The sequence below is a fragment of the Silene latifolia genome, chromosome 5, assembly GCF_048544455.1.
Source record: "Silene latifolia isolate original U9 population chromosome 5, ASM4854445v1, whole genome shotgun sequence".
Classification (NCBI taxonomy): Eukaryota; Viridiplantae; Streptophyta; class Magnoliopsida; order Caryophyllales; family Caryophyllaceae; genus Silene; species Silene latifolia.
Window position 1 is genome coordinate 1,343,804 of NC_133530.1, and position 61,665 is coordinate 1,405,468.

Sequence of the window (61,665 nt, forward strand, 5' to 3'; positions counted from 1 at the left end):
TTTGTTACCAATCTTTGTCATTTGATGTGGATGATAATTTTGTAAAAAAGAAAAAAAGAGAAAGACAAAGAGCCAGGATTTAATCCTGCTCTGATACCGTGATAAAAGATGAGATGATCAAATGATCAATGGTGAACATAAGTCAGAGGAAAAGTTTTAGTAATATCTTCAGTCATCCAATGAACGTACAAGCAAGCTATATATATCAAAGAAAAGGATAGCTAAAAGGACGCCTAAGTTAATGTCCAGGAAGAAGGAAAGGCACCAACAGTAAAGTAACATAAATATAGGAAATCAATATTCCATATTTCCTATATTTTCTATTATTAATTGAGTCCTTCGATTGGCCTTTTGGGTCTGTTTTACATTATGTTTATGTAAAGTCGTTTTACACAAGATAAACTGACGCAAAACATTCACAAATACTATCTTACAACCAATTGTATACTAGCATCGTACAACCGCCTCAAAGTTGTTGAGCTCTTACGCAAAGCTGTTGAGCAATTTTACAAGTTATTTTATAAAATTGAAAATGATTAACGGATCTTTAGCCCTAAAATACCAGGTCGGGTTTACGATACTACATATAGTTTTTTACCAAATAAATTTAATGAAATCTCACGATATATAACATTAACCTATTAATCTTGGTATTATATGATATATTTTTAAATCTATTTATATAACAATTATATCGATCATAAGAGTATAATATGGTATAACTAATTTTAATTATGGCGATGGTACCACTCAGCGTGAACATGTACCTAATACAAGAATACAAGATTTTACGCATAGAGAAGATTTTTTTTAGACGGCTTCATGCGAGATCTATGTGAGACATGACATTAACTAATAACTACATTATAAACCAGCCAAAAAAATATTAAATTTGTAAGTACCTCATCATGTGAGAGGTCTTACATAAACACTATTATTATCACATATAAAAATCCTAGCTTTGATAATAACAAAATCAGAAACAATAAATCCGTGCAATTTAAACAGGTTTAAGACTAGTTTAATTCCTTCAAAAGAAACCTTGTTTAGAGACAAAGTATGATAAAAACTACTCCCGTAGTTGAGACAATTAGATACTCCTTCTGTCCCGGTCATTTGTTGTTCTTTTCCATTTTGGGGTGTCTCAGTCATTTGTTGCCCTTTCTATTTTAAAAATGAACTTCATTAGTAATTTGATCATTCACGCTCAATTTGTTCTACTCGTCATTTAATAATTGGCTTTCTCCTCTTTTCTTGGTCAACAAATGACCCGGACGGAGGGAGTACGTTATTAGTATTAGGTTGTAGGACATTGTTGGGTCCTAGAGAGGAACAATAGATCACTAGTTTTATACCCGTGCAGAATTGCACGGGATTGGATATAGTGTTAATTACCTAACGAAATATTTAAATGGTGAAAATAAAATTACACATAATTGTAAAATTTAAAATATTAATTAATAAATATCATTAAATAAAAGTTAAGTTACAAATATTGGTAGATGATATCTCCTTTGTTAGACGAAATTGGGTTGTAGAGCTTATTACTCGCTAATTTAGACTTGGCAAAATCAACCCAGGCCTGACCCGAGACCCGAAATCAACCCGAACTGCCGCACCCCGAAACCTGAATTGACCCGACCCTAAAATGACCCGGCCTTTCATGGACCTGTAGCAGATCCGACCCGAAACCACTCAACATTACTGACCCGAAAGACTTGAAATGCCTTTTTTCTCTCTTAATCATTGACCCGAAAATGTTACGACCCGAAATAACTCGACACGCTTGACCCGAAACAGACCTGACCAAAAACACTGAAAGAAACTCGTAACCCGAAATGACCTAACCCGAACTAATATAAATATTTGTTTAAATTGGCCCAAATGAACACTTCCTAAATACTTGTTTAAATTGGCCCAAAAAAGCTTACACCCTTTGACCCAAATTTTATCAAGTACTCTAATTTCGTCCAACGTATGAATATATCAAAATTACTTTATAATCTTCCTAATAATGAAAAATCCTAAATATTCGTCAAAATTTGTCATCTTCAAATATACCTTCTTTTGTACCCCATCTCAGATTTAAGCCATCATCATTAATCATTATCAAATTTATGATCATCACATAATTTAAATCTATGCTAAACCAAAATTATCACCATCCATTTCACCGTTTTGCTCTTTTGATCTCCACTCATCCATTTGTGCTCCTCCATTATACTATAATTAATTAATTTGTGATTGTAAGGGCAATTCATCTTGGTTCCGACTAAATTCCTAAATTAATTAAATTGTTTTATATCCATCACTTTCAGAATTAAATTTTTTTCATAGAGTGAGTTAGATTTTCTCTGCTACTCATTTTGATTTATTGTTTTTCTTATTTACTTGTGTTTTTCAATTTTGGTTTTTGTGGGTTTTTGATTTGGATTAATGTAGCCATGTTGGTCGCAAAACCAATGTGATCCTTTATTTTTTTTCTCGATGATTCATTTATGAATCGTTTATACTCATATAATTTTTTTATAGTTTATTTATAAAAAAACTGGTTTTTTATTTTTATTTTTCATAATATTTTTTCTCTTATCAAAATTGATTTTTTTATAAACTACAAAAATTAAAAGTACTACTCGTACGGTTTTTTTTTTTCATTTGTAAATTGGTATTGTATTGGCATAAATAAATTGTGTCAATAAAATGTATTAATGGGTCTCATGAGAGACCCTCTCCCACTAATTTAGTGGGAGACATAATAGGGAAAAAGGAAATTTAGCGGGTCACTCGTCCCATCATGTGAGAGGTTTCTTAATAACGCTATTTTGAGACCGTGGGACTGCAGGCTGCTGGTGTCGGGCTTGGTTGGTGTGAGTGGTGGCTTGTGGTGGCGTGGAAGGAGGAGTTTGGGGGGGTGTTTGTGACGGGTTTTACGGGTGTAGTTGGGTGTTCCTAAGCGGGTTTTGCTTTGGTTTGTCGGGTGACTCGGGTTAGTTTATAAACGGGTCTTTAATATCGTAATAATTAAATAAATGAGTCGGTTTGAATAATTAATATAATAAGAAGAATAAATAAATAAATAAAAGGAGTAAATAAATAAATAAGTAAAGTTAGTAATTATAATTGTTGTAATTGTTATTATTATATAGGTGACGAAAATTGTGAAGAGTTTATAATCGGATTTGTGAGCTTTAATTATTGGATTGCATAATTGGAGTGCTTGCTTGCCGGTAGCAGGGGCGGATCCAGCACAAAGGCTAGTTGGGCTGGAGCCCAACCTATTCTTGAGGAAAACAGTTAATAGATATTAAGATGTAAATATAAAGCATGAATCTACAATTGGCATAGTGGTAAAATATTGGCTTCTTTTCCAACAGACACAAGTTCAAACCCCAACAAAGTATATTTTCAATTTTTAATATTTTTACCTATAAGATCACTTATGAGTTATGATATGTTTGTCTTTGAATTTATACGGGGTATACCATTTTAGGCAAAATTTATACTTATCACTCTTTGATTTATGTGGTTTCAAGTATAGTAGTCTTGTTTACTAATGCAAGACTTTGACAACATAAAAACAACACTTTGTACAATTCTTCTATCCAAGTAATCAATTATTGTAAGAGTAGGAAGTTTACTTATGAAGTTGTTTGTGCTACATATTTTAGTTGCCGGAAAAGAACCATCGGAGAGAAAATGTAAGAAATTGAGGAAGGAAAATGAAACTAGGGGAAGAGAGCACGTGACAATTCTGAAGGATAAAATGGGGAATGTGTCATTTACTTCATCTTTGTATATAAAATAAATGTGAATAATTACCGGGATGCACGGAGTAATATAATATCGATAAAATTTCAAAATTTAAAATTTTTGACTCGAATATCATAAAAGTGGCACGTAAAAAACAATGTTTAAAGCACTCATAAGTTATAATTATCAATTTCAAGGTTGCTATTACGTTTTCGGGAAAAAAAAAATTTAGCCCACCGTACATCTGATTCCTGGATCCGCCCCTGCCAGGTAGGGATAAATCCTACTCAACTTTTACTCGATAATGTTGTTGGATGAATTATCAGTTGTGAAGTATATGTCATTGGTTTATATTGTGGTTGTTGGTTAATCTCATGTCGTAATTGTTGGATACCTCAGTACTGGGATGGTGGATACCTCAACTTCGGTTGGGATGATGGATACCTCAACTTCGGTTGGGATGATGGATACCTCAACTTCGGTTGGGATGGTGGATACTCCAACTTCGGTTGGAATGATGTAAAGTGAGCACGTTGTTAAGGGAGGTATGCTAAGAAAAAGGATGGGTGATAGTGGGGTTTTGTCGCACTCCCCCAATCAAACTATTTACTCAACTAATGTATTAGGGTAGTCGAGGTCGAACCACAAGGAGCATGGGTGAATACTAATTGTCTAAATTCTTATGCTTAGCTAAGTCAAACAAAACAAGGTGGTTATTAACTAAGGGCTAGACTAAAGAGCAAGATATAAAATAACTAATTAAATTCTAAAATAAAGAAGCAAGCGAATTAGTAAGGTTTTACTTGATTGATAAAAAGCCTAGGGCGTGATTAAGCGGCAAACAATCATGATTAACATATTAATTCCGTCAACTAGTCGTCATGGGGCAATTAGTCAGGGGAAAACGCCTCTAACTCGCCTAATAACTCCCTCCCGGGCTCATAATAGGACACTAGGATTCCCGACTCACCTCCCTCCCGGGTTCGTGACTCGGACCTCTCCTAAGCAAGGTTCTAGGACCCGAAAACGCGCGCCATTTCCAAGATCCCCGACTCAAAGCTAGGAGGCACTAAGTACGCGATAAATTCCCGGGTTTCTAACCCTTTTCCCAAAGGTGAAAGTCAACCCGGTTTCCCAAAGGCACCCTTTCGAGGTTCCCCCTCCCGGGTTCAACCTAGATTGGCAAGGAATGTAAAAGGGTGGTCAACTAAGTACCTAACCAATTCCCATTGGTGGACAAGGGTACCCAACTAACCAAACTCCCAATTAAAACATAATCAAATAAATTCCCTTGGAAAACCCCACTAATCTCCCCTTAACAACCAATTTAGATGGACTCAATTAGGTTAATCACTCATGTTAATGCCTAATCAGTAATCACACCCTAGTAAGAGTATTACTCACTAATCATGGTTATTAAGACAAAATAATTAATAAAGATTGCAACTTTGAAATTAAACCTTATATGAAATTGGTTTCTACAATTAATCATGCAATTAACAAAATAAAGACGATGTAATACTAATTAAACTAAATTTTATCATTAACTAAGCATAAAGGAAGAAACTTTATGAAGAAGTTAACTAAAATATTCAAATGTAAACAATTCAACAAAAGAAAGAAAGAGATGAGATGATTATACCATAAAAAAGCAAGTGATTCAAATTGTATAGATCTAACACCCGGCTTATAAAAGATCGAAACTTGGAGTAATTTGACAACTAAATTAAACACTCAAATTGAAGAAGGAAATAAGATGTATTTTTTATATTTCTAAGACTACTCCTCTCTTAATTTTGGTGCGGCTCTTATTGTGGTGTCCCCCTCTCTCCTCATTCTAATAATAATAATAATAATAATAATAATAATAATCATAATAATAGTAATAGTCTCTCAAAGGACACACGACATCAGCATAAAGCAACACACAGCTTCCAAATTTCCTTTGTCTTCTTCTGTAAAAGGCGAAAATATCATCCTTCGAGATTGTACCCGACCGGGCAACATTACACCCGACCGGGCATCACCTTCACCCGACCGGGCATAGTTTAGTCCCTCGGCTGCATAGTTTCACCCGAAAGCTGCAAAAGTGCTAAATGTTAATTCGATGGCTAAACTGAATTGGTGATGGCGGCTTCGATTCCGAGCTTGATTGTGGTGATGTTGTACACGGTGGTTGTCGAGGCTGGGTTCAGAGGAGAAGCAGGGGAGGCTCGAATTAGCGGCGACGGAGTTGGCTTTCATGGTGGTTGATTCGCACTCGGGTTTTGATTCCGAATCAAGGTGAGCAATGGAGGAACTGGTGTCGGTTTCAACTGGCGAATGTGGGTGGTGGATGAATTGGTGGTTGTCGTAAGTGATGGTGAGGTGTGAATTGGTGAAGGATGAAGTCACATCGGAGTGAAGGTTGCTAGCTGTTTGACTTGGTGAATTGAAGAACACCAAATTTATTCAGCTTAATGAAATCAAAATTGGAACTTGTAGACTTGCAGTAAAAAGTTACAAGGAGGATATGGGTTTTGCTTTGACTAGATGCTTTCATAAGTCAACCTTCTTTAAATTATTCTTCTCTATTTTCTCCAATTATTTTAACTCCGTCTTTTTTACTTGTTCTCGAGTAACTCGGTACCTAACCTATATGATAAAAATTACGACAACAGTATCAAAACACTAATAATAATCTAAAATAACATTATTTCAAACTAATTGACTAATATATTATTTGACATTAAAATGAGTGAATAGAGACAACTCGGGTTATTATTTCATTCAAATAAGAGATAAAATGTGGAGTAAAAATAGATAAATATTGTGTTATCAATGGGCACGTTGTCAGGGGGTTGTGCAATGGAAAAAAAAGAAATTGGATTGTTATCGTATGTTTTGTTGTTAGTATTTATTCCTACTCAACCTCGCGGTGGTTGACAATGTATTCGTGAACACCTGCGGTGAACCGTTTTATGGGGAGCAGATTTGACAGGTACCAAAGATTAGCTGACTTGGGAGGATTGGGATGAGAGCCAAACTTGGAACCGTAGATGAAGTCTAGATCACATATATAGTTATATCACTTATTTATTTTCCGCTGCGAGTTGTATTTATTTTTATATTAAGTTTTAGTGGATTAAAATTGTAAAACTTATGTAATCATTAAAGTTTTTATTTAAAGTACTTTGCTGAGTTGGACTTTGTTATCTACTACCTCGGGAAACCGATATGGTAACGCTCTCATTTACTTGGGAATGTCTAGCTAAAGGCTCCCGAATAAATGGGGGTGTTACACCGCCTCCTACCTTGCTCTGCTCCTCCCACCTCTGTCAGCCTCCGTGGGTCCGTGCCACACTCGTCGCTCACTGATGCGACGCACATCTCTGCCGGACACCGTTCTTCCGTTGTTGATCTGTACCTCTCCACCCGACGTCGACACCAGCCACTGCGTCCCCTGTTGCAACGCAATCAACCATCGCGCTCCTTATTCGCTCACTGTTGCGGCGTCTTTCTCAGGTACCCTTGAAACCCTAACCCCCAAATCCATGTTATTTATTGTGTGAAGCTATTGGGGTGCTGGATGCTGCGATTAAGGATTTGGGCTCAATAACGATGTGAAGTCGGGTTTATGAGTTTGAATAAGTCTGAGTTAGAGGGTGGTTTGAAGAGGATTTGGGCAAAATTTTATGGATTTAATTAGATCGATTTTGATTCGGAATCTGAAAATAATAAGGGTAGTTTGGTCATTGCAAATAATTAAAAGTCGATAAAACATAAGTGAGACGATAAATAAGAAAAACCGTCAATATAATGCCATGTAAGCAGCCATGTTGGCATAAGGCGTGCCATGGTAGCACTTAACGGCCAAAACAAACGGAGTAGCCAAGTTTAGTCACGGATGGGAGTCATTAATTAAGTTTAAGGGAACAATTAGTAATCTCTGATACGCGATGGTATAGTTGGGAAAAATGAAAACTACAGGGATACAAATGGAAAAACCCTTTTTTTTTTTGCAATTTACTGTTTTCCAAACACCCCCTTAGTGAACGACAGCCAACAGATGAATAGATCCAATAAAATAACACGCTCTGTACAGGGGCGTCTTAAAGTAAATAGAGGCCCGGTGCAGTATAAAAAAAATGAGGCCCCAAATATGAATGAATAAGTGTCTTACACGTCGAGGTTTGTACTGAATTTTATTAGTAAAGTTTATAAATTCGGTGGCCAAAACCGGAGGCCCGGCTCCGCCACCCATGTTTGCCGGGGGTATTAGACGCCACTGGTTCTACAAGATTCAATAAAATCTCAAGCTTGTGATTTAGTGAACGGCAGTCTTTGAGTTTTAAAGGAGTCATGGCTAGCGATTCCTCGGTGACAAACAATGTTATGGCACCATGATAATCTTCGTATTTCAATACCATAATGTGACCTCTCTTGCAACAAAAACGTTGTCTTTCGCCTTGTCGTCTACTCTCGACTCCTGAAAAATCGTAAAGTATGCAATGGAGCAAACGAAACAGAGCTGTGTACGAATTACATCCTCCCCCATTAAATAATTAAGTTCTTTACGTTTTATTAAAATATCCCTCACACGACAATTAAAAAAAAAAAAAAGGAATCTAACATGAAGTACCTGAGCAATTCTAAGGCTTAAGGAGCCAGGGTCTCAAACACAACACATGAGTACATAAAAATTTCATAAATAATAGTTCTATGAAGATAAATGGGTACAATTAAGTTTGCAAATAAAATTACGCAGGGTAATTATTATTCAAGTTTTGAAAGAGTTAAGGGTAATATTCTTCGGTGAAACATACGTTGGCACATGATGATAACAAAAGGGATCATCACACGGAACCTTGACTTCGAAACACACAAAGCTTTCGTTGGCCAGATTATAACGAATCATCCAGGCCGTCGTGTGAAAGGCCACACGTAAAGAAAAGCATAACTCTCCGTCAATCAAGCTAAGTGGCCTCGTATACCGGCCAGAAATAGAATAGGTCCATTTACCATTACTAACCTTCGTAACCATTGCTCCAATATCAATCATTGCGATTTCAGTCCACTCACTAGATTTTACGTCTGTCAACTTTTCTAGCTTCCATATACCACGATCATAGTCCCATTCTGTCATTAAGCCTAGAGCGGTTTCCGTACTTATAAACTCATATCTATAACAAAACCTATTAAATTTTTCGGTCGGCCTAAAGGAAATCTGATAAAGGGTTTCTGTATCGACATCCATTGCCAAAAAAGGTATATAACCTGGCCAATACAGAAATCTTCCGATAAATTGACTCTGACGCGAATTTTTAATGATGCTTGCTGCTTTGTTCATGGTTATACCTAGAAGATGTTGAAGATCATTACGTCTCCAAGCTTTATCAAAACCGATAGTAAACACACCCATTTCACATATTCGAGAATATGTGTAGCAAGCAAAATGCACCATTTTATACTGACCAGAGGAATTAACTGCAAAACTACACGTTGTATAAGAAGGTTCCTCCATAACCACAGGAACGATAGGAGGCAGACTAACTATTAGTTTCCGAAGAGGATTCGCAAGATAAATCTTTTGTGGATCCCCAATACTATCACAAAGCAAGACTAAGCCGTTACAAGAACCCTTAATCCTCGCCTGGACGGGAAATAAGATTTTTGTTACGTCTTTGTCTAAACAATATACCTTACGTCCATCAAGTCGAGATTGTATGATGAAAGAGGCGGAAGTAGTAGTAATAGTAGATATTTGGCAATGCGCTCTAATAAAAGACGGTTCACTAATTATATCGTACCACTGCTTGCACACGTATCTGACAACCTCCTGTAGGAGTTTAGCAGGAAGAAACAATAGGATGTTAAATATGAGCTCTATAGGAAGGTCCATAACACGAGTATGTCTTTTTCTTCGTTTTCGCTTCTCCTGAAAAATTATAACCAGTAACACTAAATTTTTTATGTTTGATTAAAATACTCATCATTAAAGAATAAAAACGAGACAAATCCTGCAATTATATATAAACTTGAAGTTTTGATGATGGGACAGAGAGAATTAAATACAAAAATAATGAAGTACCTGAGAAAGAGAAGAACGAGAATTGTGACGACAACCAAGTTTCCAGCGAGTTGGATAGCGATGCGTTGGTGGAACTCGAGTCTCCATCGTTGATTTTCTTGGAATTAGTCTTATGTTAAAACGATTTAACCCTCACCAAATTTGATACGGCGTGCAACTCGTCAATCGTCATAATAAAGCACTATATATTTTTATTTTTTTTTAGGGAAAAAGCACTATAATACTATATATTGTTGCTAGTATTGTACGTAGTTGCTCATTCATGTACGAGTTTTACTCATTCATGAACTTTTTTTCATTATATTTCCATTATATACCCCTTGCCTAGAAATGGACAAAAAAAACTCTCTCTAATTCTCTTCCTCACAAATTAATCAAATCCACAAAATTATTCGAAAATCCGTCAAACTACACAATTATGGATGCCAATTCTCGTATTGATCAGGTAATAATTCTAATTTTTAATTTTATTAATTATATTATATAAAATTAAGGAATTAATTTACACTAATTAAATTAGGGTTTTTTTAAACACAAATGATAAACAAATACAATTGTGACTAGACAAAAGACAACGTCCAATTTATGAATACTTGCAATTACAATTTCGATTACATTGCATAACTTATATTCTAATGTTCTATACAACAATCACAAGAAACTCAATTGAAGATTCGACGGAGCAAGAAACAATGGAATGAATTCCAACGAAAGATGCATCAAATGTTGAAAAAAATGATGTGAATTAGTTCACCGCCCTTTCCATCACCAATTGTACTTACAATTCATATGATTCTTAGTTTGGATGAGGGTTGTTAGAGAGAGAATATTGGGAGAAAATAATTGAATTGGGGAAAAAAAAGAGTAATGAAAAAATTGTAATGAAAGGGTATAATGGTCATTTCCGTCTATGAAAGAGTAAAATTCGTCCATGAATGAGCACCACCCTTTTTTTACGAGTATCTTAAAAAAATCATAACTTTCCCTATATTATGGAAATGATAATTATGGCGGATTCATAGAACGACCCGGATCCTGCAACATCTCAAATCGATTTGTTTTCCGTGTATCTATCCAATTTATAGGCCAAAATAAAATGAAAATTATACTTTTATGTAATAGTAGTCTTAATATTTTTCACGAGCATAAAATTATAGTTTTATTAAGTTCATTTTAGTTAAGTTCTATAATAAAATAATTCAGCTCAGTTAAATTTTATTTATTTTCACTAGTTGGTATCACGCGAGCAGAATACCCTAGCTGTTTATCTTAACTTCGTCAATTTCAATAACGATAAGTATTTGAAGTTATAATTACACCATAAGTAGTTTGAACACGATAGAGCGTTGAATCGTGTCATCTGGGAAAAAATACCTTGATTGGTGACGTATAAGCACGAAATAACACACAATTCTAATTGAAAGATCAAAGATGTACTACATAGCAACCTGTTCACCAAAAATAAAATTACACCTCAGGTAGTAAATCTAAGATATGCTAGACGCTAATTTAATAATGCACTATTATTGCCAGTATTTTAAGAGTATTATGGGATTATAATGATTGGTGGGAAGGACACGGGGTCGAAACATGGCAAAATCACAAATACTTGTTTAAGACCGTATTTTAAGCCCTTATCCAGCGAGTAGGATACCGATGCATAGGTGGAACTCCAGTCTCCATCTTCGATTTCCTTCGAATTAGTCTCATGTAAAACGGTTTTACGACCTAAAACCGCAAACCCTATGTCCCTAACAGTGTAAATTGTAAACCCTCCCCAAATTTAATACTTCTAATGCACTATTGTTCGTAGTCTTTATTATCTTATAAAATCACAAGTCCCCTTGATATTAACCATATAATATGGGAATATGGGATTACTAATAATTGGTTGGAAGGAGGAAAGTACTTAGCTGTATTTTAAGCACAAATAGGATTATACATCCAGTTGTACCATAAATACTGTCAAAGACGAAGCTATGGTTTGGCTGAATGGGCCACGGCCCGGGCGATGTTTCTGAAAATAAGTGGGCTATAGTTCATTAAAATCAATATGGCGTAGTTGGTTAATACAATTGTGTGAAGTGTGTGCTTGATGGCTGGACATCCCGTGTTCGAAGAAATGTTGAGTGTGCTTTATGTAATATTTTTACAATTTGCTTTATTTATTTAGGTTGTACCCGATTGACCTATTAAATAATTTTTTTTGTCGACAATAGTTCTTTCGACGAGTAACTATTCACATTTACACTATTTAAAAAGAATTACAATTTGCTTTATTTATTTAGGTTGTACCCTATTGATCTATTAAGTAATCGTTTTTGTCAACAATAGTTCTTTCGACGAGTAAATATTTACATTTACACTATTTAGAAAGAAAGGACCCATGTTTGTCAAAGTGATATTTGAAGGACTTTAGTCCCACATTAATTTATTATAAAAAACCGGCTTATAAAATACTCCCTCCTATTCCGAATAACTGTCCCATTTGGACAATGACACGAAAATTAAGGAATGGAGTTAAAATAATGAAAAGTATTGTATAGGGGTAAGAATATAAGAGTTAAATAATGAAAAGTATTGAATATGATGGTTTAGGGGTGGTTAGAGTGGTAAATAAAGAAAAGAGTCAAGGGTAGGAAAGTCAAAAAACATGTCCAAATATGGCAAATGGGACAGTTATGTGAATAGACGAAAATGGCAAATGGGACAGTTATTCGGAATAGGAGGGAGTATAAGACATTGAGTAAATTGGTTCGAAAAAATTAATGTATAATTCAATAACTAAACAAGTAGAAATACTGAAATACTAATTTAATTAGTATGCTTTATATGATCATCTAAAAATCCTATTAAATATAGAAAACGTTGATATAATTAGTGTGAGGTCTCAATGAGTATATAACAATGGAATAAAATCGGCCCCTGTATTCATTTTGTCTGAGCTTCGTCCCTGAGTACTGTACAATTAAGGTATAAAAATTCGAGCTTATATGTATTTTTTCCGAGCTATTTCAAAATTCATGTTTTTGATGTGTAAATGAATGAGTTTAATACTTTCTAATAAAGTTCATATTATTTAACATAAACTTCGTATACTCTATCACAAAGCTCAGATTATACCCGTATAACATATACAACTGGTTGTATAATCCATGAATTGTATTTTAAACCCTTACCCATTATTTTTGGTTGAAATGGAAGAGTGCTTCAGGGTTTCTATGCGATAAAGATATGCCCCAAAGATTAAAGGGAAAATTTTATCGCACGGCAATTAGACCTGCCCTACTTTACGGCTCCGAGTGTTGGGCCGTGAAGCATTGTCACATTCAAAAGATGAGTGTGGCGGAGATGCGCATGTTGAGGTGGATGTGCGGACATACAAGGAAAGATCGGTTAAGGAATGAGGTGATTAGGGAAAAGGTAAAAGTGGCGCCAATAGAGGACAAGATGATGGAAAACCGACTAAGATGGTTTGGCCATGTGAGAAGGAGACCTATGGACGCACCCGTTAGGAGGCTGGAGACTTGGAGAACAGAAAAGGTCCCTAGAGGCAGAGAAAGACCGAGACAGACATGGTTGAGAGTGATAGAGCACGATATGAGAGTTCTAGGGCTTGAGGAGAGTATGGTGACGGAGAGGGCACAATGGATGGAAAGGATACATGTGGATTTTTAGTATTTGATGTTTTTTTGACAGATTTTGTGTTTTTTTATTTTTTATTTAATTTAAAGAAATTAATTTATTTATTTTTCTCTCCTTTATTACACTTTTTCACCAACCACTTTCTTATAGATTTTACCTGGTTCATTCCGGATCCTTAACTCTATTTCGGTTTTTAAAAATCGTTTTAATCTTTTCTCTCGATTTAAATTTTAAGTTTTTATAAAAGAAAGACGGAATTCGATTTTAAAACCCCTGAGTTCACCTTGACTTTCCATTACATTTTCGTTCTTCCTTTTTGTTTTTCATCTTCCCTTTTTTATTCGCATTTTGAGGCGTGCGTTCACCCATGGACGGTTCGAAAGGATGATTCATGTCAGCCGACCCCAAATCATTTTGGGATTAAGGCTCTGATGTTGTTGTTGTTGTTGTTGTTGTACCCATTATTTTTGGTTAGATTCGAGTCTATTTCTGGTCTCTTAAGAATTTGTGTTGATTAAAATACTGTTCGGACAAGAAAAAATAAACTAGAAGAATCTACCCGTATTTGAGAAAGCTCCTAAATTAAGCCTTAAGGGCCGGGGTCTAGAAAACAATACGAGTACATAAAATGTCATAAATAATAGGAGTAGTTTTATGAAGATAAAAAGGGTACAAGCTAAGTTTGCAAATAAAATTACGCAGGGTAACTATTATTCAAGTTTTGAAAGAGTTAAGGGTAACATTCTTCGGTGAAACATACGTTTGCACATGATGAATACAAGAGGGATTATCATACGGAAGCTTGACTTCGAAAGACACAAAGCTTTCATTGGCCAGATTATAACGAATCATCCAGGCTGTCGAGTAGAAGCCCAGACGTAAAGAAAAGCAAAACTCTCCGTCAATCAAGCTAAGTGGCTTTGTATACCGGCCAGAATAGGTCCATTTACCATTACTAACCTTCGTAACCATTGCTCCAATATCCATCATTGTGATTTCAGTCCACTCACTAGATTTTACGTCTGTCAACTTGAGAAGCTTCCACATACCATGTTTTTTGTCATCTTCTGTCATTAAGCCTAGAGCAGTTTCCATACTAATGAAGCGACTTTTATAAGGAGACCTATCTATGTCCGTTGGCCAAGAAATCTTATAAAAGGTTTCTGTATCAACATCCATGGACAAAAAATGGGTATAAGTAATTGGCCAATACAGAAATCCTACGATAAGTAGCCCATGATTCGAAAGCGCATGAAGCATGACGTTTACTTCGTTTCTCAAGGGTATACCTAGAAGATGTTGAAGATCAATACGTCTCCAAGCTTTATCAAAACCGATAGTAAACACACCCATTTCACATATTTGGGATTGTATGTAGACAGTAAAATGCACCATTTTATACTGACCGGAGGAATTAAGTGCAAAACTACATGTTGTATAAGAAGGGATCTCCATAGCCACAGGAACGACAGGAGGCAGACTAACTATTAGTTTCCGAAGAGGATTCGCTAGATAAATCTTTTGTGGATCCCAAATACTATCACAAAGCAAGACTAAGCCGTTACAAGAACCCTTAATCATGGCCGGGAAGGGTAATAAGATTTTTATTACGTCTTTGTCAAAACAATATACCTTATGTCTCTCATGACATTGTATGATGAAAGAGGCGGAAGTAGTAGTAGTAGGCATTTGGCAATGCGCTCTAATAAAAGACGGTTCAATAACTATATCATACCACTGCTTGCAAACGTATCTGACAACCTCCTGCAGGAGTTTAGCAGGAAGAAACAAAAGGATGTTAAATATGACCTCTCTAGGAAGGTCCATAACACGAGTATATCGCTTGCAGGGAGCAAAAACTCTGTCCTTCGCCTTGTCGTCTACCCTCGAATCCTGAAAAATTATAAGGTGTAACAATGGAGCACAAGAAATAGAATTGTGCTACGAAAAATTAAAAACTACCATTAAATAATTTATTTACGTTTAATTAAAATACTCCTTGTACCAATAATATAAACAAGAAGAATCTACACATACATATCGAAAAGGGCTTTATAAGGCTCATAAATTTCTGTTTTCTCTGAGCAATTATTTTGATAACCCAAAAGAAAAAATAAAATACAAAAATGAAGTACCTGAGAAAGAGAATTGTGATAATAGCGATGCAAAGGTGGAATTCCCATGTCCATCATCGATTTCTTATGTAAAACGATATTACATTCTAAAACGGCAAAACCTAACAGTGTAAACCCTCAGCAAATTTGATATTTTGATGATAATGCACTATTGTTAGCAGTCTTTTACGAATATCTTACGAAATCATAATTTCCCCTTTAATACTCCCCGTATTATAATCATTGGCGGACACCACATAAACCTGCCAAAATTGATCTGACCTAACCCGAACTCAAGACTAAAGCTTGACCTGGAACCTGAAGTGACCCGACCCGACCCGACCCGAATGTTTATTATTGCAAACAGATTATTATCCCATATTTACTAAATGAATAGGTGATATCCATCACTTTCCCGCCAAAATGCATATTCTAAAAAAAGGAAACTAATGATAATCCCCCCTATAGACTAAAAGAATAACACATCTATGTTATTCCCGCTCAAGTTTGTCACTCATCTTTCCTCCCATATGGAATATTCCCTTCAAAAATATTCCCTTCTAATATATTGTAGTCAAAATATTTTAGTCAACCTATATATATATGGAATATTTCTACTACAATATTCTACACAATCAATAATAATATTGTATTCAATCAGTATGCCCCATATATGAAATATTTCTTATAGTTACGTTTTATATATAAAAGTACATTTGCATTAAATTAAATTCATATTCAATTTATTAAAATAATATTAATACACTAAATCTCTATAATTAACTTTTATAAAATTACCGTGCTGCAGCACGGGTAGCTATACTAGTTATATTCATTCACTAAATAAGAAAACTAACAATTACAATTTAATTCATCTATATATTTTCATTACAATAAAATTATTTTCATTAAAATACATTTTAACTCATTACTCAATTCTCTTAACTAATTTTCAGTTATAACTTTTATTTATCAAGGCAAAATACAATGATGAGAAATGTAAACAACTATAAGGTACCAATATTATATAAGTAATTTTATAAAAAAAAAATATGTCTAAACTAGTTAATGAATAACTTGATAATAGTTAACCCGAAAATGACCCAACCCCGAAATAATTTGACCCGACCGAAACCAGCAAACCCGAAATTGATCCCGCCCGAACTGACTTGATTGGAACCTGACTCACTTGACCCGCTTGCCGGTCTAACTAGAAGTAGGCGTAGCAAAGCTGCAAAGAAGTGCTTCTACTTCTACCGGTCTACTTCTACCTTTTCCTTTGTTTTCGCAACAATCTATCCGAAATTAAAATAATGAAAAACAATTTTCCTAAAACCTTGGCCGAACACTCACAATATTTTTAATAATTAGCTTATGAAAAAAAACTCCTTTTAAAAAGAAAAAAAATTCTTTAAACAAGCAAGGTCAAACAGCCCTCATAAAACGGTATCTTTCAATCCTCTATATAGTTTATTTACACCCTAATTTTGTTAGGTTTGAGTCTGTTTTACATATTGTAAACTTTTATATGACTTAACGATTCTTTTTGTATAAGACTGTTCAGATTTTAAGTCAAAAACTAGAAATAAAACTCAAAAGTCGACAATTGATTGCACGAGTAGGCCTAACCCGCCTCTGGGGTCGTCGAAAACAGGGCTCGTCAAGCCTGCAATGACCAAGCTCGACTCGCCTCACCTTCCGGACTGGTTCAAGTCCCTAGATCATGGTCTAGCACGCTATTGACCCAATAGTAAAAATAAATGATAATTGGATTATCTAGTACAAATTTGCATTCACATAAGAAAACAACCTGTGGAATCAGACGCAAGATCTAGTATACTATAACTAATCGAACGCAATACGATCGAATATATAGGAATTTCATAAATAATAGTTTAAATTTAAAAAAGATAAAAATCGAGGGTACAAGTTTTATTAATAATTCGTCAAGGCTAGCAATTCTTCGGTGAAACCAAAGTTGGTATATGATGAATACAAAAATGAGCAAAATAATTATAATTCGACGCCTCTACTCCGAAACACACAAAGCTTCCGTTGGCCAGATTATAACGAATCACCAAAGCGATTACGTTACTAGCACGACCATAACAGCATAACTCTCCATCGATCAAGCTAACAGGCTTTATACGCACAGAATTATAGGTCGAGTTATGACCCCTAACCATCCAAACCATCGCTCCCATATCGATCATGGCCATTTTAGTCCACTCACTAGATTTTAAGTCTGTCAATTTGTGAAGCTTCCATATACCACGGCTTTTGTCATTTCGGTCATTAAGCCGAGAGTAGTTCCCAAACTTATAAAGTAGCTATCATACATAGCCTTATCTACGCTCTTTGGCCAAGAAATTAGATAAACGGTTTCTGTATCGACATCTATAGCCAAAGAAAATGAATAATTATTACAGCAATATAGAAATCCTGCGATAAGGAGCCAATAATGACTCTTACGTGAACGAATTATGTCTGGGTTGTTCATGTGTATGCCTAGAAGATCTTGAACATCGATAGGTCTCCAAGCTTTATCAACACCGATAGTAAACACACCTAATTCACAACTATAAGGGTTGAAGTAGTGGGAAAACTGCACCATTTTATACTGACCAGAGGAATTAACTGCAAAACTATACGATATATTGTTAAGTTCCCCCAGTACCACAGGAACGACAGGTGGCAGACTAACTACTTGTTTCGTAAGAGGATTCATTAGATAAACCTTTCGTGAATCTTGTCTATCACAAAACACGACTAAGCCATTACATGAACCCTGAATCAAAACCGGGAAGGGTAATTCGATTTTTGTTACCTTGACGGATTTAACATTGTCTTGGTCAGCACAATAGACGTTATTTTTCTTAACTTGTGATTGTATGATGAAAGAGGCGGAAGTAGTAGTAGTAGTAGACATTTGGCAATGGGCTTTGACAAAAAATGGGTCAGTAACTATATCGTACCATTGCTTGCACACATATCTGACAACCTCGTGCAGAAGTTTAGCAGGAAGAAACAGTAGGATGTTAAATATGACCTCTCTAGGAAGGTAGTTAATAGTCCTGGCCCGTGTTTCTTTTTCTTTTCGTTTTCGCTTGCTGGGAACAAAAACTTTGTCTTTCGCCTTGTCCTCCACTCCCGGCTCCTGAAAAATTATAAGGTGTAACAGAGTTGTGCTAGGGAAAATTATTCCCTTCTACGTATTAAATAAATTATTTATGTTTAATTAAATAACTACTAATACAAGAATAAAAAGGAGAAAAATCTACACATATCGAAAAGGGCTCTTAAGGTTTTTAACTATGAATATGAACTTTTGATGGACGGAAAAGAAAATAAAAAAAATAATGAAGTACCTGAGAAAGAGAAGAAACAGAATTGTGACGACCAAGTTTCCAGCGAGTAGTCTCCATCGTCGATTTTCTTAGAATTAGTATTATGTAAAATGATTTTTCGTACTAAAATTGCAAAATCCTAAAGGTGTAAACCCTAGCTAAATTTGATAGGGTATATTGGTGTGGCAACAATTCAATCAATCATTATAAATTCACGAGTATCCTAAACATTAATCACTTTCCTTGATTCCAAATATATTATTTATTTATTTATTTTTGGTGCGAAAGAGGGGCAAAGGCCTAGGGGTGTAAATTGTAAACGAGCCGAGCTGAGCTCGAGCTCGGGTGGGCTCAGGCTCGGCTCAAATTTTTTAGCTCGAAGCTCGTCGAGCCTAAAAAATTGAGGCTCGAGTTCGAATCGAACTCGTTTTGTCATTATATATTTTCATTTTCGCACCTTTTAAATCTAATTAAATATAAATATTTTTGAAAAACAACTAAATTATAAATTACTAAAAAATATTATATCATAATATACTTATATAAATGTCTAAATAACATGTAATTTGAAATAAACATAATACTACAAAATAATAATTATAAAAAAAAAAATTTATAAACGAGCCCAAACGAACTTTCAAGCCGAGCCTAGCTGAGCTCGGGCTCGGCTCGTATTTAGCCAAGCGCGGCTCGAGCTCGAGCTCGTTTTGACCGAGCACGAACCAAGCTTTGACCGACCCGATTTTGAAAGCTCAACGAGCCGGCTCATATTACTGACGGCCCTAGGCAAAGCCTCGAAAAAACTAATTGTGGGACTATATATATAGTAATCACCGGCGGATCCAATAGAAGGACCCGGGGTCTCGAGATATTGCAAAACGTAATTTTTTTGGTGTACGTATACGATAAGAAGTATAATAATTATCCTAAAATAAAATTGAAATTATTCTTTTATGTATAGGTAATCTTGATATTTTTCCCCGAAAAAAATCATATATGTATATTATTATTATAAAGATTAGTTTAATTCAGAATCTCGGAATCTTAACTTTCCCTTATTTTCCCCTATTATGGTGACTGTTATCATTGGCGGGAAGGACACGGGGTCGATATTCGAGTAGGGATCCTCTGTCCCATTTGGTGTTCCAAGGTATGTGTCACTCCAATCACCTTCTAATACATCAATAAATTAATATAATTATTGCAATATTTTATTTTGCAACAAGTGATGTGTCAAAAGTTGATTGGTGTGGTACACACAATGGGACACAAAAGTGGGACAGAGGATCCTTACTGTCGATATCGATTGTAAAATTGTGAATACTTGTTTAAGACGGTTTTGTAACCTCTTGCCCACTAATTTGGTTAGGTTTGAATTTTGAGTCTGTTTTACACTATTTTTATTTATGTAAAATCGTCTTAAAATACTCTAATGCTCAGTTGGATTAATCCATAGAACCTAGAGGTGGGCCAGCCCCGCTTTCAAGTCCTCAAAAATAAGGCCCATCTGACCTGCCCACAACCAGGCTCGATTCGCCTCACCTTCTGGACTGGTTTAAGGTCCAGGATAATTGAACCACACTCTGAGCCGCCAGTGGGCCTAGAGCTGGCAAAATTTGTCCCGACCTGCTCGAAACCCGAGAATCGGGTGAACCGAACCAACCCGATAACCGATAGCAGCCTTATTTTTTCCAACCCGACCCAACCCGTGACCCGATATTTTCTTAACCCGATAATGAACTAGCTTAATAATGGTTTAAATAACACCAAATTGACATTCATCTTAATTATTTTTTCACTTAAAACATAAAACTAAATATAAAAGATAAAATATATGCTGATAACCTGACCCGACAATGACCCGCTAATAACCCGACCCAACTTGCCACCCGTTAATGACCCGACCCGAAGATGACCCGACATGAACCCATCACTAACCCGACATAACCCGAACCCGATATGACCCGCCCCATAACCGACCCAATTGCCACCTCTAAGTGGGCCTATCTAGGCCGGCTATCCTTGGACCCGACTTGGCCCAACCAATCCACCCCACGTCTTAGGACCAGTTCACCCCACCCCGCACGGCTGCACCTAGATCACCCCGAACCTAAAACAACTTGTGGAGTTGTGGTAAGCTCTAATATTATTAGAAGATAGAACCCATTTATAAATTGAACACAAAATGGACAAATACACACATACCCAATAAACCTACCTGAATCCGAATTCTCTATCTCATTTCCGTGCTCCATCTTGTAACAGGATCTAAGATCCCCACCACACAAACACTCCTTTTTAACACAGATGACCCCCTATTAAATTTGATGCCCAGTAGATTAACCCATGGAACCTAGAGGTGGCTAATTAATTGCACGGGTCGTTTAAAACAAGGCCCGTCTGACCTCCCCATGATCAGGCTCGGCCCACCTCACCTTCTGGACTATTTTAAGGCCCAAGATCCTTGATCTGTCCCGCCACTGACCCATTAAAAGAATCAAGAATCCTTTCCATGTGACCGTCCTATACCATGTGACTACTAAAAAAAAAAAAAAAATTCAAAAAAATAATACTTAATTTAATTTATATTTAATTTTATTTTGACAACACGACATTTTATGATAAAAACTAACATATTTAAATATACAATTTATTAATACAAAACTCTAGGTTATCAAAATAAAATAATTTTTTAATAAGTTTATTAACTAATTTTTTTGGGCTTTTGTTTATTTGATTAAAAAGGTGAGTTATAAGTTAATTGTTTGGGCTTTTGGATTATGGGTTGGTCTTATGTTATAAGACAGTCCTATAGAACAATTTGCGTAAAGCAATTGATACAACTCTACTACACTCGTGACCCGACTTGACCCGTTTGTAATTTAATTAGTAAATAATAATGATTGCTCTTAAATAATATTATAATCTAAAATTTTAGATTTATTTAAGTATATAACTTTAGGGTGGTGCTCATTCATGGACGAATTTTACTCTTTCATAGACGGAAATGACCATTATACCCTTTCATTACAATTTTTTCATTACTCTTTTTTTTCCCCAATTCAATTATTTTCTCCCAATATTCTCTCTCTAACAACCCTCATCCAAACTAAGAATCATATGAATTGTAAGTACAATTGGTGATGGAAAGGGCGGTGAACTAATTCACATCATTTTTTTCAACATTTGATGCATCTTTCGTTGGAATTCATTCCATTGTTTCTTGCTCCGTCGAATCTTCAATTGAGTTTCTTGTGATTGTTGTATAGAACATTAGAATATAAGTTATGCAATGTAATCGAAATTGTAATTGCAAGTATTCATAAATTGGACGTTGTCTTTTGTCTAGTCACAATTGTATTTGTTTATCATTTGTGTTTAAAAAAACCCTAATTTAATTAGTGTAAATTAATTCCTTAATTTTATATAATATAATTAATAAAATTAAAAATTAGAATTATTACCTGATCAATACGAGAATTGGCATCCATAATTGTGTAGTTTGACGGATTTTCGAATAATTTTGTGGATTTGATTAATTTGTGAGGAAGAGAATTAGAGAGAGTTTTTTTTGTCCATTTCTAGGCAAGGGGTATATAATGGAAATATAATGAAAAAAAGTTCATGAATGAGTAAAACTCGTACATGAATGAGCAACTACGTAACTTTAATACAATTATATATAATCATCAACTAATATGATAATAATCACTCATGTGAATAGTAAAAACAACAATGGTAGCAAGAGTAGTTAAAGTCATATTATCAGCAACGGGAGTAGTGAAATTAACAGTAATAAATGCGTGAGTAGTGAAAGAAAAAATAATGACGGCGGGAGTAGTAAAAATAGTAGGAGTAGTTAAAAAAACAACTGTAACCGAAAAAGTAGTGAACGTAATAATATAGATATAAATTGTAAATGTATGTGTTAACCAAATTTAGCGAATCATATTTCTTAGAAAATAAATTTTAAATGGTAAATAAAGATTGTTCGAGCGTAGCCGGGCATCAAATCTAGTTGATATAACTCTACTACACGTGTGACCTGACCCGTATCCAACCCGACCCGTTTAACGGCTCTACATGATACCACCCATTTAGCCCCACGCAAACATGAAACACACTCCCTTGCTTCAACTAGCAGTGTCATCTACTCATCTTATCTACTCTTCTACTTCAAACTTCTGCAACTAAACACACAAAAATAGTGCAAATTTGAGTGCAAAACTATAACCATGGCGATGGTGGCCTGTGCTTCTTCTGTAATGCTACCATCAACTTCAACCCAGAAAACAATGGTGCATTCAACTGTAAAGAAGACTTCTTTTCTTGGGTTTTCTCTTAAATCATCAACATCTTCATCTTCGTCTTCTTCCGTTTGTAAGCGGGGTTTTTCGGTTAAATGTGCAAGTAATACTAAGAATTTTTCTATGGTTCCTTTAGAGCAGCGTTGGATGTTCTCTCAGGAAGAAGCTCATGGCCCTGTAACTTCCTTTTTCTCCCTTTTTTACATTGTTTATGAATCGGGTTTATTGAATTTTCAGCAAAGATTTAATCTTTTTTGTGTTGATTATGTTTATGATTTGATGTTATTGTTCTAAGTTAGGGTTTGTAAATTTTGGGTATAATTGTGTTTGTGATTGAGTAAAATGTACAGCAAGATTGTATTTTGATAAATTGGGTTAGGTTTTAGGGTGTTTGATTGTATGTATACAGTTAATTTGATGCTTAATTTGCTGAAAATGTGGGTTTTTTTCTTGCTGTTCTGGCTTAATTTGGTTGTCATTGTGCTGGGTTTACAATTGTGGAGTTTGTGGAATTTATCTGCTTGATTAATTCATTCTTGTGAATTATTGGTGAGGTTATGTTCGTTTCGATTTCCGACAGAGTTAAAAGACTTACAATTCTTTGATTCTGGGGTATGATGGAATAAAGTGAAATCACTTACTGAACTGTTGGAGCTTTATTACTTCAGTTATGAAGTACTCTAGTAGTTCTTCAATGCAATTCTCGACTCAATTGTGATTGTGGAGCTCTTGATAGTGATGGATTCGATTAATGAGGATGTTTTTGTGTTAAATCTCGTATTTTCCAAGTGGGTTTTGAGTCATGTTGCTTCTGTCATATTGCAAAGGCATTACGCTTTAGGATCTGTGTCTATGTTTTAGACTTTCAGTTGTTAACTCCAGTGCTTCATGTCGTCTTTCTCAATTGTTAAATCGTTAATTTGGTCGTCGTTTATGTGGTCAGTGTTATTGAAGGATCATAGATGTGGAAAAATAGCTTGTTACTTCTCCTAACCAAGATAGCTTTATCTTCATTATTATCCCGAATGTGAAGTGATGTAATTAGCATGGTTGATGTTTTTTTAGTGTCTTTGAGCTATATATTTATTATTTTGTTCATCCCTCAGGCGAGGTAACGGTGAATAGATCCTCCATGTAGAAATTTGTCGGTAGCCTGTGATAGGGTAATTCCAAGAGTCGGACTGTTGGCCATTTATGCAATGCGTGTGAGAAATATTTGTATATAGTATATTGTAGAATTAATGACGTTGAGAAATATATTTTGTATCCAGGATATTTGGAACACGACATGGTATCCTAAAGCCTCTGATCATGTCAATACTGAAAAACCATGGTTTGTGGTTGACGCCACAGGCCTGATTCTTGGGAGGTTGGCTTCAACTATATCAATCTACATTCGTGGCAAAAATTTGGCTACATACACTCCTAGTGTGGACATGGGAGCCTTTGTAATTGTGGTAAGTTTTTTTATTGTCGCTATTAAATTGATAACCCTTTGCCTTGTGTTACACTCGGTATCTTTTATTTTGATGTTCAACAAACATAGTAGGTCTCGGTAGTCGGTACACTCTTTATCTATGGCTAATTAGATTATGACCAGGACTTGTGACTTGCTTAGAAATTTTGGTAGTTGTGTTGGGTAGAATTTGATCATTTAGAAGTATAGGAACCTGAGATAGAATTTCGCAAATAATATTTTACAAGAATTGCTGGACAAAGAGGCTGTATCAATATTAGTTTCTGTTCAACTGGTAAAATATGCCATAATACAGGGAGACAACCTTTATCCAGAATTACCATCGCGAAAACGTTGCCTTTATAACAGATGGAAGTCGTTACAGTATAACTGTATAAGTGTGTGTGTTGTACAGTGGTGCTGATTCCTAAGTCACTTTCTGTATTGACCATTTGAGTCATGCATTGTTCAGGCGAAGAAAATGAAGCATTGAAGCTTTGCATTTGCGTTTGCGTTTGCGTTGTCTTTTCTGTTGATGCTAGCTTCAACAGATGAGAATAGAAAATGGAAAACTACTACAGTTGGCCAATTCGAAAATTGATTCATGTCAAATATGAGGAAGCTAACATCAGCAAAAAATAAAAAATTAGCAAATGCAATGATGCTAATGCCAACAGGAAGTATATAATTAACGGAATTTTCTTACAGTACATAGTTTGCTAGTTGCAGTGGTCACTTGTTTATTTGGGTTGTAATAGGAGCCACAAGGTCATTTTTTATGCTGCTGAGTTTCGAATCTAGGTCATGACTCATGAGTATCACCGGCACCGCTCAATGACTTTACCAAATAAACTAGTTGACATGTGTTGCAGTAGTACACACATTAACGGTTAAGATAATTTGGCTGAAAATGTATTTCTGTATTGAAATGGCTAGAATACCACCTCTTACGTGCTAACAATGTTTTTTTTGGTGAAATGAACATGCTAACAAGTTGTTTTGGCCATTTATCGATATCTTTGATCAAACTTACTTTAAACTCGTTATCAAATGCGTGGGTTAGGTAGTGAAATTGCTGACAGGTGTAAGGTGTTGTATGTAATTGAATGACCAGGTGAACGCAGAGAAAGTTGCTGTATCGGGTAAAAAACGGCTTCAGAAATTATACAGGAGGCATTCAGGAAGGCCAGGTGGTATGACGGTGGAAACTTTTGACCAACTTCAAAAAAGAATTCCTGAAAGGATTGTCGAGCATGCTGTTCGTGGAATGCTTCCTAAAGGAAGGGTAAGTAATTCACCTGTGACCTCTGCTCTGCTCTATCTTGTAAATTGGTGACTTGGTTACTGATTTGACGAGCTTCTAACTTCCTGAACAGCTTGGCCGACATTTATTCAAGCACCTGAAAGTGTACAAGGGTCCTGACCACCCGCATGAAGCCCAGCAACCCGTTGACCTTCCCATCAGAGATAAGAGAATCAAGAAGGAGAAATAAGTTATCCGTGTTCTACCTTATTATCGTTATCAGATTTTTATGCACCGCTTTTTGGATTCTGATTGCCAGAGAAATCTTCTGCTGTTCCGGGAAATATCTGTTACAAGCCTGCAAAGATGACTATCCATCTTCTTTGTTGACTGAACATCAATTTCTTACTGTAGGTTTTCATGTAGTAGATAAAGTGTACCACTGTCTTTTAATTTATTTTTAACAAAGAGCAAAACATTATGAGACCTTCTGTATTGGTTTTTGTGATTTCTTCTTGTAAGTTTATAAAAAGAATTTATTCATGCTCCTAATCCCTTCTTTTTGTGGATAATGACGAAAGTTACAGTCTTTGCCTAGTAAAACATCGGGTATAAATGATAGCCTACAACCATGCACACGACACATCAACTTAGCGACTTTTTTTTATGGTATTGCCGTATCGATGCAGAGAAATATTGTGTTTTTCTAGCCATTAAAGGTGCTAAAACAAACATGTTTATGCTGTCCAAAAAAAAAAAAAAAAAAAAAAAAAAAAAAAACATGTTCATGCCAAGTTCTGCTCATTAATTCTCGGTAGTCAATTATCGTCCCAAGAATCGAACTCAACACCTAACATAAACTCTTCCTATACCAACTCTATCAATTCTCTTTTGAGTTTTGACCAACATTCAAGTACTTTTCCTATCCCAATTGCAAACAAATACGTCACAAATAACTTTCCAATGTTAGCTAGCTTAACCGCTAAAGTTATAAAAGATGATACTGGGTTTAAATCTCGTTATCATCAAAATTTGACTTTTATGGCTCCCTTTACGGCTTTACCCACCCCAAAAAAAAGGGAAAAAAACAACTTTGTTTGTTACACACTTACACCTTCAATTGGGGGAAAAAAAAGTTGCACCTTGTTACAGTTGTTAGATTGATTTCAATTAGGGAAATGCTTCATGCATCTGAATAACCCTTCTTGGCACTTACATTTACGTATCCTGGTACAAATTCTACGGTAACACCGTCTTTTTATATGACACCATTAAAAGTAACTATATTAATGGTCTCATACGAGAAGACGGTCTTACCGAAGAATTGTTCAATTCCAATTGTCCATTTTATGAGTTTTACTCAATGGATTTTTACCAAATTACAGTATCATTAACAATGTAATCCCCAGTTTTTTTTGGTGCAGATGTGAATTATGAAGGCATGATGATTGATCAAGGATGAATTTTTAGGCTAATTTTAGGTGATATCTATCTATACTTGAGTATTTGTGTTCGAAAATTGCTTAATTTGCTAAAAAGTTTGAATCTTTATGTTTTAATTTTCTGTTAGCTAGGTGATTTCAGTCTATTCTGGATTATTGTGGTAGAAAGTTGCTTAATTTGCACAAAAGTTTGAATCTTTATTTTTTAATTTGTGGTATTTTGATGAATGTTATGATCTTGATTGTTCCTGGGTTTGAATTTGATAGTTGTAGTTGTTTTGAACTTGAATTTGTTTTGTGAATGATGTAATTATGAATCAAGCATGGTTACCGGATTCGCTATGAATAAGCCCTTACTGATTCACGATTCGCTCTTATGGAATGTGTGTTCTATGTATTTTTAGTAAACTACATGATGGAATTCGCTCTTAACGATTCGTGATTCGTAAGGTAACGAGCGAATCTAGTAACTGTGGAATCGGGTGATATATAGTCCTGCATATTTGAATTGATGAAAATCATCATTGTTTTTGAGGTTGTGACTGTTGTTGGATTTTGATTTCATTTAATGAAGAGACTGATTCGATAAAACCGTTAATAGCTTTAATTTGGAACAATCAATTCCCGCATTAGAATCGTTTTTTTGAAGGGGTAGGTTCAACCTAAAAGAGAAATACTGTGATTTCTGTAACAAATAATTCATGATATTAGCTTGTGTTGTTTGAATGAGGGATTTGAAATGCAACGGGGAGGACGATAAGGGAAGGTAGAAATTTCTCTTAAATTAGGTCGGAGGCAAGTCATAATTCTTCAAACGTTGGAAATACTTGGAACTTTGGAGGGAGAACACCGTTGGTACATTTCCCCTTTGCTCCACCCGTTCCTCCCTTCCCTCCGATTATTATATCCAATAAAAACCTGAAACCAAGGTAGAGGGATTGATAAGATTATTTTAAACAATGTGTTATGAGGTAAAAATGAGTTAGATTGAAAAGTAGTTGATTTCAATCAATATCTCATCACTGTGAGAAGAACAATCATTTCCCCCAAACATATAGAAGAAGATGAAACTTGGGGTGAAACGATCAAATTTCTTTATGATCGATATTTTTGAAACAGCCCAATGTGATATCTATGAAAGATTGATGTCAATTTTAGTGTGTGGAATTGTGGATAGATATATGTTTACAGTCACACTCATCGTTTTAGTGTGTGGAATTGTGGATAGATATATGTTTACAGTCACACTCATCGTCTTGTTTGCAGTTTCTCTCCTGGCTAATTTTAACAGGTTTTTCTGTAAGAATTTAGACAAGTTCTTGCTGTACATTTATCTACCCATAGCGTCCTTGTAGGCATACTGTTAAGCCTTTCTAATTAAGCGAAGGGAAATTGTGCATTGCGGGTATACTCTACAGTTTAGAACTGTGTAAGGAATACTCTTCCTGACAACAAAATAAATCGGATATGACAAACAATAATCTAGTTAAAGCTCTTGCATACTGCGTGGAATAGTCACATTAGATCATGAATGGATCAATGACCCACCATATGACATTCAGATATGAGATAGAGAATATAAAAAGGAGGAATGTCATCGAGAGGCATAGTATAGTGTTTCTACCAAGTTTTAGAATGCTGTATTTGATTTCAGAGTTTCAGATTTGCTTTGGCAAGATAGAATGCTGCAACTTAGCATCAAGGTACGACAGACTTAGCTCACTAGCTGAGACTCTAAGAATGATTGTAGAGCATGACGGATGATGTGGTCAAGCTACACACCAAATCTCTAATTGTTTGGAGGTATGATCCCTTATTTCAATGGCGGACTTTTTTATATTTTTTATCCTATATTATTATAAAGTGTGATAAAAATTAACTTCAGAAGGGACATAAGTTATCTGAATTTATGTGAAGTACCTCGACTGGCGTGCTTAAAGGGAAAGATTGGAAGTCTACCTTCATTGATACCTGTTGATTGAACTGTTATAGTAAACCGTTAATTCGTTAATTATTGTTAATTTAAATCACTCCTTCCGTTCAGTAAATGTACCGAACCTGACCGAATGGAGCGTGTATAATAGGAAAGAGATAGCTTATAGATCTGATCGATCTACTTGTACATAATGGCACCACATTTTATGGTTAATAATATCATTTCTTACTATTATTTACCAATAAGGATTTCTAATACTTTAATGTCGTGAACCTTAAATTTTAACTAAGGATCGCTGGATAAGAATTTAGTCTTTAATGCTCCCATATCTTTTCACAGTTTACTTAGAGATTGTTTACTTTAAATAACAAGGAAGTAATCCACCAGTAAACAAATTGTGTCTATGGCCTGTTTTGGTCTAGATTACTTTCCTTTAAAATCAACATCATGGCTAAATAATCCAACCATTAAAGAGTCTTTTTTTGAAACCCGTATCATATTTTTTTGAAGATCTAATTTTTCTGTGAGTTATGCTCTAGTTACATGCTGAGAGGTAATTTTATTTCCGTTCTTCAGCAGTTTTTACCTGTTCCACTTATTTCTTATGTTACCTTCTATGCCTTTTTTGTATGTGGTTCCAAAGTGTAATTGAGTGGTGGGATATTGGTAAAAAAAAAGGGAGAGGGAAGGGTATATTATTGTGATTAGTTTCCGAGTCCATGAAAATCTGTCTATATATCTGTGTTTCGGGTAAAATTACACTGTTCTTAAGTAATTACACGAGATTAATGAATAATTATGCACGTGTTAAACTGGTCTGATTGGCACGTGCATAATTAAATCATTTGTCACGTGTAAATTAAGTACTTAAGAACAGTGTAATTTTACCTGAACAATCTGTAAACAAAACTATGGTTGGTTGAAGAAAATGGAACTAGGGAAGATACCATTGCATTACATTTTCTTAGTCTGTGATAGTTAATCCATTAGTATTTTCTCAGAAGTCCTTTAAATTTGTTTGGACTTCCGTAGCTAAGAGGCTTTCTAGACTTTGCTTGATATTTTTATACGCTTATTTTAAAAGTCAGGTCGCTCTCTGTGAGTGTTCAAAAGTATTTAAAAGATTTCGAGGTTTTCTAGACTTTGCTTGATATTTTTATGATTCCTCTGAAATTTCCATCATGAAATCTTTTTTCGGGATTTTGGTCATGACATAGTTTTACAGTTGTTGCTTGATCGTAGCTTGTCATGAATTTATCTCGTGACCCTTAAAGTAAAATTTGAAATCTTTTAAGGGGTGTTTGGTTGGCTACTTTGGAATGGAATGGAATGGATGGAGTCCATTCAAGTGTTTGGTTGGGTGATTTTGGAATGGAGTTAGATAGTCAATGGATTCTAACTCCACCCAACCCCTTAGAATCCCATACCCGCCTCTTCCCCTTGGATTCCAACTCCATTCCTTCATGCTTATTATGAAAATGAACCAAACAAATTTTTAAAGGAATGGAATTAGAACCCCATACTACTATGGTTTCTCATTCCATTCCATTCCTACGCATTGAACCAAACGACCCCTAAATACTTTTGAACACTCATAGAGAGAGACCTGGCTTTTAACATAAACATATAATGTTAAAAGCACTGAAAAGCGGGCTATGTCGTATAGCAAAAGGTCAGCCAGCCCCTTATTTACGTTTCCATGAAACAGACTATTTCATTAATTGAAAGTCGACGCACCCAAAAACGATATGCGTTGTGCGCGTGAATTTGTTTCCCTTTAAATACTTGTGATCGATTCCGTTTTCATTTCACCCCGGTACTTACATTTCCTCTAAAAAATTTAACATCTCTCTTTATTTCCTTATTTTTACTCCTTTGCTTCAGGAGAAATCTGAATCTGATCTTGAAGATTCTGGATGGACTTGGTCAGTACTTTGCCTGACCACATCCTTTCCCATATACTATCGTTTCTTCCGACTAAGTATGCGGTGAGAACCAGCATTTTGTCAACCCGATGGAGATACGTGTGGACTCGTGTTCCCATCCTCGACATTGATGCTAGGTTACATCAACATCTCTATCCTGTCATTAACTTGTATGCTGATCGTAGGTATGAGATTACCTTTCAACATTTTGTCAGCAGAGTACTGCTTCTTAATGACCTACCGCATATTTTCAAGTTCCGTCTCATTTATGAGTGCCATGATAGAGCAGCACCAATTCCTACGTGGTTAGGTGTTGCCATTTCCCATAATATCCGGGAGCTGGAACTTGACTTTTGTTTCTCTGTTCGAGGCAAAATTGTTGATTTGCCGTTAAGGTTGTTTACATCTAGTGTGCTTTCTGTTCTGAAATTATCTCGCATGCCTCTCAATGTCCCCTCTGTTGTTAGTTTTCCAAGTCTAAAAATTCTTGAACTTAGGAGAATTATGTACTTTGATGACAAGTGCTTTGAAACCTTGCTGGCTGGTTGTCCTATTCTTGAAGAATTAGTCGTAGAAGAAACTGCAAGGGTAAAGCCAAAGGTGGTACAGATATCCAGTCATACACTGAGAAGTTTCAGTTTCAGTTATAGATTTGTAATTGATATGATTATGGATATCCCTTACAAATTTATCATAAATCTCCCGAACGTAGAATTTTTCCATGTGAAAGGCAGTATATCTGATGTTTTCGAAATAAGGAGTTTGGCTGGTTTGGACACTGCATACATGGACCTTCGGCATACAGATCTTACTGCTGAAAGCTATCATATCTGTCACCAACGTATCTTTGATCTTTTCCGAGGGATAGCAAATGCCAAGTCTGTTACCTTGTCTACCGAAATTGTTCAGGTAAGAAAACCTTAATTAATAAACATTTTACTTCTAGTTATACGCCTCCTTTTTTCTATTAATGTTAATCAGTATCGTGCAATAATGCATGTGGAGGTCTTCTACTAATTAGGGACTCCCGCACTAACAAAATATTTATCCTCTTAATAGTTACTTTGTGAAGAATCAGATCGGAGTCTGCCTAAGTTTTTAAATTTGAAGCAGCTGGCATTCGGTATCGGCTTTGATTTTTGCTGGAAACGGATACTTCTGGACTTTATTAAATGCTCCTCTTTTTTAGAAGTATTCACCCTAAATAATAAGGTTAGTTGTAATCTCGTTTGAAATTGGTATTTCACATCGGTAAATCTTACCTGGTTTTGCTCTAAAATTGCTCCTTCCCTAATATTGTTTTTGCAACTTTTTTTGTTAGCTGCACGGATTTTCAAGCGATATGGAAGAAGTGAGGAAGATTCCGCTCCAGCCTTTGCCTGATGATATGATCCCCTATCTGAAGAGGATTCTGATAGACGAACTCTATGCAAATTTCATGCCTGAATATATTGAATGTCTGATGCAGCATGTGAATGTTCTGAAGAAGCTGGAAATCAATTGTCGTTGTCCAATCTTGCTCAGAAGCCAGATCGGTCTTACCTCCTAAATCTCATTTACTTTGTGTTTGAAAACTCTTTTCTTTCAGAAACATTGTTTAGTAGTTTTGATGTGTAAGAGACGTCTGTTTCTTTTGCCCTTTTCTATAGCGAACAGTAAGTGTCTTTGGATGATTTGGGAAACTGGTTTTGGTTGTTGGTTTGAAATTTGAATGCTCTGAACATTCATTTCGATTATTTTGATCGTCTGGCTGGTAGTATGATTTATGGTTTGTCTGCGAAGACACCTGAAGTAGATTTTGTTATTTCTTTGGGAATAGGATAATTACGCTGTAGGGATGGATGGACCGTTGAGTAAATGAACTATACCAATCAGGTATGGTAACAATCATTGCATTCTGGTAAATCCAGGAAATTAAGTAGTCTGATCTTAGTTTCGGTGTTTAGGTTATTGCCTAACCTGGATGCTCACCGTGAACTTGCTCTCTGTACTGGCTTCTCAGTCCTTGCTAAGGAAAGTTTTCATAGATTCTGATCAAGTAACTTTACCGTCATCAATGCTTGCATTTGGTCAGTATTTTGCGACAGTAATCATTGATTATTGTTGTTCTATCAGAAACTACGAGTAACTGTTGAGTTACCCATTTTTCTATTCGTCTTGCTATTTTCCTTGTTACTGTCAGCTGATTAGCAACATCATCACTGGAATTATTCGATCAAGCATCTCTTTTAAGAGAATGTCTTGCCTTCTGAAGAGGACAGGGGCATGTTGTTTTTCCTGCCTTGTCTCTTGATGCTTAGCCACATGTTCCACATCAGTCCATTGTTACCAAAACTACGGAAAACCAAATCGCCTGAAGTAATCCCGATGAAAGGGAACTTTCAGACGATGAAGCCAGTTATGGTGCGGAATAGAAGGATATCCTCATCAGATTCGGGTTTTGAAGTGCTGCTGCTGCTGCTTCTGCAGTGTTTCAGAGTAGACATCGGCAATAACTTCAGGTATGCACTTCTACAGATTTTTTTTTTTTTTTTTAAAAAAAAAAAAGGTTTTTTTCTAAAAGATTTCAGTCCATAGGGATTTCGTCGGAACACTGGACAGAGCTACCCAATATTCATTCAAGATAGAAGCTGATCGATCAAGGTACAGTATAAAATCTCGAGGGTCTGCTTGCTTGCTGCTGTCATAATACCTAGGTTCCAACCGAATCAATGAAATAATTTCCTCTTTGAAAATAAACAAAAAATCGCTTCTTTTTTCCATTTCTTCTTGTAAGTTTACAATACGTTTCATTATTAATCACGACTCTGAATCGTTGCTATGCATTTTCTGTAACAAAATCTGTTGTATGTTTAAATCCAAAGTTTATGTTCCAAACACAATAGTATAAAGAAGTTGGTTCCAAGTATCTGGAACACCCGGGAGACACCAATGACTACAATCAAGTAACTTGGAACCACCACCAGCGTAAATGGAAGGATGACCGTCTTTTCTCATCTGTGAAAGATGTGTAATGTCAAGTAGATGCACCGGCTTCTTCATTTTGCTTAGTACACTCTCGACTATGACTTCTCCTGGGTGACGACCCCCTTTGTAGATTGACCCTCTTACCGGCTGAGTTTGCCCTCTACAATATTTTGCTCTCGGTTCTCCCCATTCGCTTCCACTGTTCACAATAACAAAGTTATCGCGATCAATCATTTATCATTTCGACTGAACTTTCACAGCCCGTCTCATATACCGGAACATTTGACATATATCGGAACTTACTTCATATGAACAGCTGAAACTCCTTGGTAGAAAACTTGTGTCTTTGATGGATTAATGTTAGAATCAACCCATTTGGCCCATGTTCCTAAAGCTATTTTGAATGCTTGCATATGATCCATATTTTTTATAAGCTTCCCTCCCAACTCGTAGTAATCCCATCTGCATTGTAAATTTACACATCAATTTAGCAATTAAATATCGGAAATATATTTTTTTTTTTCAAAAACACATATAGACAGACTTATACTCCCTCCCATCCAGACCAAAGGTTACAGTTGCTTTATCACACTTGTCGAGACACGTTTTGTAACGTCTATATATTTAGTTACACATTATTAAAAGTTATAAAAAATTGATATTCTTATACTCCGTAGCATTCATGACGATAAATCAAACAAGATCTCACATGACTATATTTTGTCTTATAGATTAAGAATAATATCAAAGATTCTCTACGATCATGAATAGTGCCAAAAAGCAACTGTAACCTTTGGTCTGGATGAGAGGGAGTAATAGCTTATAATAGCTTATGCTCCTTATTCGTTGTTATTATTAGGTGAGGTTCATGATGTGATTAACCGTACAAACAATCTTACAGAAGACCAACCGAGAAAAGTATAGAGACATACTTGTGAAACCACCAATGGTAAGTGTTGAAGATGAGAACATCAGCTCGTAACCACTTTGACCCACTAATATGATCAAGTCTGAGCACTCTTCCAACTTTTTTTGTTACAACATCTACTAAAAATCCATCTTTCAACATCATAATTGATACTCCATATTCCTGTAATCACACATCATAATAAATTATCGAAAACTTGTCCCGTTTATCCCAGTCATTTGTTTACTTTTTATATTCATTGTCAGTAGTATTTTAATAAAAGGTAAACAAATGAATGAGACAGAAAACTAGTATTTAACAAGTTTTAATTTTAAGACGGATATTCCATATTCTAGTAAATACACACCATAAATTATCGAACACAAATTCTCATTATAGACGGACACTATCCGTCTATACGTATAGACGGATACCATTTCCCCTCACAAAATACCCATTTGCCATAAAGTGTGAAGCACATGGGGGTTGCCCCACCTTGTCCCCCCTACCCATTTTATTAGAGGTCTTTACCCGTCTATTCGCCCCACCCGTCTATACCAAGATCTATTGATTATCGAAAACTTGTCCCGTTTATCCAAGTAGGTTACTCTTTCCGTCTCAGTCATTTGTTTACCTTTTATATTTATTGTCAGTAGTATTTTAATTAAATGTAAACAAATGAATGGGACAGAAAGCTAGTATTTAACAAGTTTTAATTTTAAGACGGATATTCCATATACTAGTAAATACACACCATAAATTATTGAAAACTTGTCCCGTCTATCCAAGTAGTTTACTCTTTCCGTCTCAATCATTTATTTACTTTTTATATTGGCTGAGGGGTATATGAATGGAACGGAGGAATAATATTTAACAAGTTTTAATGTTAAGACGGATAATTTACGTACCGGAAAGGAGAAAGTAGAGAGAGGGCCATTGTAGACAAGGGAGTACTTAGAGTATGGAACAGCAGAGTGAAGCATGCAAGTAAGAGATTCCCATTGATTAAAACTTAATGAATCTCCTACAAACATTATCTTCTTTCCTCTCCATCTTTCCAACAATGCTTTACCATTGAACCTACATACATCATTTAATTAATTTTATTCATTTATGCCCATGTTTAATAATTCATCAAATACACAAAAACATGGCAAATTATGGTGTGACGATATAAAAAGTAACCATTTTATGTTAAAAATGATCACTAATTATTATTATAAACAAATTATTTTATGATAAAAAGCGACAATTTTGTCTACATAAAACGAGGATGAAGGTGGGTTAATATATTATACGACTAAAGCATAAGTAGAGTTGTTCACGGGTCGTCTCGTCTATTGAATCTGGTTCATCTGATCTACAAATTTAAAAAACATGGACAAAATCACATAACATTTTCAGAAATTTACCAAGGTTGAGTCTATTAACCCGTACCAAACCCGTTAACTCGCTTATCCGAGAACCAAATTAGATTCAATGTGATTTAATTAACACCTCTAGTCACAAGTAAGGCATGTCTAGCTTAAGACAGAATGGTAGATCATTAGTCTTTACTCCCACCGTCCCGGTTAATTATTGTCTTTTGGTTTTGCACAAATACCAAGAAAAGAGGAGATGATCAATTACTATATGACAAGTTGAATAAATTGAGTGTGAATGATCAAATTACTCATTAAGTTCATTCTTAAAATAGAAATGACAATAATTGATCGAGACGCCCAAAATAAAATAAGACAACAAATAACGGAACAGAGAGGATACAAATAACGGAACAAATAACGTAAACACGTGAAAGAGGGGAATTGGAGCAACAACTTCTAAACAAATTCTCCCCAATCTAGACACACGACCTTATTCACATAAAATGCGTGAATTATAGAGACTAATCCTCAATCACTTAAACCCACATTTATCGACACCTCTTTCATCGTAATCCGGCGAAGTTAACTCAAACTCGAAAAAATCCAATATAATTTAAAATGTCAGCTAATTCAATCGATAAAATTACATGCTACCTGCATAATAGTCCCACCCATAAACATAAAGCCACAAAGTAAAATCCAATAAAAGTCTAATTTAAAATGTCAGCTAGTTCAAGTGATAAAATTACACCTTACATGATTACTTATGTTATGTTCAAAAGATATTCACACGTCATAAATACGTGAGTACTTACGTTCGAACGTAAATAATGTCAGCTAGTTCAGTCGATAAAATTACACTTAGAAGCGGTCCCATGACTCCCATCCATTAACATGAAACCATGAAAGTCACGTATCTAATTGCCCGTTGCACTTAAATGACAACGGTCACCCCACGTTCATCCTATGTTTTCGTCACGAGGAAGTTACGTTACATTGGTCACCTTAACTTTTCAATAATAAACATTAACTTCAAAGCATCCAATACAACTATTTATAAGACGGTACAATACAGTGAGACAATTACGTTATCTAAAAAGTAATTTATTTAAGGGTAATGATAAATACAACCCACTGGGTTGTATTTAAGAAATCAAAAGAGGAAATAAATTTTTAATATATGCATTAATTGTATTGATTAATGTGTAATTTTGTTCTTAATTCATAAATCAATACCCAAATTAGAAGGTATTTAATACTTAAATACAACCCAGTGGGTTGTATTTAGCATTAGCCTTTATTTAATAGTACTAAATGAACTTTTTATGAAAATAGATAGATCACCCCAAAATCGTCTTATTTTAAAATTTAAGATTTGTTTTATACTCCCTCCACAAACCTATTTTCACCCCATTTGCTTTATTACGGTCTCTAAGACGATACTTTGACCGTGTTTTTCGAAGTCTATATGTTATTTTTTTTTCTTGAAATTTTTTTTCGTGAAAGATGTCATGAAAATAAGTGTAAATGTTTTTGTTTTATAATCTAATAATTTTTATTCTCCAACTTATTTACGGTCAAAGTTCGGAAACTTTGACCTCCCAAAAGCAAATGGGGTGAAAATAGGTTTGTGGAGGGAGTAGCATTCACGTACGTAGGACATCCTTCTTTCTTTATCTAATATAACTCCCAAGTACCAAAACTAGCCGTTGCACTAAAGGCCATCTAATCTAACTCCTAAAATTATTTTACTAAAAAATTACCACTATCTAGTCATTAGACTATCTCGACTCTTAATATACGGTTTAGTCTGTCTTTCAGAATACTTACTCATTTATATTAATTTGTATTAATATAATAAGTGTATAATAATATGATAAATTGATTAATTAATATCCATATAAGGAAACGTAAAGAACTAAATGGAACGGGCTAAAAATTACAGGAATACGTAAAGAAACAAATGGAACGGGGAAGTATGATAAATTAATTAACATTAAACATTGTATAAAAGATAAAATGATAAATTTTAACAAAAAGTACCTTTGAATATCACAACCATTAGGCTTCCATCTAAACTTAAGATAATTTTTATCAGGTCTTCCATTCTTATGACAATCAAATCCATCGCCAATAAAAGGACAACTACTCGCATCATATAGAGGATATGATGCATCATATACCCAACTTCCCTTTGACAGATCACATCCCTTTATCTTTCTCGACTTCGCTTTCGCCTTTTCGACACTATATGACTCCTCCTCCTCCTTGTAGCTCTTTATCAAGAGTAAATTTGTTAGTAGTAGGAGAAGTGTAAGAAGAAGAAAGTGAGATTTCATTTTATGTAATGCAAGTTAAACATACAAGTTTATGTTTGCATAAATATATATATATATATAGAGAGAGTATTGGGACACAGCACACAGCGAAAGAATTATACACGGTTGTCGATGATGGACACCAGTTGGGAAGGTGAGGGAAACAATGTATGTGAATAAAATGTGATGAGTTTGTTGGGTGAGTGAAAGAAAGAAGGTTTGTTATAAAAAGAATTAAAAAAATAAGAAGAAAGTGAAAGTATAAAACGTAATTTAGCTAAAAATTAAAGAAAGGACAAAATATTGGGAGTATGGTAGATGGCTATAATTTACCACACCGTTACATTTATAGAAGTGGGATAGTGGGAGATAACGGATGGATGGTGATACAAGACTAGCTAATGGTTTAGTGTGGATTCGAGACGAGTAAGACTATTAAGGCGGTAAATGACACTTTTTCTTTCTTTTGAGACGGTTTTATTTATTGCTTATGGTATCATTTTAGTTTAAACGATTTTTTTGTGTAATTGTCTTTCAAGAGATTTAACCAACAGTAGGTCTTCTGAGAAACCGTCTCCTACTAAATTAGTGGGAGACATAATATGAAAAATGGAAATTAAATAACTCTCTCCCCTTAACATGTGAGAGGTCTCTCAATAACGTTATTGAGAGACCGTCTCTCTAAAGTTTTTGTGTATTAAAATAACGTTATCGCCTTATGTTGATATAATCTTTAGAAATGATATTGAAGCAAGTTAGATCTTATTATTACAAAAATCAAAGTAAAACTATACCACTTTAAGGCTATTAAAATATTCTTTTTTTTGTTGAGGGAAGACTATTAAAATATTCTTAATACTGCGTATATGAGATTTTCTTTTTCATTTTTTAAATTTAAAAAGAAAAATGTCAGACATTAATTAAACATTAAAATATGGAAATGTCAGTAAAGAACACGACCATACAGTCGATCTACGTGATGATTGATTAATGAAGTCGGCTGTTTAACGTGATGAGGAGGTTGTTTCTTGTAAAAAAGCTTTTTACTATTGTGAGCTTACCGTTATGCTCAATGATCATGATTCATGATTCAAAAATGGAATCAATACTATATATTAAATCCAGAAACCAAGGGACTTCAATGTAATTAAAGAAACTTATACAAATTAATTCTACTATATAGTTTTAAATAACTAGCACCGTGTGATGGACCCGATTAAGGGATCTCAATGCAAATATTATATAGTTTGGGTTAAAATAAAATTATATATAAGCTTGGTAATTTTCCTAAACAGTTGTAAGAGAATAAAACATGGTTAATTTCCTTAAAATAAAATAATTAATTAAGATGGTCAATTTCAAAGAGACTAAAAGAAAGAAGATGTTTGGTATTTTTCCTAAATATTTACTAGAAGATGGTCAATTTCCTTAAAATAAAATAATTAATTAGTATAAATATGCACACTTATGGTATTAATTATTATCATCATAAATTTATTTATTAAATTTAAAATCTATGCAATTTTATTAAACTGTATAATTTATTAGATGTATAGAGATGTTAATTATTTAACATACAAAAATATAATATAAGTAGGTTATAAATAATTCAAGTTAGATTCCGTAATATATAAAATTGCATAATTCTTTCGATTTGATTTAATACATATATGTAATATATTTATATAAATATATAAACCTCTTAAAATTGTATGTCTAAGTAGTAAAAGTAATTTTGTCAGTAAAAAAAAGAATTGTAGTAACATTGGATATAGTTATATGATAGTAATCACTCATTTGAATAGTAAAAGTAACAATATTATCAGCGAGATTAGTGAAAGTGGTAGAAACAACAACGGGAGTAGTGAAATAATCAATATTAATGCGGCAATAGTGAAAGTAACAATAATTACAGCGGGAGTAGTGAAATTATCAATATTAATGTGGCAATAGTGATAGTAATAATAAATACGGCGGGAGTAGTGAAAGTAACAATGATTACGGGCAAGTAGTGAAATGCTATTACTATTATTTCATTAATAAGAGTAAAATATTAATAGCGGAAGTAGTGAATTTGTCTCAAAATTTATTCATCGTAATTTTAGGATATGTCATAGAAAAATATAATAATGATAAATTTATGGGTGATGCAACTTTAAATAATTTTATTTAATGAAAAAACAAATTTAATGGTAAGTAGAGGTAGTCCGGGCGAAGCCGGGCACCAATACTAGTACCACTAATTTAAAAATCACTTATTTTCTTATGAGACGGCCTCATAATAACAGTATTATGAAATTTCTCACATAAAAAGAGTAATATCGCTTTATATAAATGTTTGACTAAAATAATACGAGCAGAAAATATACAATGTTTGTTTAAATTTCATCTTCGTGGGTATTGAACACTGAATAGTGATTATCAAATGGTTTAAAAGAAACTAATTGAAAATTATAATGCTTCATCTCATGATTAGGGTTTTCTTTTGAGTTTAAATTAAGTTTAGTTTGAGTTTACACAAATTCTCGTTTAGAGCACGTATATTCGTCTTAAGCTTAAAACGGATTAAGTAGTATAAATAAGACAACAAAAAAGCAATATACTTGTTTTATATGTACAAGTGAAGATGATACTTGATCCATTTTAATGTTACACGGATACATCCATTCTAAATGAGACTAATTGGTTGGTGAGTTTAATTGGGTGTCATTACCTTCTGTATATGTCATAACTCATAAGGTATAGAATCAATTGGCCTCTATTCAGACGGGTTATTTTGATTTTGAAACAGAAAAACGCAATTTTGAGACCATTTTACAGCCAAATGTGACCATTTTTTGAAAAATAAGTTAACATAAGCGGTAAAACTAGCTGGACCATTCTGATTATATTTGATTATAAAATGAACACAAAGTCCCATCTATTTAGAAAGACATAAATTATTCGTTTAAAATAAGAATTTGCGAGAGAATAGACATTTTAGATTTGAGAAAGTTTGATTTTTCTGAATTTGATCTAGTAGTCCATGACTCCATGCCCACCAACTTGCCTAAAATCTCTGTGATCTCGTCCTGGTTTTGGGCCTCTGATAAGGTACAATAAAGGCCACCATTTGGACCAAAAACTCGGTCCAAATGTTTTCGAGTTATATTCGGGCCATATAGAGGAGGCAATCGGGTTTGATCGGGATAGGTTGTGTAATTGGGGCGGGGCGGTGGTGGATATAGGCTCCCCCGTATCCGTACCTACCAAGCGATTCTTATACCCATATCCGCCCCATCATCCATGACAAGTACTGATATCGTCCTCATTTAGGACGGTTTAGCCCAGTCCTATTAACTTATTCCGACTCGATTTTGTGTGCTTAATTGTTTAATTAGCTCATTTAATTACACATTCATAATAATTAGTCGTGTTAATTAGATTTAATAATTAATCGAAATTTAATAATATTAATATTACTTTTGTTTTATTAATTATAATCTATAGGTGAGGCGGAATAATAAAGAGGAGATTCGAGTTAGAGGAACAATGAGACGGAGATTGAGAGTCAAGTGACGGGTTAAAGGAACATTCTCCATCATTAACCACCAACAAACAGCAGCACCAACGGACCACCAAAACCCGAGTTCAGTTCTCAACCACCATCAACGTCCCCTGCACCTTCATCATCTTTGCACCACCAAATCACCCCCGGAGCAACGAAATTGACCACAAGCAGCAGCCAACTCCTCAATTCAGGCGCCACCACTAATGAGAATTAGGATTATTATTATTATTATTATTATTATTATTATTATTATTATTAAGTGTATTATTATTATTATTATTATTATTATTATTATTATTATTTATTTATTTTTCATTAAAAAAAAAAATAAAAGTTTACATGAAATTGGTGGGGAGCCGAGATACAATCTGGGCTCTCACACCCTTAGCAATAGCAAAGATAAGTCTAGTAAAAATGAAAGCGGCCACCCGAGCCCCCGCATCCTGAGATACCGAGAATTTCTGGATCCGCTTGAGCAAGGCAACAGCATCCGAACCCAGCTCTCCAAGTGAAGAGATTATTATTATTGTTAGTATTATTAATACGGGGTATAAGATACTACTATAATTACACATTCTTACACTACCAATGAGCCTGCCTTAAGTTATTCTATTCTCTCAATTAGATTAGAAAATTAGTCTCTCTATTTGTAATAAGAACCCTGGGATATTTCTCCCTTCAATTTCACTAATCAAAGTTTTTATCTTTCTTTGTTATTAATTTAATTACTCTTTAGTTCATTCAATATTCACAATTCTCATTAGTTTATATTTAGATGATTGGGTTGTAATTTAAAGGAAGAAGAGATTCAACCTTATTATTTTCAACCAAGTTACCTCATTTAGGGGGTGTTTGGCCAAGCTTTCTAAGTGCTTTTCTAATTGTAAAAGTAGAAGCTGGGTCAAACACTATAATTTAGGGAGATAAAAAACTACTTTTAAAAAGTTAGAAGTTAATAAAAAGCTACTAGAAACAGAAACACCAAATTGATGCTTCTGCTTCTACTTCTCCCAAAAACTCTTAGGATTATGGAAACTAAAAAAAAAACTAAAAAGTAGTAGTAGGCCAAACACATCAATCTGTTAAGAAACTACTTTTACAAAAGTTAGGCCAAACAACCACAACTTTTTCAAAAAGTAGTTTATGAAAAAACTCATTCTAGAAAGTAAAAGTTATTTCACATAAACTAGGCCAAACAACACCTTAGTTATTATGGGTATAATTCTCATCTTAATCTTTCTCATTTTCAATTGTTTACATTTGTTTACATGTTTATTGCTAGCCCAATTAGTATAGTTATAACATGCTTTATTGTGTACAAATCGAGAACCATCTTGATATACTTTCAATAAAAAAATTCATTTTTCACCCGTTTATGTAAAAAGTCTTGTTGAGAAGTCATTTTTTTTTTGTAAAATGTTAGGTCAGACACTAACAGTTTTATCAAGAAGTAGCTTATTAAAAATGTCATTTCTAAAAGGAAAAACAGTTTTCCTAAAGCGATGCCAAACATGCCCTTAATTTTTTAAAAGTGTTTTTCAAAATCAGAAAAACAAATTGCTACTTCTATTTGTATGAGGAAAAATATGAATTTTTAGTTTTTGAAAATTTTTTGTTTAACTTATAGAAATCTATTTTTGACTTTCAAAATTGACTTTCAGGCTTAAAAGAAGCTATTTTAACTTTTTCAAAATTGATTGTTTGACGTGACTTGTACTTATTCAGTGGAAAAACATTTCTAAAAACCGGGCGAAACAACAACTTAATTTAACCTTGTGTTATTGGACTAGTCTTCTTACTATAAAGGTAAGGGAAGATAGGTCCAATTCTACAGATAAGCCCAAGCGCGAGAACAAGACCACGAGAGAGAGAGCGCAACAAATAAATCACTTTTTTACAACAATTCATTGGGCTATTCATTTAGTGGTCCGGACCAAAGACCAGATCAGACCGGATCATTTGGTCCGGACCAGATCGGACCGAATTTTATTTGGTCCGGTCCACGGTCCACCAATTTACTCTACTTTGGTTTTCGGTCCGATCCTGGACCAACCCTAATGGACCGCAGATCGGACCATGGACCGAATTTATGTATAAAAAAGAATTTTTAAATTTGTAATATTATTGATTTTATTTTCTACTTTGTTTACACGTATTATAAGATGTGTAATTATGTAATTAAATCTAGTAAGAAAATAATGTTGTTTATTTTGATCATTTCGAATTTCTCGAATTCTAGTTTTATACTCCCTCCAATTCATCATAATGTTCCCATTTGAGAATGACACAATACTTAAGAAAAATCAATATAAAAAAATAAAGGACAAATGTGGGGTTTGTTGATAGGAGAGAGGGAAGAATAGTTAGTAGTTAAACAATGAGTTGTGGGGCCAAAATATTAAGGAAAATAATAAAATAAGAGTAAAAGAGTTGTGTGGGGTTTGGTAATAGGAGAGAGGGATGAATAAAATAAGAGTAAAAATTGCCAAAAAAGGAAAGAGGAACATTACTTGAATATTCCATTTCGGGAAAGAGGAAACATTATAGCGAATTGGAGGAAGTATGCTAAAACATGTCAATGACAATAATATTTGATCCACTTTGGTCCATCTCGTCCGGTCCAGTCCGGTCCACGTGTTTTTATAGTCCAGACCGGATCGAACAATTATTAATATGGTCCGATCCTCGGTCCAGCTTTTAACCCTTATTTGGTCTTCGGTCCAGATAGTTTGGCCCGGACCGGTCCGATCCCGTACCAATGAACACCCCCTAACAATTCCTCCTCCTCCCTTCTTCTTCTTCTTCTTCTTCTTCCCTTGTGAAATCAAAAACCCTAACCTGCAAGGTCGTTCTTCTTCTGCTACTTGACCACCAAAATCCATCGACGATGACCCCTTTTCCGGCAAGTTCTTTTCTCTCCTTTTTTTACTTCTTTCTATTACTCCCTCTGTCCCGGTCATTTATTATCCTTTTTCATTTTGGGTGTCTCGCTCATTTGTTATCATTTTTTTATTTTAGGAATGAACTTGATGAACAATTTGATCATTCACACTCAATTTGTTTCACTTTACCATGTTTACCGACTCGATCTTGTTTCATTGTATTGTTTCAGGATAATTCTCATTTGTATAATAGTGCAAGTAGTGTTAATGGCCATGAATTTATCTCCTTACTACAAACCCAAACAGAAGATTTCGGAGTCGGTTTACAACTCGAAACCCTAATTCATTCCGATAATAAGCAAGCATTTGTCTCTTATCTAAAAACCCAACAATTTGACTATCATTCATTAGACTATCTCCATTTCCGGACTAGACTTTTGAAATTGCTTTGTTTTCGTCGTGCCATTGGTTGCGCCACTGCATTGCTTAATGGAGAAACTGGATTACCTCCCGTGGATCTGAACCTTGGACTAATAGGCGATCCACTTGAAGATGATGTCGGAGATCATCCTACTCCATTACAAATCGCTGCTAAAATTTTATGCTACGGGTTAACTGATTTATTTATACAACATGGTGCTGATGCCACTTTGCAAGGTCCTGACACCAGGGAAGCTGTTTCAATCCTTCCCCTTAATTTAGCCCTAGACACCTTATGGTATATGACTACTTGATTAACTAATCTTTCCTTTGTTTTATTGTTAAATTTCCGAACACGATCTGACCTCCTCTTGTGGTTTTGCTCTCTCATGTGTAGTGATCATGAAATTGTGAAAGACTTTCCCGCTGGAGAATCTGTAACCAAGCTGTTTTCCGTATTCCGTCTTCAAGAGTTGGTATATTTGATTCTCATTTGCTGGTTGTTGGATTGATTTCAGTCACTTTAATGTGCTGATTGATACGTAATATAATATATACTGTTGTGCTAGGCAGAAGGAGGGTTTGGATACAATCAAATTGCTAGTGTCAAGGACAAGACAGCAGCAGGTTACTGTTCTAGGTGTCTGCTGTGTCGAGAAATGGAATCTTGTTAAGCTGGCTGTGTTGCTAATCTTTGCTTGGGATAAGTTGGTGATTGATGACAACATATATAGTTGCCCAATTGCCAAGTTAATTGGGTTACAACATGGCGTAGAATCAGATTTGGAGAAAAAGCAAATTACGAGATCTATGTTGCAGGCCTTTAGACTTGTGGAGATGTCTCGCAATTTGCTCAAGGAGAATCGTACTAGTTCAAAGGCTCAGGTATAATTTCCGACTTATAGTATCATTGGTACACCATAATAAGAGTAACTTAATAATAACTGAGAGTAGGTTAATTGAACAAAGACAAAACAATACTTGAGTGATAATGCACCATTGCTGCCTAATGCTTCAAGGTGAGCCTTATGCATAAGGTGCAACAAGCCATATTATTTCTTCCAAGTCTTTTAGTTTGTTATTCCTTCACATTGTTACATGATAGTCCTCTTCAAAATTTGGAATCAGGTATTGCTGCCTAATATTTTATATTCCAAATACAAATTTATTTGTAAAAAAAAATGGTGCAATCCGTGTGCATGAGGTCGGCTTCTTGCGCCTAGTTTGGTTAAAATCCAAACAAAAATATGACTACGTCATTCCCTTTGCCTTTTAGATGAGAGTAGATAGAGGATCCGCGAGGTACTCATAAATTGTAAGTCAGTAGAAGCAAATTCAGCTAATTTTCAACTTGAACCTTCTCTGATGGTGATATAAATATTTGAAGGACAGTTTTTCTTCCTACAAGTTTTCTATTGTACCCAGAGTAACTATAGACTATTGCATCTTTTGATAAATATATTAATTTCTTTCTTTTTTCACAATTGTTTCACAGCATGAGGGGGTTCCGCTTGAGGTTGCCAATAAATTTCGTACGGATGTGAAACTACATGACACTAATACCCATATGGTCTCGGCCGACTCGGATAGGTAAAGAATAAAGATAATTATGAATTTTGGCTAGTGGGTATTGGTTCTTTGTTTCCTCTGTATTCTGATTAGGATATTTTGTTGGATGCAACCTTTATTAAAATGTACGTTTTTTTTTTCTTTTTTTTTTTTTGGTTTTGGTTTTGTTTTTGCTATTTTTTATTTATTTGCCGAACACTACCAAAGTCACTATTTAGCAAAACAGCATTCCTGTGTTGACCTGCCTTTTCATTAACAAAAGCTACCAAACTTTATTTTTACCCAAAATCTCTGCTACTCCCCGGTTTAGGGGCTGAGTTGTGTGTCGAATCGACCGGAATACGACTCGGTATACCTCCTGGGCCGTGCCGTATTATCCAGACACGACCCCTACACGGCCAGGTACCTTGTTAGAGAAGACAAATGGAAACAAAAATTAGATAACTTGCAGACTTTGATAAGAGGAGACATCTAAGAACTGGAAACCCTCAATTAGTATGTAGACGAGAAAGTTGAAAACATGAGGAAAAGCAAGGTTCTGCTTGAAATGAGATTTACAGAAGACACTGGGAGCCCTAAAGAATAGAGCTCCGATGAAGGGATGTTGTAACCGGTTAATAGGAAATTTAGAAAAAAACATGCTCTAAATTAATAAGTTAAAGAAGAGAAAATGAAACAAGGGAAAAAAATACAAATTAGTGGAATACGGAAAAGAAAATAAAAATGGGGAAAAATGAAGAAAATTAGAGAACAAATGAAGAAAAAATGACTCTGCTAGTCAAGTAGTCTTTTGCAAAATTAAAACCCCAAACCCCTAACTGTCAACATCAAAATGCTGATTTTTCTTGCCAGAATAGTGACTTTCCTAGCATGTGGGAAATATTAGCTAGTTAGAAAGTATAGCAGAAACCAAAAAGATAAACAGAAAGTAGATAAAATCAAGGTAGCTTCCGACAAAATACCACCCTTGTATAAATATTGTTTCTCAACCTAATGAGAATATTATAATCTGCAATTATCTAGGTTGGCAGCTGAGCTCTTGCGAAGGAATAAAGGTGAGATAATTCTGACAGCTGTAACTTTCAGTAGTAATTTTTGTATTGAAGTATACACGTGTGAATCTGCTATTTGTATAAACACCCAAAGAAACAGAAGAAGCGATCATAGAAGTCTTTAAACATCTATTTTTCAAACAGATTTTTTGGAGGCAGCACTTGCGGAAAAAAATTATTCAATGCCGTGTACTTGGGTAAGCATCTAGTTCACTATTGGTTAGCTTTTACATTCCAAGTATTTAAGCAATTAAGTTGGGTAGCCACGTATCTGTCATGTGTTGACTCTCATTTGATTTGACATCTTTTGTTTACTTCTCTTTCTGAGAAAGAACTTGCCTAATCTATCACTAAAAGAGTTTGTTGCTACCTCCCCTTTCCCCATTCTATCATTCTGGGGAAGTGGTAGAAGCATTCGTGTTATATACTCCCACATCCCATACTGGATTAGTGTCCCTAGTTAAGAAACATAACCCCGCCATTCCATCGACAACATAAATCTTAAATATGACTTGTACAAATAGGGACAACATGAATGGAATAGAGGGAGTATAGAAAAATAATTGTGAGCTGATACTTGTGCTCATCCTCAAATTACAATTATGGCTGCAGTCTATTATAGTCCCAGCTGTTTGTTTTTCGTCTGTCATGGGTTGATCTTAAACGTGCTTGATGTCCTGTGTTTGGATTCTGACCCAGGTCTGAAAATTTGTCAGAGTTGAGATTTAATCAGAGTTGAATTCTTAGTTTTTAAAAAGTATGCCTCAGGTGCGCCGTGCGCATAAGGCTAAGCCTAGGTTAGGCACTATCGGCGCCTTATTGATAGTTGCGGTCACTGAGCCACACTTCAATGTGATTTACAGATCTTTTCTTCATTTTCCCCTTCCCTTTGGCTATTACACCTAACTTTTGTTTCTATACCTACTATTCCCTTTTAAAATCCAATAAATGGTATAGTTGCCTAAAAAATTATTTTGAGAACACTAGTTTATTCGGAAAAGTGTTTTTTTGTTGGTGTCCATAAATCACGTGCCTTTGTCTCGCACACTGCACTTTATTACCCCATGCCCTTGTCTCCTTGTTGTAGCTCGCGCCTTTTAAATCCAAGCAGTTGATCATCTCTCAAATCTCTTCTCACCCATGTACAATTTTTAATGAATAGTAATAAACCAATCATGATTAGGGATGGTAATTGTTAGGGTATCGGTAGGGTCCTGCAGGATCCATATTATATATGTTGGACCCAGATCCGCTATGTCCAAAATTTTTAGACCGATACCCATCGGATTTGCGTAGGATTTGGTCACCAAATGGGTCTGATCCTTTTCATTTTTTTTATTAAATTCATCATCTTTTAAGTGTAATTTTAGTATTAAAATTACATAAAACGCATTAAGATGTTTAATAGGATTATAGATATACAATATGTGGACATTTAATGATGATAAAGTAACAAATTACGGCGTCAGTTATTATTCAGATGATGAAAAAAGCTACGTGTTGTTTCTCTAATATTTAAATTATGTTGTAAATTCGCTAATGACCTATGAAACAAGTAAAATGACGCGAGAGTAGAATAAAAGATTCGAAAACATGACTTTTGTTAACTTTAGTTATTGTTATTATATTTAAGAAAAAAAGAGGTCGATGGGTAGGGACGTTAATGTTTAATTCCTTTCCTCTATGACCGAAGTGGTAATCTGGATCCAAATCCTGAAACCCGCGGTGAGCCTCTAGGAAATTTTGATACCTTAAATTGTTGGCCTATATACATTACTAACAATGGTAATGGCTAAGATTTGGGAATGTAGAACACTTAATCACAGGGTAATGATTTGCCAATCAGCTACATGAATGGAATCTGTTTTCTCGATTGATTATGTAGTTAAAACTTGTTAGTGCTGCTTTATACAGAAGGGTAGATATCCAAAGGACACTTCCACTCTTTGTTTTTAAGTTATTGTTTTTGGTATGTGGGCTTCGTTTATAAGTACTAATTTTGTTCTATTTTTCACTAATGCGAAACTACATATGTACCAGAAGTTCAAGATGTCAGCTGATTTACACAGGTAAATATAATTGAATTTGGCTAGATGTTTTTGGTTGATATTTTCATATTTGGATCAAGGTTCTTTCTTAATCTTTCGAGGAAATTGCATCTGACTAGGTGGGCAACAGTGCTTCGGCTAGGGGATAAAGGTGAGACTGTTCTGACAACCATAACTGCCATTTTTTGACAAAACATTTAAGTGAATACCGAAGCAAACAAATAAACGTGCATAGAAGTATCTTAACCTGTCTTTTGGGAACAGTTCTGCTGGAAACACGTCTTATGGAGGAAATGAGTTCAGAATCGAAGTCTAAGGTAACCATCTAAGTCAGTGTAAGCAATAAAATCTGTTTGCAATGTTCACATATAGTCTGTTGACATCTGTTGGATTTGATATGTTTAGGTTTATTCTAGTCCTTGCCAGATCTAGCATGAAACAGTGTACTTATACACCATGTTACTCTGACTCGGCTTGAAGGGTCGGACACGGGTGCGTATCCAAGTGTCGGACACCGGCTATTTTATGAAAAATTGTCTAGTTTTTAGTCTAAAATGAAGTGTCTGTGCGTCATACAATGTCCAAGGATCCTGTGTCGGACATGGGTACGTGAGCCCATATGAAGTGTCAAAGTTACACAATACACACTCCTTTCCCACTCACTATTTGGGTAGTTGGGGAAACATTAATGCTAAATATTTGAGGGAAATTTTGATCGAAAGGTAGTACTAATCCACAAAATATACAATGAGGGCTGCTGTCTCATATAGTCCAGTTAAAGTTTTTTGTCTCTGTCATGCACTGCCTTATTATGAGACACTAGCATAAATCCAGTGTAGTGAATGCACGGTATTTACTTTTTAGTGTATTACTGATTCATTCTAACATGACATCTCATTATTTTTTCGTATTTTGCCTCTTCATATTTTGATAGTGTAAATTATCAAAAACTACCTTTTATATACAACTTTTTAAAATTTACTCCCTTTTAATTTTTTTTTTTAAAATTACTACCTTTAAACGCACTTTTTTTAAAAATTGCTACCAAACTTCTATTTTTGTGTTTTTGTGACGAAAATGCCCCTAATCTTTCTAATTGGGCAGAATTGGGTCATTTTGTTTGCTTCATATCTAGAGTTTTACATGGACAAAAAATACGTTCTTTATACGGATAGAATCTTGAAGAAGTCTACTTTCCAATGGAGTTGGAATCAATAAGTTTTACCGTGTGAATTTTGCCCAACAAGCCTTCAAAGACTGATACGATTTTATGACATATTTGCGTCTTTCCACGAGAATTGCGATTCCCGACAAACTACAAATCACCCAGAAGTCTACCTTACCAATTCGGAAACTAGACTCAAAGGGCTACAACCATGTGAAAGGGCGTTTACATTAAATCAAAATAACACCATGGAAATGGCTCCTCAATATCAGACACGAATCTGGAAAAACAGGGAATTTCAGCCTTAAAATCGTATCAGTCTTTGAAGGCTTGTTGGGCAAAATTCACACGGTAAAACTTATTGATTCCAACACCATTGGAAAGTAGACTTCTTCAAGATTCTATCCGTATAAAGAACGTAATTTTTGTCAATGTAAAACTCCAGATATGAAGCAAACAAAATGACCCAATTCTGCCCAATTAGAAAGATTAGGGGCATTTTCGTTACAAAAACACAAATATAGAAGTTTGGTAGCAATTTTTAAAAAAAGTGCTTTTAAAGGTAGTAATTTTTAAAAAATAATTTAAAAGGGAGTAAATTTTAAAAAGTTGTATATAAAAGGTAGTTTTTGATAATTTACACTATTTTGATATGAAAAAAATTGAACTCATGTCATGAAATGTGCATTATAGAAATGAAGTTTTTAATCACAAAGCTAATGATTTTTTTTTTATTAATTTTCTCGAAATTTTTTAATGAATATTTTTCCACGAAGCTAATAATTATTTTAAATTTTGTTTGATACAGTAAATATGCGTGAAGTCATTCTATGCCAAATTAACAATTTGTATTTTATAATTTTATACCAATTTTATTTTATTGGAATATTCTACCGGGTACCCCCAAGGTTTTTTTGTTTTTTTGTTTTTTAAGGGGTACCCCTCATCTTCCACTAAATTTTTTGACAAACCAAGAACTATAACTCTCTTTTCCCAGTTATAGTTGGAGTCCAAGATGGGTTTTATACTCTAATAGGCCTATAAATCATAGTCACGAGTTCACAACATGACGACTTTTGTTTTTTATAAATTGATAGTCTTTAAGAGTTCTTCAAAAAAAAAGATATGAACTTGTAGCAAGAGGTATGGCCGGTCAAGCATTTTTAACAAAATAAACATTGACCGTCTTTATCTCATGGTTATGAGTTCATAATGTAACAATTTTTTTTTCTTTTTTCCACATTGATCCTCTTTACGAGGTCTTTAGTTTGAAAAAAAACTTGCCATCTTGGTATTTCGTAGCCATAAGTTATAGGCGGTCGAATTTTTTTAGCTTTAAAAGAGGGGTACACCATAGAATATGGAAAAACATGGGTACTAAGTAGAATATCCTATATTAAAAACACCCCAATGCCTTAAATTTAAATTGCACGGTTAGCAACACAAAAGAGACCGTTTCCAAATCACCCAAGATGAATATCCCTATTTTATTCTGATTAAAAGTCTATGATTTAGAGTTGATGAAAATATTATAATTTGATGAAGAAATTATATTTTAATGAAAAGATAATTGTTTGTTGAAAAAATAACATTTGTTCCCTTCTTTAAGTCCATGTAGTTCAGAGCTAAAACTTTTGAGAATACTTATTCTTTTAGTATATAGAGGATCGGAGAATTCCGATTCGTGTGAGTGGGATTTATATTTTGATTTCGTTTCATAAATACAGTAGTCTAGATCCGGCGCAATGCATGCGTAGTGTATATAAAATATTTACATATTACCTATTCGCCTAAATGTATATTGATTTGAGAAAAAACGTCCATTTCCAAAACTAATCAAGCAAATTGAGTAATATTATTAAATGTATATTTTAATGAAAATATTCATTTTATAAATAATCTCAATTTTTTTGATGAACTTTTTTCTTTTCTTTATCACGAAGCTAATAACAGTAGTTTATAGTTTTATTATTTACGGGAAAGTGCGTAAAATTATTATAATAGCTTCAAATGAAAGATTTTTGCAATTTATTATTTATAGAATTATAGGTTTATACCAATTGTTTAGGGATTTTCTCACTTGTACCCCTTAATTCTTTCATTTTCTCACTTGCATCCTTCTTCTTCTGAGAAAAAACTATGACTAGGCAATAACTCTTGGCCAGAAAACGGTAATTTCTTTTTCCAAATCAAAGATCTCGGTACGACATTGAATTTTAAAAAAATCCCATCGTTTTCGGAACTTGTACTCCCTGTTTTTTTCAAACCGAAGATCTCGTAAAGACATACAATTTAATTATTTTTTTACCATTTTCCGGCAAGAGACATTACTAGTTAAGTTTTTTTTTTTCAAAAAAAGAGGGATACAAGTGAGAATGAGAAAGTTGAGGGGTACAAGTGAGAATATTCCATTATTTTATTTTAATTAAGATTATAGTTTAGAATTTAATGAAAAGATTATGTTTTAATGAAAGGATAATGGTTTAATGAAATAAAGTTTAGCCTCATTTGTTAACTTATTTAATGCATGATTTATGTTGTCCGGAGGTTTTGAGATATTGCCTTCTCCTGGTGAGAAACAAATATGTAATGATCCTTTTCCTTGTAACAGTGTATTTACACTCTCCCGCGCTATGAAAGACGGACGGAGCAAGCCTGGCACGATGATTTTATTTGTCGTCTAAGTGATGCCATGCTCCTGGATGACAGATATGAATTCGTTAAACTCGTGAATGGAGTGAAATCCTTTCATAGCCTAGGTTTTGATGATGATCTACCCGAAATCGTGAGAGAGCGCATGTTTGTGGAAGACAGTGCTAATTGTGTTGCTGCAGTACTCGCTGGAGAGACTGACGCTGTCCTTACTTTTAGAGACTTGACTGATGTTGGTTGGTCTTTTTTACACATGGCTGCTAAGCATGGAGCCTCTAAACTAACTGCCCTGTTTCTTGAAAATGGCTTTCTGGCTGACGACAGGAGAGACTGTGATGAATTGAAAATTAAGGCAGCGTTGCCACTCAATGTTGCACTTGAAAATATTCGGTATTGCTTTGTTACTCTTAGCATGCATCTTATAGTTGTTGCTCAACTATTCTTCTTTGGTGGTGTGATTGTTTGCTCTTTGCACAGGAATGGTTATCTTCTCCGAGATTGGAAGGATAATAAGTCTGCCACTGATCTTGTGGTGCTTCTCTGTAATAATGAATTTGTATGTTGCTCTGCACATCAATATCTTTTTATAACTGATTTTTTTCACACATTTGAATGTTATAGCTCTTATCCGATGGCGTCTTCTCATTTATCTTGCTTTTGACAGAGGAATATATTGGAGACTATACGATTGCTTGTACAGAAGACGACAGATGTCTACTCTGAATATTCACGATATTTGAAAGAAGAAAAGATGGTTGAGTTGTGTGCATTGTTGATGGTAGCCCATAAAGAGCTCTTGCGACCAGATTTTGTAGGGCACACCTTGGTTCCAGAATCAACCACTCATAAAGCTCGAGTTGCTGGTCACACGAGATTCTTTTCTGCGCGTGCTAGGCACGGGAACTCGCATGAACATAATGATCCACTTGAGAGAAAAAGGACGCATTTACTAGTAGATATATTTGGAAAGATAGGTGACTATCTTTCTGCATATATTAGGTTGGAGCAAATTAAGGTAATATGCTGATATGGTTTTGCATACTAAGTCTTAAAAATTTGTGTTGGACTGTAAGTCTTTTCTAAGACTGTCTTAATATAAAATAGCAAGTCTTCTCTAAGAATGTGTGCTTGGATTCGCCCATCCCCCCTATTGATGTTACAAATCATGCTAGACGTCTAAAAGTGCGCGTTCTTCTCCAATCTAATGTACCCGAAAGTGGCTTGGTGGCCCGTATTGGACACTTATTTAGTAACTTCCCCCGCTTATTTTCAAGACAAAATTTTCCCGCTTTTAAAAGGGTTTACCTTTGGGCTTGGATAGAATTTTCTAACTCTTGAATTTAGTCGTCTTATGTCATACTCCCTCCGATCCACACCAAAGGTAACATTGACTTTTTCACACTTGTCGAGGCACGTTTTGCAACGTAAATATCCTTAGTTACACATTATTAAAAATTATAAAAATTTGATATTCTTATAACATTCATGGCGATGAATCAAACAAGATCTCACATGAATATATTTTGTCTTATAGATTAAGAATAATGTCGAAGATTCCCTACGACCATGAATAGTGTCAAAAAGTCAATGTTACCTTTGGTATGGATCGGAGGGAGTAATGAATATGCCACATAACAGGAGATATGAGTATCATTTTTATCACTACCTTCACAACACCTGACGTAAATGTATGGACTTAAAAAACAACCGCTGTGTACAATGTTGTAAGACATCACCTGTATCACAAATCGCTGTGTATTTTCTCATGATCTTGGATTATAATAATTGTAATTTGTGATTATGATCTTACGATCTGGAATATTTCATTTGGCTTATTTAGATTTTGTGCCAAGGTTAGATGTTTGAGTTTTAATACTTGAAAATAATTGATGTGCAGCCCTGTTATCAGTTAACCGGTGAGGCTGCATGGCTCGTTGGCAGGGCAGGTATATCTGATGCGCTAGTTTCAGAAACCACCAATACTTCGTCCAGGTTTTTAGCTCTACTCTTTGCTCGTTATAGTAGCTGGCCGGAAGAAGCCAATTCTAAGTGTTTACAGCCTACCTTTTGGTTTTGCAGCAGGATGTACGTTGCAGATGAAAAGAGGGCATCAGAAAGGGTACATAGCAACACACTGGAACAACATTGTCGTCCCAAGGTAGGAAGTATTGACCCTGTATCATACTTGAAACAAAGTTGAGATTCTAGGAAGCTCATCATTGACCCTGGATCGTACTTGAAACAAACTGCCCTTTTGTTTTGTATGCATGTCTCCTCTCACTGTCATGTGTCGATGTGTATTACTATTAAAAAACCTTGGTATGGTAATTAGCATGTGGAGTAGCGGTCCTTCGATGCGGTTTTCTTGTGAAATGGTTTACCAAAGTGGTTGCGCTTCTTTCTCTTGTGAACCAGCCGTCCTTTAATGCAGTTCTCCATGCAATTCTCATCTTGGGGTCACCTCTTTGTGTAACTAATACAAGGATAAGGTTGTGTTCAGCTGACATCCCCCTACCCTGCAATTTGCGGGAGCCGTAACTCGTAAGGCCCTGGGTTAATGTTGTCATGTGGTAATTAGCATGTGACCACTAATTTAGCTATGAAGTAACATACATACAACTTGCAATGGGGTTTGCAAAGGCTTTTGTTAGAGTTAGTTATTCCCTTGTATAACGAGATTAAGGGATTTAGGCACAACTGATAAAAGAGGCAGTGGATTATTGACACAATATGTTTCTGAATATATTGTTACGAATTGATTGTGGCTATTAGATCGCATAACTAATTCGGGGTAACTTGTTTCCTAAGCTTCTTGGCGGGAGCAGATGTCCAAAACAAGCTCCTCAGAGCATGTCGTGGAGGCGAGGCGCTTCTTCGTCGAGGTCGATGGTGTTTCCTCGTGTTCTCCATACTCCTGTCCCGGAAATAAATGCAGATTTTGCTTCTTTCGTACCAGCAAAAAGACTGGTGGATGTGTTGGGTCGTCGACATTCTCCTATGCGATGTATTTCCATTGTGGCTGCCTTGACAAGTGGATTCAGGCGTATGTGATTTTTCGGTATTCACTAGGCAGCCTAATGTTGTAGCAGCCTTCAAAGTTATTATTGTTATTCATGTAGCTATTCACACTTGCCTAGGACTTACCCGTTTTGCAATTCACATTAAATAAAGTTCTTGTGTAATTTAATGTAATTTAATGGGTAACCAAATTGACAAACACTAATCATAGCGGAAGCTGAAGCGATATTGTTGGGTCTACGAGAAGCAAGAAGGATGCAATCAAGGAAAGTTGTTATTGAGAGCGTGACAATCGTGGTTGAAGACTTGACGAAGAATAGGAATGGTAGAAGTGAATTATTTGCGATTTATGAGGAAATTAAACAGATTAGTTTACTTTTTGAGTCGATTGTTTTTAAGCATATTAGTAGGAATTTAAATAAGTTAGCACATAAGTTAGCACATGCTATGCCATGTTCTCATGGTAGGCGATTTTGGACAACTGATTTGCCAGCAGAATTTGGTGATGTAGCCGTCACGGATATTAGTAATATAATTTAAAGCCTTTATGGTTTTTTATCAAAAAAAAAAAAAAAAAAAAACGATTGTGACTTGTGAGTGCCGTTTAGCATTACTCGGTTTCGTGTTCTCAGTTACATTTTTCAATTTTTCTTGAGGCAAGAGTGGACGACATGATGAAAACCAGAGAATAATTTAACATCCTAATTTTTCTTCCTGCTTGAGGTTAAGAAAAAAGTGTGTAAGCAGTGGGATGATATAATTAGCGACCCGGTTTTCATCAGAGCGCATGGTCAAATGTCGTCTACTATGTGTAACCATTTCCTCGTGCAAGATTACAATAAGCTACTTGTGTATTATGTCGAGGCAGACGATACTTCTGTATTATGTCGAGGGTAATGGAAATTGAATTTCCGACCCCTGCCTCAATCTCCGGTTCTTATAATGGATTAGTCTTGCTTGCAGATACCAGGGACATAAGCAATGGAAAATATTGACTATCATGACCCTCATTTGTGCATCACGATTCACGAATGCCCTATATTGACTCTAATTTATTACAGTAGTACATTGCGCAAGTATATTTCGTAGTTGCTATGTAGACGTGGTTGAATTCGGCTTACTTGAACTGAGCTAAACTAAATTGAATTACTATAGAACTTGAGTGAAATCAAAACTAAAGTGAACTTGATAAAAATAAAGCTTTTCCACTGGAAAATATTAAGACTACTTTGTAAAAGTATAATTTTTATTTTATTGTCCTAATAATTGCTTTAGAACTGCTTAGATGGGACCGAAATTTACGAAACTTAGGAGCCCTTTTCAGTACAAGTATAGTGCCATTTTCGGTTACACCAACGGCATTGAAAACGTGGACTGGCTTGACATTCTGGATATCTGCCATAAGAAATGCTCTATCTTGGGAGACGGTTCTTTATGTACTCGTAAGCAATGCCTTGCTTTTCACACATCCGGCCAAGGGGGTAGTTTTTGCGACAGGAACCACCATCTTAGTTTGAGAGTTGGGAAGTACTGAAGAAGCGGAATTATCATTCTCAACTTCCTCAAAATGCCTCTCAAGGCCACCGGGCATCATCAACATTCTAGCGTGAGGAAGCAGGGTTCCTTACAAATCACCCCACCACTAAGGATTACTGGTTATATAATTGCTCATCCTAGTAATGGCCCAAAGAATTCCACAATGCAATGCTATCTCCTTTCACAAGGCTAACTAACCAAACAACATTTCCATAAGCCACTACAGATTATTAACAAGGACGACAATAACAATGACAACACGATAACCAAACAACAATCAAATGAAAACAAAACGAAATGAAAAAGAAAGACAGTGGATATATTCATACGAAATGAAAATGGTTGCCAGTGGATATGAATAACCTGAGTATTACCGCATAAATCTGCCTCAACTATGGTACTACTTGTGAAGCATGCTAATGGCCCAAAGGATTCCAGTTTCACAATGCAATGTTATTTCCTACTACAAAAAGATCGAACCAAAATACATTTCCATATGCCAGTAAAGACTACTAACAACAACGACTGACAACAATAACAAAAACAGCAGCAGAAGCTCCCAGGAAACAACTCACTCGGAAATCTCCGTAGTCGATGCCAAAGCACTCTTGATATAACCATGAGCATATTCTAGATGGATGAGATTCTAGATGAATGAGATTAAGTACTGGACATGCTGGTTGAAACGATGACCCTGTACTACCGTCAAGCATGTTTTTTTTTTACGCAAATATCTTTTTTGAGGTAGCCTCGAAATGGGAAAAGTCAGATTTGATATAGTCATAGAAACGAGCTAAGTTGCGGGGATCCCAGCGAGAAAGTAGGTCAGCACAGTAGTTGTCTTTAGTCGAAACCCAAGGTACTTTTCCAAAGCCGGGAGCATTGGAATCAAACCAAATTTTTTTGGCGGCAATGGTGAGAAAATAGTGGGACGGTTGTTTATAGGTGTTGGTCAGTTTGTTTAGATTCTGCTGAACAGTAGTGTTGTCCGTGACAATGTCAAAGGAACGAACACCGTACTCAATCGCGGCTAAGTTGTCGTAAATGAAAGCGGTATTTTCGGCCACGACAATGCCAGGAGTAAGAGGGCGATAGATGGGAATGAATGTGTAGGTGTCAACAACACAAGTCTTAGCAAACAGCAAACGTCCCTCACGGGAACATCCCACAATAGAAGCAGAACTTGAGCATTTAAAAGGATATTAAGTGCGTGTCAAAGATGCCGTATTTTTATAGGTTTTAAACGACCAAAATTGTAAAATCGTATGTTTTTTTTTTTGTATGTTTTGCATATTTTGTCACAATATATTATTATTTACCACATTTTATTATAATTTTGCCACGAATTTTATTAATATTTTGTCAAATGTTGTTTTTATTCTATTTTACCACGATTATTTATACTCCCTCCGATTTACACCAAATGTACTACTTGCTTTTGAATGGTTTTCGAGGTGGTACTTTGACCGCATTTTTTTCATATATATGGAACAACTAAAAAAAAAAAACTTTATGAAACACTTTTCCATACCATGAAAATTACGCAAATTACAGACCATTGATAATCTACTATACCATTCCTGGATTTCAATTGATACAAGTCTAAGAGTACACTGAAAACTTAGGCTTTGTTTGGCAAAACTAACTAAAAAGGTAGCTGAAAGCTGAAAAGGTAGCTGAAAACTGAAAAGCTAACTGAAACCTGAAAAGCTAACTGATAAGGTAACTGAAAATTAGGAATTGATAACGTAACTGATTATATAAAAATGTGTTTGGCAAACTAGCTGAAAAGGTAGCTGATTTTGGTAAAATGACGTAAAAGGATATGAAAATCTATACTAAATAATAAAACAACCACCACAATCTTTTTTTCCCGCCCACCTACACATACTTCATTTGGATTGACAACTAATATTTCCTAAAATAACTCTTACACATACTCTTATTTCAAGCCATCTCTCAACAATACACATGGAATTACTTTTTTTTGTATTAGTCTAATTTTTAAGACTATAAATTTAAAATTTGTTACATTTAATAAATATTTAATCACTATCCAAAAGGGCATCAACAAGTTAACAATACGGGTCTGGTTTTATAAGAGTAGGGTTATAAATCCTCTGTTTCAATGGGATGCATACATTTGATTAAAATACTCCTCACAAATGAATAAAAATGTATACATCCTAATGGAACAAAGAAAGTATATGGGTAAGGGGTCGACCAAAATTAGAATACAGGTCAAAATAAATCTCTAACCCTTTTCCTCGCCCACAAATTAAGATTTTTTTTTTATTTAGTTTTTAATACATAGAAATTTAATATTTTTATAATAATATTTTCATTTTTTTTTGTAATATTCAAATATACATTAAACATAACCTTTCAACCCGTCAAGCTGAATGTGTCGGGTTAACCTTGAATTAACGGGTCATTTAGACTCGTGGATTGTTCGGATTGTATCTTAAAATTTACAGGCTTTACGGTAAAACGGGTCAAGCATTCGAGTTTAAGGGTTGAGCATGGTTAAACTTTGACCGGTCCAATTGTTATGCATGATTGCTCCTTTTCGACGAGTTGCGTAAAAAGTCACATCATTAATTTTATGATCTTAAGATTTAAGAACCTTAATTCCTGTAATTAATCACCGAGTCATTGAGTAAAAATAGGACAAAGTTAAAATCAATTTTTTTAAATAGTTTTATATATACCCGTGCAACTTTGCACGGGTTTTAAGCTAGTCATTTAATATTATAGAATAAAGAGGTAAAAAATAGAAAATAAGTCATTTTAGGTACCTGATTTCTCAAATGCTACCTGAGGTAGCATTTCATTTCAGGTACCTTATTTGGCCAAATAAGGTATTTGCCAAACACTTGCAAAAAAATCAAATAGCTGAAATTTTGGTCAAATAAGCTACTTTGGTCAAATAAACTATCTGAAATGTCGTTCCAAACGGAGCCTTAACAGATACAATCTCAT

At 34.9% G+C, this 61,665-nt stretch overlaps 6 protein-coding genes across 12 annotated transcripts; 3 read left to right on the forward strand and 3 right to left on the reverse strand.

Moving 5' to 3' along the window:
* Window positions 1-8,450: 8,450 nt before the first annotated feature.
* On the reverse strand, window positions 8,451-9,985 carry LOC141655776 (uncharacterized). Its single transcript, XM_074462834.1, has 2 exons — window positions 9,821-9,985; window positions 8,451-9,667 (listed from the first exon to the last, which is right to left on the reverse strand). Exons 1-2 carry the CDS (start codon window positions 9,905-9,907, stop codon window positions 8,510-8,512), a joined length of 1,245 nt encoding a protein of 414 aa, XP_074318935.1. The 5' UTR covers window positions 9,908-9,985; the 3' UTR covers window positions 8,451-8,509.
* A 4,174-nt stretch (window positions 9,986-14,159) lies between these two features.
* Window positions 14,160-15,787, reverse strand: LOC141655777 (uncharacterized). The gene is made up of 2 exons (XM_074462835.1): window positions 15,601-15,787; window positions 14,160-15,358 (listed from the first exon to the last, which is right to left on the reverse strand). Exons 1-2 carry the CDS (start codon window positions 15,655-15,657, stop codon window positions 14,180-14,182), a joined length of 1,236 nt encoding a protein of 411 aa, XP_074318936.1. The 5' UTR covers window positions 15,658-15,787; the 3' UTR covers window positions 14,160-14,179.
* A 7,250-nt stretch (window positions 15,788-23,037) lies between these two features.
* On the forward strand, window positions 23,038-26,484 carry LOC141656310 (large ribosomal subunit protein uL13c). Its single transcript, XM_074463152.1, has 4 exons — window positions 23,038-23,410; window positions 24,505-24,690; window positions 25,804-25,974; window positions 26,066-26,484. Exons 1-4 carry the CDS (start codon window positions 23,162-23,164, stop codon window positions 26,180-26,182), a joined length of 723 nt encoding a protein of 240 aa, XP_074319253.1. The 5' UTR covers window positions 23,038-23,161; the 3' UTR covers window positions 26,183-26,484.
* Window positions 26,485-27,045: 561 nt separating this feature from the next.
* On the forward strand, window positions 27,046-32,971 carry LOC141656311 (F-box/FBD/LRR-repeat protein At4g26340-like). Of its 2 annotated transcripts, XM_074463154.1 has the most exons (6): window positions 27,078-27,358; window positions 28,030-28,533; window positions 28,584-29,177; window positions 31,195-32,144; window positions 32,295-32,447; window positions 32,557-32,971. In XM_074463154.1, exons 4-6 carry the CDS (start codon window positions 31,227-31,229, stop codon window positions 32,782-32,784), a joined length of 1,299 nt encoding a protein of 432 aa, XP_074319255.1. In that variant the 5' UTR covers window positions 27,078-27,358; window positions 28,030-28,533; window positions 28,584-29,177; window positions 31,195-31,226; the 3' UTR covers window positions 32,785-32,971. The 2 variants fall into 2 exon arrangements, with proteins under 2 accessions (XP_074319254.1, XP_074319255.1); XM_074463153.1 differs by having other exon boundaries at window positions 27,046-28,533.
* Window positions 32,972-33,970: 999 nt separating this feature from the next.
* On the reverse strand, window positions 33,971-39,027 carry LOC141656312 (protein trichome birefringence-like 42). Its single transcript, XM_074463155.1, has 5 exons — window positions 38,517-39,027; window positions 36,018-36,189; window positions 35,135-35,292; window positions 34,506-34,664; window positions 33,971-34,401 (listed from the first exon to the last, which is right to left on the reverse strand). Exons 1-5 carry the CDS (start codon window positions 38,810-38,812, stop codon window positions 34,101-34,103), a joined length of 1,086 nt encoding a protein of 361 aa, XP_074319256.1. The 5' UTR covers window positions 38,813-39,027; the 3' UTR covers window positions 33,971-34,100.
* Window positions 39,028-45,080: 6,053 nt separating this feature from the next.
* On the forward strand, window positions 45,081-57,760 carry LOC141656313 (uncharacterized). Of its 6 annotated transcripts, none has more exons than XR_012548463.1 (17): window positions 45,121-45,243; window positions 45,454-45,941; window positions 46,041-46,119; window positions 46,217-46,528; window positions 47,139-47,233; window positions 48,236-48,267; window positions 48,409-48,461; window positions 50,305-50,333; window positions 50,432-50,463; window positions 50,577-50,629; window positions 54,089-54,519; window positions 54,607-54,685; window positions 54,794-55,144; window positions 56,027-56,121; window positions 56,212-56,287; window positions 56,938-57,329; window positions 57,690-57,760. XR_012548463.1 is itself a non-coding variant. In XM_074463158.1 (16 exons), the coding sequence occupies exons 1-16, from the start codon at window positions 45,229-45,231 to the stop codon at window positions 57,178-57,180; spliced, it is 2,466 nt and encodes an 821-aa protein (XP_074319259.1). In that variant the 5' UTR covers window positions 45,081-45,228; the 3' UTR covers window positions 57,181-57,355. The 6 variants fall into 6 exon arrangements, 4 of the variants coding, with proteins under 4 accessions (XP_074319259.1, XP_074319258.1, XP_074319257.1 ...); XR_012548462.1 differs by having other exon boundaries at window positions 45,122-45,243; window positions 56,209-56,287; XM_074463158.1 differs by lacking the exon at window positions 57,690-57,760 and having other exon boundaries at window positions 45,081-45,243; window positions 56,209-56,287; window positions 56,938-57,355.
* The last annotated feature ends 3,905 nt before the right edge of the window (window positions 57,761-61,665 follow it).

What these genes read in the sequence shown, in the direction of transcription:
- LOC141656310 (XM_074463152.1), top strand. Translation starts at nt 23,162, where the DNA reads ATGGCGATGGTGGCCTGTGCTTCTTCTGTAATGCTACCATCAACTTCA. An exon ending in AGGAAGAAGCTCATGGCCCT is followed by an intron (nt 23,411 to 24,504) that starts GTAACTTCCTTT and finishes TTTTGTATCCAG; the next exon opens with GATATTTGGAACACGACATG. An exon ending in GAATGCTTCCTAAAGGAAGG is followed by an intron (nt 25,975 to 26,065) that starts GTAAGTAATTCA and finishes CTTCCTGAACAG; the next exon opens with CTTGGCCGACATTTATTCAA.
- LOC141656311 (XM_074463153.1), top strand. Translation starts at nt 31,227, where the DNA reads ATGGACTTGGTCAGTACTTTGCCTGACCACATCCTTTCCCATATACTA. An exon ending in TGTCTACCGAAATTGTTCAG is followed by an intron (nt 32,145 to 32,294) that starts GTAAGAAAACCT and finishes TCCTCTTAATAG; the next exon opens with TTACTTTGTGAAGAATCAGA. An exon ending in TATTCACCCTAAATAATAAG is followed by an intron (nt 32,448 to 32,556) that starts GTTAGTTGTAAT and finishes TTTTTTTGTTAG; the next exon opens with CTGCACGGATTTTCAAGCGA.
- LOC141655776 (XM_074462834.1), bottom strand. Translation starts at nt 9,907, where the DNA reads ATGGAGACTCGAGTTCCACCAACGCATCGCTATCCAACTCGCTGGAAA. An exon ending in CTCGTTCTTCTCTTTCTCAG is followed by an intron (nt 9,668 to 9,820) that starts GTACTTCATTAT and finishes ATAATTTTTCAG; the next exon opens with GAGAAGCGAAAACGAAGAAA.
- LOC141655777 (XM_074462835.1), bottom strand. Translation starts at nt 15,657, where the DNA reads ATGATGGACATGGGAATTCCACCTTTGCATCGCTATTATCACAATTCT. An exon ending in ATCACAATTCTCTTTCTCAG is followed by an intron (nt 15,359 to 15,600) that starts GTACTTCATTTT and finishes ATAATTTTTCAG; the next exon opens with GATTCGAGGGTAGACGACAA.
- LOC141656312 (XM_074463155.1), bottom strand. Translation starts at nt 38,812, where the DNA reads ATGAAATCTCACTTTCTTCTTCTTACACTTCTCCTACTACTAACAAAT. An exon ending in TCTCTACTTTCTCCTTTCCG is followed by an intron (nt 35,293 to 36,017) that starts GTACGTAAATTA and finishes GTGTGATTACAG; the next exon opens with GAATATGGAGTATCAATTAT. An exon ending in TACCATTGGTGGTTTCACAA is followed by an intron (nt 34,665 to 35,134) that starts GTATGTCTCTAT and finishes TTTACAATGCAG; the next exon opens with ATGGGATTACTACGAGTTGG.
- LOC141656313 (XM_074463156.1), top strand. An exon ending in GCTTCGGCTAGGGGATAAAG is followed by an intron (nt 50,464 to 50,576) that starts GTGAGACTGTTC and finishes TTTTGGGAACAG; the next exon opens with TTCTGCTGGAAACACGTCTT. An exon ending in GTTGCACTTGAAAATATTCG is followed by an intron (nt 54,520 to 54,606) that starts GTATTGCTTTGT and finishes CTCTTTGCACAG; the next exon opens with GAATGGTTATCTTCTCCGAG.